General features: G+C 39.9%; 1 protein-coding gene and 1 long non-coding RNA gene across 2 annotated transcripts in view; one reads left to right on the plus strand and one right to left on the minus strand.

The window, feature by feature from the left end:
- Nucleotides 1–14,387: 14,387 nt before the first annotated feature.
- Nucleotides 14,388–17,372, minus strand: LOC121395041. The gene is made up of 2 exons (XR_005962204.1): nucleotides 16,661–17,372; nucleotides 14,388–15,292 (listed from the first exon to the last, which is right to left on the minus strand). It is a non-coding gene; the product is annotated as an uncharacterized LOC121395041 (long non-coding RNA).
- A 30,138-nt stretch (nucleotides 17,373–47,510) lies between these two features.
- Nucleotides 47,511–72,089, plus strand: part of col6a6.S (collagen, type VI, alpha 6 S homeolog) — an 83,457-nt gene continuing 58,878 nt past the window's right edge. The window contains exons 1-4 of the mRNA XM_041567543.1: nucleotides 47,511–47,576; nucleotides 68,408–68,492; nucleotides 68,592–69,182; nucleotides 70,205–70,273. Of these exons, the coding sequence (XP_041423477.1) occupies nucleotides 68,429–68,492; nucleotides 68,592–69,182; nucleotides 70,205–70,273 (724 nt within the window). The 5' untranslated portion in view covers nucleotides 47,511–47,576; nucleotides 68,408–68,428. The remainder of the gene's footprint in view (nucleotides 47,577–68,407; nucleotides 68,493–68,591; nucleotides 69,183–70,204; nucleotides 70,274–72,089) is intronic.

Consider the following 72,089-nt stretch of genomic DNA (forward strand, 5'->3'; position numbering starts at 1 on the left):
ATGGATTGTGGTCAGGTACAAGGCAGAAGGTCAAAAGTTCAGTAATCAGCAAATACAGAATTTTAGAACACCCAGGAAAGACAAGAAGTGCAAACTATTTTTGGGCATAGAACTCAAGTCATGTCATTCCTTTTATTTTGAATCTTCACTCCGTTTTCGGAGTGATAATGTCACTTGCAAGGCTAAGCTCAATGACACTGGTGCGTGGCCCTGGGCGCATGCAATCTTGCAGCTCTGCAACAGAGTGCTCCTGACAGGAGTGTGGGATAAACTCTGTACTTAGCTTTATATTATACATAAAATAGACTATATAGAATCTTTATAGCAAATAACTAACTGACATACAACAGGAGGACAACAAAAATACTTTACAAGGCTGAGGGCATACGGAGCATTGGCTTTGCTGCTCTCAGTCTGCATTATTTTTGCAGGCAAGCGAAAGGGATCTGCTCCCTTCCCCAGCTCTGTTTATCTGCATTGAAAAGTACAGCTTCCAATTGATTACAGGAATACGAAGTGGAGGTTGGGTCACAAAACTCGAAAGCAGGCATTTTTGGGCTGACCTTCACTTCACTTTGTGTACCTCCACTAAACCAGAAGTTGAACTTTTCAGTGCAGATACATGAGCTGGGAAGGGCATTAAATCATTAAGCCACCACAAATCTTTGCTACTGATCTACTATAAAGAGTGGCTTTACCCACTTGATTTATTTACCTCTGGGCAATAATATTTTTCATCAAGACAAAAACAAGAGGTCCTCTCTACTCCACTTGTTATAAATATTTTAAGGACATTAACTCATTTTGTGCATTAAACTACTATAAACAAGAGCAGAGAGATTGTTTGACCATACTGTATATTGCAATATATTTAAGCTGGCCAACTATGTCAAAGTCATCCCTGGTGTTGGCTAGTCCTACACTCACTTTCATCTGATTCATTAAAGGGGTAGTTTACCTTTAAGTTGACTTTTAGTTTGTTATAGAATAGCCATTTTTAAAGTAGAACTAAAATTTAACTAAAGCAGTAGGCTGGAAATGTTCTGCAACCACAGCCGTTTAGCAGTAAAGATCTGTGTCTCCAAAGATGCCCCTGGAGCTGATTCACTGCACATGCTCTGTGCTGCCGTCAGTTACTGAGCTTAGGGACTGACTCATATTATACAGTACACAGAATATAAATGTCACAATATAAGGCTAATTAGTAATTAATGCAGAAACGATACCGATTTTCCCCAGCCTGTCCGAGAATTATGCCCGGTGTTTGGAAAAGAGGTCGGCACCTCTCCAATATGCACATATAGAAGAAATTACCAAACACACCTGGCGAGTGTAGCAGGGCGAACCCCTGTGTGTTTAATTCACGTCAATGATGTAACGTTTCGGGGAGCGGACCCCTTCGTCAGACATTGTTGTCGTCTGACAAAGGGGTCAGCCTCCAGAAACATTACATCATTGACGTGAAATAAACACGCAGGGGTTTGGTATGTTTGGTAATTTCTTCTATATGTGCATAATTAGTAATTAATACATACAGGTATAATTACTACATGGCAGCACATAAACCAGTGCAACTAGCATCAGACTTTAAAAATCAGCCCTGTAGTACAGGCTTGATAATTTGCAACAAACCCTAAGCTTAGCTTCTCAACAGCTGCTCAGAGCCCACTGAGCATTTGAGTGTCGCAGACACATTTCAAGATGGTGACCCCCTGTGACAAGTTAAAAGTCCTGGATCATTGCTGCTATTGAGAAGCTGAAACTTTAGGCTGGTGCAATAAGTTCAGTATATAAAACATGGCATTTTTAGCCATATTAGTTTTTGGGGTTTAGTTCTCCTTTAAGCAACTGTTGAATTGGTCTTCACTATTTATTTATCGTGTTTTAATTATCTGCCTTCTTCTTCTGACTCTTCCAACTTTCCAATGGGGGTCACTATTCCCATCTAAAAATCAAATGCTCTGTAAGGCTATAAATGTGTCATTATTCTAGGAAAAGTCCACGCCCTGAAAATGTCTACCCTCCCACAGTTATATTTAATGCGCACATTTCCTGTAAACCCCCCAATGAATATCTTATCCAAGCTACAGTCAGAATGCCAGAAGTTTGTCTGGGGAGGTAAGCGTGCCAGGTTAAAAGCGAGGGGGCTTGGGAATCCCAAACTTCCGGGCCTAGTTTAAAGCATCCCAATTATTCCAGTTGGTAGAAAGATATATTCTAGATAGCTATCCACTTTGGACCGAACTGTGGGAAACACCTTCCTTAGCAATTTACTATGGACGGGTGCTTCTACACATGCCACTTACTCCCCCACGGTGAACCACTACCTACAGGTCTGGAAGAATATCCGGCACAAATATCTTCTTATCTCCCCTCATCGCCCAGTACTATCCCTGTTAAATAACCCAGAGTTCCCCCAAAGCTGCGACAAGGGAGCTCTTTTGTGGTGGCGACAGAACAACTTCCATACCTTACACTGACTCACACAAGAGAAGATTTATTACTAACCAAACCTTAATTGACAGGTACCATACAACCACCTCTGAAACCTTTAGATATGCCCAGATACACCAATATTTTTTGCCAATAATGGGAAATAAATCACATGATCTACCTACTCCCACGGTTTTCAAACGTTTATGCTTACATTCCCTTCCATACAAAGGAGCTGTTACTAGAATATAGAAATGGTACTCATCAGCACCTTCAACATGTTTCAGCGGTTGTGGTCAGCTAGGTTCCCACTTACATGTGTGGTGGTCCTGTCCTGAAGCAGATCGATTCTGGACTAGAGTCTTCACAATGATTACGAATGTCACATGGCTAGTATTAAAAATATTAATCTCCTTCAGAAGCATTACTCCATGGGAGAGTGGCAGGAGGTAACAAATATGTTAGGAAGTTAATAGGATGCATTTTTTCAGCAGCCAAACAGACCATAGCTAAGGCTTGGAAAACATATTCACTTGACCTCCAGCAAGTTAAAACCAGGCTTGAGATTTATCTGGTGATACATACCATTGTAGCCAAGGGAGAACTATAAAGGGTCCATGGATACCAAATTCATAAGATTCGGGATCCGTGGGTGGTAACATAGGAATGCAATACTAGGTACTGAAAGAGATGAATTGACCGACTTGATTTTATACTAGCCCATATATATGTATACGTATAACTTAATGAAGACTGCAAATACCCCCACGGATACAAATATTATTATGGTATTTTTTTAAGTTGGTTTATATTATTTCTCTTTTTTTTCTTTTTCTTCTCCTTTTCTTTCTTTCTTACAATTTGCTATATTGACAAAGTTACGCTACATTTTTTTTTAACCAACTAATACAGTTGAAAAAGAAGACAGAATTGCTGTAAATCTTTTACTTCTTTTCCTGTATTAAAAAAAGTGTCATTATTGCTAATTTTTATTACTCATCTTTCTATTCAGTCCCTCTCCTATTCATATTTCCCCATGTCAGAATTCTAAATTGAATATAAAAAGATCTGTTTGCTCTTTTGAAAAATGTATTTCAGTGCAGAATTCTACTGGAGCAGCACTATTAACGGATGCATTTTGAAAAAAAACATGTTTTCCCATGACAGTATCCCTTTAACTCAATGGTGAACAACCCCTTTAATAATTCTACTGCTTCATTATACATTTTACATAGGGACTACGATTCACCTTCAACTTGCTTGCTTTCAAGGTTAAAGCTCCCAAATGGTTGCCCTTTTATTGTCCACCACTTAGATCACCTGACTGTAGCTGGGAATGATGGGAGCTACAACATGGCCACTGCTCTTGTATAAACTATAGCAAAAAATTCAAAGTTGTGCTTGACACTACATTTTAAACCATTGGGCGGGGGTGCAATGAGGCTGCGACCACAAAATTCAAAGACAAGCAGTCCTCTGCACTCAACCCATTATCAATATATTGAGGTACTAAAAAATGCCCTCCTCTTTGTCCATATATTGCAATATTTCCAAGCTGTCAATCTATACCTTTAACATAGTAACAATCAGGTTTGGACTGGGCCGGCAGGACACCACGAAAAAACCCGGTGGGCCCTGGCTGCCAAAAGGACCAGTCCAACACTGGTAGCAGTATACTGTTTTACTTGAAACTTGTGCTGCTATACCCTGTTCACTATAAATGGCATTAATAAATTCTTTACCAGAAACACATATGCACAAGGCAAAAATTTCTACCTCAACATTTGTAATTAACATAAAAGAAGTAACAGATTGTAAGCTGACATGGTCATAGAGGCTGGGTTGCGGCTAGGGCATGACCTTGCATGTGAAGGGCATTTTTTTAAAGGTAAATTGTATTGATTTTAACAAACACAAACAGTCAAATACAATACAGTGTCTGGGTAGTATGGGGCCCCGTGATTACTAATGGCAGCACAAAACAAAATGGAAACTGCCTGCCAATGGTAGAGACAAGATGGTTTCCATTCATTTAAATGACAGAAGACACAGAAGAGGTATTGGAATTTCTCCACCAGCAGTGACATTTACCTTAGGACTACCAACATTTCCAAATGAAAAGTGCCCTAAGTGAGGTAAGTGGTACAAATACACTGGCTTAAATCTTTTTTTGCAAAGGTCTGTCTGGCATCAGTCATGGCCCTTTTACAGAATAGCAGCTAGGGGTGACTGGCAGAAAGGAGAATTTTGGCTTTGACCATTGGTTTTCTACTGGTTGGCATTAGCAGTCAAGTTGCACAAGTGCTTTCAGCCTTTGATTTCATTATCCAGCATGGACAGTTTGGTTTATGGACAACAGCAAACCATGGTTTAAATGACAAATAAGAGATATTGGGAGCATTACTTACACTCTTCATGTTCTTGCTGTTCAAATAATCCTTTATTTTAGCCAGTTTTACCATTCCCTTTGTCAGCCTGCATTAATCCTTTGTATCAAAAGTTTGGCAAGTGCTGACCAATTGCAATTATTTAATGTATGTTTTACAAACAAAAAATCAATAAAAAAACTTTTACCTTTACAAAAAAAGTCTTTGGGGGGGGGGACCTCATCAACGAGCCAATGTGGTCATTGCCAAATAGATTTCTGCCTAATTTGTAGCCATATATCAGTTGGGCAGGGTCATCATCAGGCCCCATATACTGTATAGGCCAATAAGCTGGCCAGCGCTGTGAAATATGTTTTGGGCTATATAAATACATGTTAATAATAAAAAATAATAATTACATGGTCCATGTATGGTCACATTAAGACAAAATGCAATTTGTTTATACAATATATTATTGCAATACTCAGTATAGAGTAGAAAAGGCCCAAATGCACATTTTTAAAATTATCTGAAAACTGTACTGTGAATACTGTACTCAACCAAATCAAATAATATACCAAACCCCCCCCCCCCTTGAGATTCCAAATAAACAAAAAAGTTAATCTTCATTTTTCCAGGCACTCAGGCGATTCAGACAAATCCTGCAAAAAAAAAGATTGGTTACCTGGGGCCTGTTAGGACCAAAATGTAACCCCTGTGCTACTTGCCATAACAGGAATGAGTACAGATTGGAGCCAACAGATATGAAGCACAGTAGGGTACCCTGATATTTGGAAGGACACTTTTAGCAAAAACAAAGATTTGCCCAGCATGCTTAAAATGTATTAGTAGTGGGTGTGTCTTACATCTATTCAGTCAAACTTAAAAGGTTTTTTCAGTGCAGTTATTTTCAGATTGTTCACCAGAAATAAAAACTCTTTCAATTGTTGTTCATGTTTTATTTTTGACCAATTAAGTAAAAAAGAAAACAGGAGATAGGTGGTACACTAATCTATTAGTATAATAGAAGAATACCATTTAATGGTGCAATAATCCGTACAGTATATGAGAAGGCCATGATGAAGCAGCCAAGTGAAAACGGACAACCAGTCTGAGTGATATATGGAGGCTGAGTATAGAGTGAGTTTACTGTATATGCCTGGAAAGGACTGTGAGGGACAATGGATTAAATGCCCATAGTCTGAATAAATTGTACAAGCAAGTAACCAAATACTCTCGTGGCTCATGGCTTATAGTAGGCTTGATGGGACACATTGAGACACAAATGCAGTAAGCACTGTAGGTGAAATATTGCTAGTTTACCTGCATTATAAGCATACATGGTTAGAACAGACTTTGGAAGCAACTGGAACCTGTTTTTCATTTACCCACATGGAGCTTTCAAGCTACAGTGGAGATGTTGGGTGCACTCTGACATAATATTAGAGCTTCATATGACGTGAGAGTGCAACCTGTACGTGGTAGTCATTTTGTGGAAGGCACGTTTGAGACACAGTATATTGTACTTGCTGGTTCTAGATTTGGAGAATGTTTGAAATTTAAACCTCCCCACTCACAAGTCATTTATTGTATATACACCAAGTTATAAGCATATATGGAGATATGTTATTACTTGACTTGATAAAAGGTATGATTTGTATCGGTGATATATTCATCTGGATTGTTTTGGAGATTAAGTGCTATATTCATGCAAGTGGAATAACTGACACTTTGGAAATCACACTCATTGGGCCAATATGAGCACCAGCCTGAAGTAATGAATAACTATCTGCATTTGGTCTGAGGAGGGAGGGACATTTGCTATAATCATTGTACTGTATGCTTTAAAAGTTTTTGGTCTCCAATTTTTTCTAGTCTGACTTTTAAAGGGGAAAATACATAGTGCAAAACAACTAGATTTTTTCGGGGTTTATTAAGGTCAGATGAAAAATTTGGGAAATTGTATTAATAAATGGGGGGGGAGTCCCTGCAAATTTGGTTTTGAGAAAAAAGGGGGAGTTTGATAAATAACCCCACAAGTGTGTTTACTATTTTGACCTCATGAGTGGGACACCTCTCAGAAGTCAGTTGTAAGTGTTGGAATTTGTATATTTAATTGGTGGGAGATACTTGTACAGATTATTGCACAATTATATGACATTTTCTCTTTTTTTCCAATAGATTAGCGTGCCTTCTATCTCCTTTTCTCTTTTTTGTTTAATTCTGCATTAAGAGCATCCTCTCTGGACTGAGGAGACTGAAATTGCTACATTCTCTTTATTTTTGATAGTTTTTCAAAAATGGAAGTGTAAATGTTCCAATTTCTGGAGCTACAGTCTGGCAGCTCAGTATTCCATGTGCAGATTCTGAACTGTTCCAATTTGCTCCATTAGTTGATACATTTCGCAGCAGTATTTTTGGAATATTAGCAACTATTGTATCAATTCTAACAGCTGCCTTTAACAAAAGTCAAGGATTCAGCTCTGCAGGGCTAAACATAAGAAATGTATCTAGTTTAGATGTATAAGTTTAGAACAGTTACAGAAGCGGCGACCCCCCTCCCCAAAAAGACACAAGAAGCTGATGAAAGAGGCTTTAACTTTCAATATTAAAAAAAATTAACTGTATGTAATTGAATAAGGTATTTTCTCTGGTAAAATTCTGAAAACAACTGAACTGAAAAAGTATTGAAAAGTAGAACAACCCCTTTAACTACATAAACTGCCAAAGTCACATATAGAAATAGAATAAATGATACAATTAATGATGCTACAGAACTGCAGACTTTATAGAATACTTGATGTCTCACTATGCCACTCATTGGCAGCATTCTTTGTATTTGATAGCTTGATAGAGGGCCAAGGAAGCGCCGAAACTTAACTGCAAAGCCAAGAAAATAATGTAATAAAGGCACTATTAATTTTAAGATATTGAGTAGTGCTGCTCCTTATTTAATGCTACATATACCAGAGAAAGTGGTTACTGGGGAAACCTGCACTACGACTGAATTTGGAAGCTCATTATGCTGACTACTTGCTGCTGAAGCATCCTCTGTACTAACATCAGAATTGACTAGATTAATAATACCGCTAGAGGAAAATTTAATACAACAAATAAATATTACACAAGCATGTTTTAAAATAATTATTTTATTTATGGACAAAAATAAGGCATTCTTAATTACAGATAACATTTGTAGTTTCCTTTCATGTGTTTGTTGCATATGTTGCGTAAAATTGAAACGTTTTGCAGAAACTTTGCTGTGGGTGTCAGCTCCTCCTAGTTATCGAACTGTAAGATTACGTAGGAGGTCCAAAGGCTCGTCCTTTCCAAGAGCAGCCATGAATCAGGAGAAGTCTGGAGATTCACAGAAGTCTGGAGATTCACAGAAGTCTGGAGATTCGCACCCAGGGCCTGTTTGTGAGCAGAGAACAGTTGGAGAACAGATTTAACATTTAAATGCATTACTTGCTATTAATTTTACCCAAGGAATGTTTTACACTAACAAATATACATACGATTTCTATTCCCCTTCCCTCTCTAATGTTCAGTCTGCTTGTGTACTTCACTATGGAACATTTGTATGCGAGGTCCAGTGTACTTACAAATTATACATGCATTCATTCATATATCAACTACACGTATATTTTTTTCAGGTAATATATATATGTAAAGGGAAAGTTGTGCTCACCACTAATTTTTAAAACCATTAGGCGGGGTGCAATGAGGCTGTGGCCACAAAATACAAATAGACAAATACAAGAGTCCTCTGCACTCAACCCATTATCAATATATTTAAGTCAGAGACATTTTGTGCATACTGCTACTGAAAAATGCCTTACCCTTTAAACAAAACAGGGATTGTTTGTCCATATATTGCAATATATTTAAGCTGGCCAATTACGTCAAAGTCATCCCATATCTGGCCAGTCCTATGCTCAATTTTCATCTGATTCATTAAGAATTCTATTGCTTTATTATACAGTTTACAGAGGGACTAAGTTTTACCTGCAACTTACTCGCTGCTTTCAAAGTAAAACTCCCATACTTGGCTGCCCTTTTATTAGACACCAGTGGGATCACCTGACTATAGCTGGGAAGGGTGGGAGCTACAACATGGAGCTGGTCACTGCTCCTGTATAAACTATTACAAACAAGGGAAAGTTGTGCTCACCACTAATTTTTAAAACCATTAGGTGGGGGTGCAATGATGCTATGACCACAAAATACATATAGAAAAATACAAGAGTCCTCTGCACTCAACCCATTATCAATATATTTAAGAGAGAGACATTTTGTGCATACTGCTACTGAAAAATGCCTTACCTTTTAATCAAAAAGTCCTATGCTCGATTATCATCTCATTCATTAAGAATTATATTGCTACATTATACATTTTACAAAGGGACTAAGTTTTACTTAGTGGCTGCCCAGGCTGCCCAGTGGAGGAACTACCGGGGGAGCAGCGGGGAGCGAGCGGGCCAGGGCCCGCACCCCATCTAGTTATGTTACTGCCTAGCGCAACACTATTGCAAACCACAAGTGAACAAAATTGTCAGCGGGTCCTTTCACTTTGCTCCAGAACCATCTTAGAGTATAGGAAAGGGCCGTGGGGCACCCTGTATGCACAGCAAATGCACACCGCATCAATTTCAGATGACCACCGCAACAACATAAAGCACTATAAACCTCAATAAAACACCCAATGCATGTAAATTCATTCTTAGCGACTATAAGTCTATAACGTTCTTAAGCAATATTCTGAAAAACTACATGAAAACATAGCAAGGGAAATCTGAATCTAGTAATTGCAAACACATAAAACAGCAATTTCTAAAACAATAAAGGAAACACAATAATGAAAATCTAGAAATTTTTTGGCTTTCTGAAAAACTATGGGATTGTAGACCTAGTGCAACACTATTGCAAGACACAAGTGAACAAAATTGTCAGCGGGTTCCTTCACCTTGCTCCAAAATGATCCTAGAGCAAAGTAAAAGGGCCGTGGGGCAACCTGTGTGCAAAGCAAATGCCTATGGCACACATGTCGCCCCCGCCAACGCCACCTCTCTCCGCCCCAGTATGTTCACTACCTGCAATACTGTCTACTGCACCCAATTCCACACCGCATCAATTTCAGATGACCACCGCAACAACATAAAAGCACTATATAAACCTCAATAAAACACCCGATGCATGTAAATTCATTCTTAGCGACTATAACTCTATAACGTTCTTAAGCAATATTCTGAAAAACGACATGAAAACATAGCAGGGCAAATAAGAATCTAGTAATTGCAAACACATAAAACAACAATTTCTAAAACAATAAAGGAAACGCAATAATGAAAATCTAGAACATTTGTGGCCTTCTGAAAAACTGTGCGACTGTAGACCTAGTGCAACACTATTGCAAGACACAAGTGAACAAAATTGTCAGCGGGTCCCTTCACCTTGCTCCAAAATGATCCTAGAGCAAAGTAAAAGGGCCGTGGGGCAACCTGTGTGCAAAGCAAATGCCTAAGGCACACACGTCGCCCCCGCCAACGCCACCTCTCTCCGCCCCAGTATGTTCACTACCTGCAATACTGTCTACTGCACCCAATTCCACACCGCATCAATTTCAGATGACCACCGCAACAACATAAAGCACTATAAACCTCAATAAAACACCCAATGCATGTAAATTCATTCTTAGCGACTATAACTCTATAACGTTCTTAAGAAATATTCTGAAAAACGACATGAAAACATAGCAAGGCAAATAAGAATCTAGTAATTGCAAACACATAAAACAACAATTTCTAAAACAATAAAGGAAACACAATAATGAAAAGCTAGAAAATTTTTGGCCTTCTGAAAAACTGTGCGAATGTAGACCTAGTGCAACACTATTGCAAGACACAAGTGAACAAAATTGTCAGCGGGTCCCTTCACCTTGCTCCAAAATGATCCTAGAGTAAAGTAAAAGGGCCTTGGGGCAACCTGTGTGCATAGCAAATGCCTATGGCACACACGTCGCCCCCGCCAACGCCACCTCTCTCCGCCCCAGTATGTTCACTACCTGGGGGTTCATTATGTTGTATATACACATATTGCACCTTTTATCTAGGGATCTTTCTGTTATTTGGATCAACATACCTTAAGTCTTCTAAAAATCATTTAAATAAACCCAATAGGATTGTTTTGCCAAAAATATGGTTTCATGTAGGTTAGTTACCATCAAGTACAAGTGCCTGTTTTATTATTATAGAGAGAAAGGACATCGACTTTTTAAAATAATTCATCATTTAATTAAAATGGGGTCTATTGAAGATGGCCTTCTTGTAATTCTGAGCTTTCTGCATAATGGGTTCCTGGATAATGGATCCTATACCTGTACCGAGATGGTACCTATACCTGGATGTGGGATCGTTAGCAGGCTCTTTCATATTATATATTTTATTTCTTCAGTGGCAAAAAATCTATTTTTTATTAGGCACTAGTAAATATGAGCAAGTACTTATTATGTATGGATTTTAATGCACTTGTGGACGACTTTGTGCCTAATGTTAACAGTAAATGAAACTTATTGGAAGCAAAAACAGCCTATTGGGTTTATTTAATGTTTACTTGATTTTCTAGTTAAGGTATGAAGATCCATTTATGGAAAGATCCCTTATCTGGAGTACCACAGGCCCTGAGCATTTTGGATAACAGGTCCCATACCTGTATTTAGTGATTCATCTGCCAGTAGAAAAAAATACTGCAATTTTTATAGTTCGCACATATATATAGATCTTCCATACCCTTTTCAACTTGTTTTTTTTTATCAACAGTTGCTCTTCTCTGGAAGAAGCACTTTTGAGCACTGGAGACCAAAACTGCTCAAGATGGGGCTTTGCAAGGATTACCTTCTCAGTTGTAATTTTATACCCCTTTTCATTAAGGACAATTTATTACTGGCTCTTCCTGTTGCCACTGGCTCCTCATTTGTATACACCTAGAAAAATAAATCAATATGGACATTTCCTATATATCAAAGTCTCCTGTAAGCATTATATTTAAAAAAAATTATACCAAACTTTCTGTCCCTCTTCTTTCTGCCTACCCATAGTCAAGACTGTCGACCATCGAATATACCTAAATTCGACTTCGACTTGAAGTAAAAAAGTTTTACTTCGAAAATCGAAGCCTGTCTCTTTAAAAAAGTTTCGGTTCGCCACCTTAAACCTGCTGAATTGCTATGTTAGCCTATGGGGACCTCATAGAACCTATAGGCAACATTTGGCTAAGTTTTTAGAAGGCGAAGTAAAATCGTTCGATCGATCAATTAAATCATTCAAATCGTTTGATCCAAAGGATTTCATTGTGAGACCGAGCAATTTTACTTCAACCAAATATGGCCAAATTAGATAAAAAAAACCTTTGACTTCGACTATCGAAGTAATGCCATTTGATGGTCGAATTTCTACGTTTTTTACACTTCGAAATTCAACCCTTGATATATCTGCCCCTAAAAGTACATATTATTATTATTAATAATAATAACCTGGAAACCCTAGACCCAATTATACATTGCATACATGCTTGGGATAAACCAAACGACAAAAACGTCCTAATCCTTCCAATCCTAAAGATTTTTAATCCTCCATGATCCTGTGTGATTGAGCAGCACTTTTTGATTGATGGAATGGCTTTTGCAACAAAGTTGTTATTAAATAATTAGGTCCATAATCAAATTGGTTCAAATATCAGTTTCATCATACGTAAAGTTAATTTAAAGTAAACATCCCCTTTAATAATTTAACCTTGATAAAAATGAATTCAGACTTTGTGACCAACATCCTTAATAAATGTATCACTAGAACTGTTGGTAACACTTTGCTCCCAAAATGTCCTGGGGTTTTCTGTCTTTATTACCACCACTCCCCACTATATTGGCTCACAGTATGTTAGGTTGCTAAGCAATGTGTCCTACCTCCCTACACCTTTGCAGAACTATTATAATATTCCCTCTTTTTAACTGTTAGAAATACTATTATTGATTTTCATCCACCCCAGTCAGGTATTCATGGTAGGAAATGTTCCTACTTGGCTGTGTGTGTGGAAAATATTTTTTGTATGTACTTTTTTAAAGGAACAGTTTAGTGTAAAAATAAAAACTGGGTAAATACTGTAGATAGGCTGTACAAAATAAAAAAAAATTCTATTATAGTTAGTTAGCCAAAAATGTAATCTATAAAAGCTGAGTTAGTCAGTGACTTGAACACTTCACTGAGTTTACAATTGATCCTCAGCATGTGGCTCAGATTCAAAAGCAAACAGTTATGTTCCATGTGGCTTCCTCTTAAAGTCACTGATTGGTTACTGCCTGGTAACCAATCAATGGAAAGCAAGAGAGCTGTAAAGCAGAAAGTTAGACATCTAGTGACTCCAGCCTTTATACATTAGCAGCCTGCTTCAGCTCCAGGGTCGGTTAACCCACAGCAGCACTCAATGCCTAGTCCAGTGCTGACTGTACAATCAAAATCTGCTGCTTGTCCTGTGCCGTAAATAGAGGGGCCTTTGCTGTGTCCTGTGCCCCACCGGGGGGCTCTGCTAGGTTCTCCCTCTAAGGTGCTTTTTTTCTATCATTCAACTCAAATCGTAGGCACCCTTGAGAGTAGCTCTGTCCGTGCTGCCAGTAACCCTGGCACCCATGAGGGTGGTTCTGTCAAGGCTGCCAGTAACCCGGAAACCCACAGGGGCGGCTCTGCTTGCAGCACGGTCTGGACCCTAGGGACCCACGAGGTACAGGCCCTTGAAAGCAGTATGCTCTACTTAAAAGTTATAATGTTTTTAGGCACCTGGAAGTTGCCTTTTGAGGAGGTGGATAATGTCAGTCTCTTTTGGGGTTTGATTCTGGGACCTCATGGGTATGGGCTGCGTGCCAAAATCACCAGGCCTGGAGAGCAGTCGGCAAGTTCTCATTTGCTCTTCTGCTGGGTCTCAGGTTTAGCTACAGTATATCAACCAAGCATCCTTATTGGTGGATTGGGGGACAGCAAATCAGGGCTCTCCTTGCCCTATATAAGGCAAGCCCTTCTCACTGATCTGAAGCTCCCATCCAGTCCTGTTATCTCTATCAATGTGGTCCATGAGCAGCATGCTGTCCCCTCAAAATTTGTCTTCATGGCCTGCCCAAAGATCTTGGACTACACCTGAATCATGGAAAGAATGATTAGGGGAAATATATTTTATATATTTTCAATGTTACTTATTATCAATGTTCCCTCTAAGGTGAGCACTTATGCGAGTGCACGCAAATTTTGAAGCCAGCAAACACAACAAATTGTGGTGCGCACAAAGAATTTTGTGTGAAAACACAAGATTTTGTATTAATTCTGACCTGAGCACACAAAAACTGTGCACACAAGAATTTTTTTCACACATAGACGAGTAGGAATTACAGGGACTATTGCCTTGTTATGAAAACGTGTGATTGTTTTGTAAATACAGCTTTCTTTCTTTTTTTTAATTAAACTTTGCTTTAGGATTTGACAAAAGTCTTTAACTAGTAAGAAACGACATTTAATGAGCTCAGACTTAAATCACAATGCTAAGTAACACATTATAAATGTAGTTTTATTTGAAAATTACAATCAACAAATTTAAGTATACAATGCTTAAAGTCGTAGTTAAAAAGTAAAAAGGAAAAGTATTATATCAGGACACCTTTCTTTTTTTTCTTCTTTAATTGTTTATGATTCTGGCAGCTAGGGTTTAATTACCCCAGGTAGTAATTTGCTAGTCAGAATGAAGGAGTGGAACCCATCAAATAAACAGTATTTTAAGCTAAAATTTCAAAAACTGATTTTTTTTTTTTAAATAGCATTCCGTATAAAAATTAAAACACAACTAAAAGTTAATTTAAAAGTGAACTCCACATTTTGGAGACATGGAACTTTTTCGTATTATTCTAATGTAATTGCAGAAGATGAACAACTTTACTTTGTACAAGTGCCAAAAAAGAGGGTTAAAGCAAATGCAAAATACTATTCATACCATGGAGTAAAACAAGCACTTCAAAATTAATGATAGCTATCTTTTATTTTTTGTGCAGCTCACAAATAACTCTTAAGACCTTGGACTTTTCAACTTAATCACAGCTTTAGGAATTTAAAATCGGACACTAATTAGGTTATCTGTTCAATAAATGTCTTATATAATTATATATTTACTTGCCACCTGTCTGGATTTGATCCGGATAGCCTGGTTTTCGGGGAGGGCTATCTGGGTCAAAATTGCCTGCCCCATTTTTCCTAATTTTGAAAAACGGCCAGGATTCCCTATGATTTGACATGTTGATTGGCCAATTGCCAACCGTCACGTCATAGCTGTGCCCACCGACCCGCCCATGGGCCATCACTGTCCCGCCCACAACATTGTCATTCCGCTTGGTGACGTTATTGGCCATCCCCTGCCTGGAGCTCCAAGTGGGAAAAGGTGGCAACCCTAACTCCTGCATTCCCCTGTGGAGGGAAACATAAAAAAAATCCATTACAAGGAAACACAGAAAGAAAGGAGCCTTACAATTTTCTCTGCCATTGCATCTTTGTACACATATTTTCACTAAAAAAAATTGAAGAGGAATTTAACCAGGTTCAGGCTGATGATTGGCAGGCTACCATTAAAAAGATAGAGCAGCCACTTCTAAATCGGATTATTTATGTAATTTCTTCTATGCCAATATTCCATATATGTAATTTCTTTATGGAGTAAATTCTCTAGCAACGTTTCAAATTGCTTGGGGAATATTCACCAGAGAATTTATGGCAAAACATTTCGCTCCCAACAGTGTACTTAATATTTTTTGTAAATACTGTGTGACATGCAATTGTGAAAATATTCCTGGGAAAATGAAATGAACTTTGGTGGAGGAGAATATACACCTATAAGTTAATAATATGACAAATATACCAGAGAAAAAAGGAAAGACATATATGTCGGGCTATTAATGATAGATAATTACAGTCACATAAACAGTAACCGAAATATAAAAATCAAAATTAAAATTTCCTGAAAAATTGTAATAGGAGGAAATCTATTAATTGCAATAAGTTGTGCAACATCTACATGGCATACATTTACTTTCAGCAAGACTTAGTTATAATACACAGGCTATTTTATAAACAAAGCGGATATAAAAATGATCTAATTTGTCTAGTCTCTTCAATGGATAATCACAAGAATAGCCCACATTATATTTGACTATAACAACAACACCATTGGAAAACAAAGGAAGGAATACGAAAATTGGGCCTGATCTGTTAACGAAAACTTTCCTTATTAAGTTACACGCTTGGACATCGGAACACATATATTAATAATATCTTGGGAAAGGTATGGACCCACAATAAACACATGTGTCAATGGTTTGCAACTCCATTGAAGTTATTGTCTATTAGAGTCTGACTATATGATATACAGGTATATATATATATATATATATATATATATATATATATATATATATATATATATATATAGTATTTGGATGAGTGGCACACCGCTTCTCAACTTCACCCAGTTGCACGGTTAAAGTATCACATATGCACTCTCAAATGAACCAGCAACACAGGGATATTTTTCAAAAGTAGAAAGTGTATTTAGTGAAGCATGTTCCAGCTTTACTAAATACACTTTCTACTTTTGAAAAATATCCCTGTGTTGCTGGTTCATTTGAGAGTGTATATATATATATATATATATATATATATATATATATACATATATATATATATATATATATATATATATATATATATATATATATAGAATCAACAAAAATCCAAGCGTATAGCTCAATGTGCTTTAATATAATTGAAATTTATAATTACCAATTATAGGATTCTGTTGGCGTACGATGTTATCCCAATTGTCCTTTCTATCCTTGCAGTTGTCTGATTTGGCAGAGTGCTTAGCAATAGCTTTAGGTATGAGATTGCGTGTGTGGGATCTGAATCCTGTCTTCTAAAATTTTTGAAAGTTCTTCCCCAATTGTCTTCCAGTTCTTAGTTCCTCTCCTGTTCTTAGTTCCTTTCTCTAGTTCTTTTCCTCCATCTACTTTTTTCCTTTTTCTCTTTTTTCTTATTCCCGTGTTTCCCATTATATCCTGTTCTTATCTATCATCCAGTCCCTAAAGGATTAGCTACTACCCAATCGGAAATGATGGGGCAGTCACTGGGTAAAATATTACTCAGTGAATCTCCATAAATCAATATATACATTGTCCATTTTTTTTCTTAATGATATGTAACATTTTCCAGCAGGGGGCACTATTGTCTTACATATATTTTATTCAAAATCTCCCCAAATAAACTTTGACCTGCCGGCTTTTCAACAGACAATATGTTTACATTTCATTTTGAGTAGACAATGGTCAGTAATCTCTTAATACCTTCCAATATTTGGGAATACACAGCTGGATAAAGTCAGTTATTCTGGCAAACAGTTGGTCATCTGGGTCAATATAGTTGTGTCTCTGTATGTCTGGCTAGCACAGGAGAGCTTAATAATTACCCTTTTAACAAACATATAGCTTTGTCTGTCTTCTGTAAGAACAGACCTTTTAAAGCTCTATAGATATATATCTTTGATCAATATGGGATAATTCCATTTTAATTCTACTATCTATACATATTTGGATATGATATTCTATTCCTAACGTTACCTTACATGTGGCATATCCTACGAATAATGATATATATATATGAATGAAAACTCATATAAATTTCTTAGGTCCCTCCAGTTTTGAGCTTATTCCTAACTTCAGGTCATTTCTACTCTTTGGACTTAGTAAACAGAGATACTTGGAATCATTCAGACAGAAACACTTGGACAAATATTGGTTCTATTCTAAGGTTGTGTCAATACCTGTCTCAGCATTCTGTCACTAGCTAAAAATAAAGAACCTCTCTGAATTTCTTCCTAAATTCATATTTTTCAATATTAAATTGTATAAAAACGGGAATAAAATACTAATTTCTTCCATAACCATGTGACCAATTACACCTATACGAATATCAACACGCTTACCAATATCTATAACAAACTATATAATTTTGAGGTTATATTCTATAAGGATAATAACATTTTATATTATTTTATCCAATCATAAATGTATTAATTAATCTCTTGATTTGGAAACCCGACATGTAAAACACATTTTGGTATTGATTTAAATAGCACTATATCTTGGAAAGTGACTTAGAAAGCTATTTTCAACCATTATGCAAATTAATTAAAAACATTTAATTTTGAGTGAACACATTGCTATGTTTTTTCCCAGCTTTGATAAACTGCAAACAGCTGAACACAAGATGCAAAATAGAGGGCACATATAGGGGAATCTTTGAATAAACTTTGAAGACATAATGGGGCAGATGTAAGAAGGGTCGAATATCGAGGGTTAATTAACCCTCGATATTCGACCAGGAACTAAAATCGTTCGACTTCGAATATTGAAGTCGAACGATTTAGCGCAAATCCTGCGATCGAACGATCGAAGGATTATTCGTTCGATCGAACGATTAAATCCTTCGAATCGAACGATTCGAAGGATTTTAATACAACGATCGAAGGAATATCCTTCGATCAAAAAATCACAGGCAAGCCTATTGGGAACTTCCCCATAGGCTAACATTGACTTCGGTAGCTTTTAGCTGCCGAAGTAGGGGGTCGAAGTTTTTCTTAAAGAGACAGTACTTCGACTATCGAATGGTCGAATAGTCGAACGATTTTTAGTTCGAATCGTTCGATTCGAAGTCGAAGTAGTAGTCGAAGGTCGAAGTAGCCCAATCGATGGTCGAAGTAGCCCAAAAAACACTTCGAAATTCGAAGTTTTTTTAATTCGAATCCTTCACTCGAGCTTTGTAAATCTGCCCCAATATGTCCATCCTTCCTTTTGTGTATTGAGCCTGCACATGCAAGGGACTTGTACCTAATGAATTGCATTCTAATGCAGCTTTTATCTAAATGCATATTACTGTGTCATAAATTAAACTAATTAGTGCTTTCAATGGTAAATCTATGAAGCTAGTGCTCTCACTATCTCACTTTATTGACAGACTCTGCAGTAATGCTGCATTTCTGGGAAAAACACAGCAATTTGGATATCTTTCAGCTTGTTATTTTCCTTAGAGCTTCAGAAAGCTTTCACCATCTTCTTAGTGGAACACTCACAACTTTTTTTCGCACATGGATTTCACACATGTACTTGAACCACAAAGAGTTAAGGAAAAACTCAGCAGATGTTTTCAGATTTCTTTGGAAATCTACAGGGTTTTTGGACCTAATAACTTAAAATGAATTCTGTCTGTATTTTCATCCTTCATCACATCAGTAATTATTAGGCATATTGCTGAGCTAGTCTGGAATAGGGATGCACAGAATCCACTATTTTGGATTTGGCCAACCCCCAAATCCTACGCAAAAGTTTCTGCATAATACCGAACCAAACCCGAACCCTAATTTGCATATGCTACTTAGGGGTGGGAAGGGGAGAACTTTTTATATTTCCTTGTTTTGTGACAAAAAGTCATGTGATTTCCCTCCCGCCCCTAATTTGCTTATGCAAATTAGGAATCCAGATTTGGTTCGGCTGGGCAGGAGGATTCGGCCGAATCCTGGCCGAATCCCGAACCGAATCCTGCATTCGGTGAATCCATAGTTTGGAACATTCTCCATTATATGATTCAGTTCTGATTTTGGGGGGTTACTGTTTGCCAAAAAAAAACAAGACATTCAGATGGATACTAAATTTAAAAAAATATCTTTAAAACTGAAAGGAAAATTGTTTAAATCCCTTATTTTAATATCAAGTGGTGATTATTGAATCAAAGAGGAATTAGAGCTCAGTGCTATAGAACTCTCCACTTTTGAGGTACAGGACTTGATTACACCAAAGAAGCTATAAATGAAGGTTACCAAATCACATGAAAATTCAGGGACACCTCTAATAAATGCATGTTGCAGGGGTGCACAGAATGCATTTAAATTAAAGTGAAATCAGTAAAGCCCCTCTCTCTGCATTTTCTAGACGTGCCACCTTTTGCATATTTTGGCTGAACTCAGCATCAGCTCCACTGTGTGTCATAACGTATTTTCCCAGTCCCAGCAATGTAGCCTTACAGAAAAGGTTGTGCAAGCAGAAGCAAATTCAGCATGAAGTATATGGAAGATCCCCGTCCTGTAGTTCTGAGCTTTTTGTATAACGGGTTTCCGGATAACGAATACCATACCTGTACACAGTTGTGGGCGTATTATACTGAAATGTATATAAATATTTATTATGTAATACACAAGGACCATGTTATTCTTTGCTTCTAGGGTCTTATGCAGGCCAAAGAGACCTCCCAAAACTCTTATATAAGTTCCATACCAGTGGACCACATTCTCTGCTGGAGATTTATTATTATTATTATTATTATTATTATTGTTATTATTATATTACTATTAACTACGGACCAAAGCCCAATCACAAGTAAAGCTAGACATAACTAGATCTTTTATCTGCGTTTAAATCTATAGCTCTGTACAGCCAGATACTAGATCATGCCTCTGGCACAGTAGAGGCCACAAATCATTCACCCAGACAAAAAAATTGCATTTTTCGCTTCAAATATTTACTCTGTAGAGGCGTGTAACACCTAATTGCACAAAGCTGGTTCTAATTTATATACTACATCTTTTATGGGCATGTAGACAATGTGTCATTAGGTTGACATGTTGTATTATCGTAAATGCTGGGGATAGGCAAGATCTCTATGTGGCATGTTCAAAATTTCCTTTGTTTGAGGATAAATTGGCCTGTTCATGTGGTTGTCTATAGTTTTGTGTGCACAAATGCTTATTATTAAAAACATTCTGGGCCCCTTTGCACAAAATTGCGGGTGACTATTGAGGAAATAGACCCTGTCGGGTTCTCTGTAGCCCCCTGATTGTGAGGTCTACTTCTTCATGAAGTTGTGACAGTGCCTATTAAAATACCATTGAGTACTCTCATTTGCTGCTGAAGTTCCTAGCAGTAAATATTGTGCCAGTTAGGATGAACTAGAACCTGAGAGTTTGATATGTTGGCACATGCATTCTAAACAGGAACAGAGCAATGAAAGGGTTGAGGGCCAGGCCATGACAAGCTTAGGAAAGGCCCAGAAGGTTTCTGGTTAGTGGGTATTTTGGGGTATGTAGTATGCCATTTTACCTTAACAGTTTCCACCCTGTCAATGGTCTTAGTCCAGAAAGTGCAAGGCATGGGTCAGGTTGGCCTGGGTGTTAGTCGGAACCATAGTTTTTTTTGTCTTTGAAAGAAGGCACACAGTAAGAAACAAGGCGGGAGGTAGTCCTGATGCTAGGGACTGTGGCCACAAGCTATCGAAAATGGGGATATGGTTGTTGGGAAAAGGGATAGGTAGCCTCAGTTACTTAAAGTGTCGCCATGTCACCTAGACACAAAAATCTGTATAATAAAAGTTCTTTTCAAATTAAACATGAAGTCCAATTTCTATTTTTTACTAAAGCATTCATAGCTGTTGTAAAGCTCATTTAAAAATCTCAGCTGTCAATCAAATATTGTCTGCCACTCCTTTATGCCCTGGGCATAGAATTACTTTCACTTTCCATTCAGCACTTCCTAGATGTCACTGCTCTCCACATATTCTCCCGTTCACTTTACCATTTAATTGTGTAGCCAGGGCATGGGGATGGACATCAGGTCCCCCATTCTGGTGCACAAACATAATTCTGAGATGATGCAAGGCTTGTCTTAATAACAGTGTGCACAAAATGGCTCCTGCCTGCTTGCTATAATTTTGAAATCCCAGACTAAAGGAAGCGAGATTCAAATAATTTATATAGAATAATTAAAGTTTATTTTGCTTACTGTGATAAAATAGGAGCCTGAATAATTTTTTTGGTTGACGGGTCCCCTTTAAAGGTTGGAACGGATCCCACAAATGCAGCCTTCAGCAGTGTCCTAATAAATTGGTGTATATTATGTTATGTAATGAAACCTATGAACCGTTATTTTGTGATCCTACGGGAGAATATAGATCAGTGTTAGAACATATTTTTTATTTTGGGGTGGTATCAAAAATCTTTTCTGTAGAGCAAATTAATGATATAGTAGTTGGTATCCCTAAGACACCAATCTTTCATATACTACCTAAGGTTCATAAGGGATTGGAGAACATAAAAGGCATACCCATCATTTCTGGCATAGACAGTTTAAATGAAAAACTCTCCTGTGTGATTGATACCTTGTTACAGCCAATTGTGACAGCTTTCTATTTAAGAGATACAGGACATAATTTACAAATAGTACAGGCTATTCCATGGAAGGAGAGTTATAGTTGGTTGACATTGGATGTCACCTCATTATATGCAAGTTTTGAACATTTAATAGGTTTATGAGAAATACGGTTTTGGTTACAATATTCCCAAATGTATGATATGATCACACAGGAATTTATTTTATTAAGTATTGAATACTTGTTAACACATAACTTTTTTTATGTTTGACTGGGTTTTCTACCTGCAGAGATGTGGTACCGCATGGGGGCAAAATTTGTCCCCACCTATGCCAACTTTTTCATGGGTTGGTGGGAGCAGTCCCAGGTCTATGGACATGAAAACCCCTTCAGACAGAATATTATTTAATATTTTTGTTATATAGATGATTTGATTTTTATATAGGAAGGTACGAAATTGGAAGTTGTGAGTTTTGTGGAGTACCGTATTGTAATGCATACACTGGTCCAGGGGGCCAGTTCTTACGTCTTAAGGTGGCCATACACGGGCAGATAAAGCTGCCGATATCGGTCATTTAGACCAATTTGACAGCTGATCTGCCCATGTATGGGGGCTTTCGACAGGTCTTCCCGATCGATATCTGGCCACAATATCGATCGGGAAGGTTTGATTTTTACCCGACCGACTCATCGGAGCTCCTTGGTGTATCATAATTCGATCGTTCGACCATATGGCCGAACGTTCGAATTACCCCTGATACAGCCATGCCGTTAGTGGCATATTGGGGAAAGATCCGCTCGTTTGGCGATGTGGCCAAACGAGCGGATCTTTGAGTCTATGGCCAGCTTTAGACGGATCTGAACCACTTGGGATGCCTTCCAGAATCAAGCAATGACACGGGATAAACTGTTGGAAAGGAAATTTGATGGATTAGGAAAGCCTATGAGAGAGCAGTAGGAACTTCCAGACCAGATTTGATAAACACAAGAAATGAAAGGAGTAAAATGAAAATTTGGAGAAAAAAATCTCAAGATACAGAATCAAAATTTTTTATTACAAAATAAAATACAGTCCATAAATATTTGGACAGAGACAACTTTTTCAACTCAAATAATTGGTATGAATATTAGTTGAGTGAAAAGTGTGAAGAGTATTGGGGGGGTAAAAAGTGAGTTAAAATGGGGGGAGTTCAATATATTGACGCTGATTTCGTCATGGTAAATAGGAAAATGAGCAGCAAAGTTAAATTCAGTGCTCTATAGATCTGTATTCAGTGTGATCTGTTTCACACTGGCTGTACCCAAATCCACCATGTTTATTACAGATGGACTTATTGAACCAAATTAAATTCAAGTAAAGTATTTTATTGAAAATGAGATTCACTTTTTCAAAAGCATTTTATTTGTACAAATTACTGGCCAATTCATCATTTATTAATGGTCAGGTTTTCTAAGGGAGAGACATTTCTGGTCATGATTGACTGACAAAAACATATATTTTCTGGGGATTACGCCCTTGACATAAGAGAGTCCTTAATTATTAACTGCAAGGGGCCTTAAAGAGTGTGGTTCACCTTTAAATTAACGTTTGTTAGTATGTTATAGAATGGTTTATTCTAAGCAACTTTTCAATTGGTCTTCATTATTTATTTTTTATAGTTTTTGAATGATTTGCCTTTGTAAGGAAACCTTACCGTGGTGGTCTAGTGGGCGGCGGGGTCCCCCGCCATGTCTCCGACGGGGACGCCCGCCGCATGTGTCTTTCCTCTCCAGTGCCGGCTTCCTCTATTGCGCGCACTTCCGCTTCTTAAAGGAGCAGTGACACTGGCATATGACGTCAGCGTGCAAGTCTGTTTGGTATCATTGCCCGTTGTTAGGTTCTATTATTGAAGTTCCAGGGTGTTTTGTCTTGCGATTTCTTATTGATCTCCTGTGTTTTGACCTTGCCTGCCTTTTTGACTATTCTGACCCTCTTCAATCCTGATCTTTGCCTGCTTGTGACTACTCTGACCTCTCCAATCCGACCGTTGCCTGTCCACTGATTATTCTACGATCTCCTATACTGGTTTTGTCCTGTCTGACGATTCTCTGCTTGTGCTGGCCCGGCCTGCCTGTTCCTGGTGGTAGTCTTCCTTCCAGTATCCTGGTGAGCGATTGTGCCCTTTTGCTCGTCCAGAACCGTTAGCTTTGCTCCTCTCTCAAATAAGACCTAGCGGCATCTGATTAGCCGAGGGCTCCTCCCGAGGTGAAAGGCCACCTATAGGCAGAAGTGAGAGCAGAAGTGAGAGCCGAGACCAGGGAGCTTAGCTTGGGTTCTGGATATAGGGTGCCGAACATGACAGCCTTCTTCTTCTGACTCTTTCCAGCTTTCAAATGGGAGTCACTTATCCCTTCTAAAAACAAATGATCTGTAAGGCTACAAATGTTTTATTATTGTTACTTTTTATTATTTATCTTAATATTCAGGCCCTCTTCTGGATTAGGAAAGCCTATGAGAGAGCAGTAGGAACTTCCAGACCAGATTTGATAAACACAAGAAATGAAAGGAGTAAAATGAAAATTTGGAGAAAAAAATCTCAAGATACAGAATCAAAATTTTTTATTACAAAATAAAATACAGTCCATAAATATTTGGACAGAGACAACTTTTTCAACTCAAATAATTGGTATGAATATTAGTTGAGTGAAAAGTGTGAAGAGTATTGGGGGGGTAAAAAGTGAGTTAAAATGGGGGGAGTTCAATATATTGACGCTGATTTCGTCATGGTAAATAGGAAAATGAGCAGCAAAGTTAAATTCAGTGCTCTATAGATCTGTATTCAGTGTGATCTGTTTCACACTGGCTGTACCCAAATCCACCATGTTTATTACAGATGGACTTATTGAACCAAATTAAATTCAAGTAAAGTATTTTATTGAAAATGAGATTCACTTTTCAAAAGCATTTTATTTGTACAAATTACTGGCCAATTCATCATTTATTAATGGTCAGGTTTTCTAAGGGAGAGACATTTCTGGTCATGATTGACTGACAAAAACATATATTTTCTGGGGATTACGCCCTTGACATAAGAGAGTCCTTAATTATTAACTGCAAGGGGCCTTAAAGAGTGTGGTTCACCTTTAAATTAACGTTTGTTAGTATGTTATAGAATGGTTTATTCTAAGCAACTTTTCAATTGGTCTTCATTATTTATTTTTATAGTTTTTGAATGATTTGCCTTTGTAAGGAAACCTTACCGTGGTGGTCTAGTGGGCGGCGGGGTCCCCCGCCATGTCTCCGACGGGGACGCCCGCCGCATGTGTCTTTCCTCTCCAGTGCCGGCTTCCTCTATTGCGCGCACTTCCGCTTCTTAAAGGAGCAGTGACACTGGCATATGACGTCAGCGTGCAAGTCTGTTTGGTATCATTGCCCGTTGTTAGGTTCTATTATTGAAGTTCCAGGGTGTTTTGTCTTGCGATTTCTTATTGATCTCCTGTGTTTTGACCTTGCCTGCCTTTTTGACTATTCTGACCCTCTTCAATCCTGATCTTTGCCTGCTTGTGACTACTCTGACCTCTCCAATCCGACCGTTGCCTGTCCACTGATTATTCTACGATCTCCTATACTGGTTTTGTCCTGTCTGACGATTCTCTGCTTGTGCTGGCCCGGCCTGCCTGTTCCTGGTGGTAGTCTTCCTTCCAGTATCCTGGTGAGCGATTGTGCCCTTTTGCTCGTCCAGAACCGTTAGCTTTGCTCCTCTCTCAAATAAGACCTAGCGGCATCTGATTAGCCGAGGGCTCCTCCCGAGGTGAAAGGCCACCTATAGGCAGAAGTGAGAGCAGAAGTGAGAGCCGAGACCAGGGAGCTTAGCTTGGGTTCTGGATATAGGGTGCCGAACATGACAGCCTTCTTCTTCTGACTCTTTCCAGCTTTCAAATGGGAGTCACTTATCCCTTCTAAAAACAAATGATCTGTAAGGCTACAAATGTTTTATTATTGTTACTTTTTATTATTTATCTTAATATTCAGGCCCTCTTCTATTCATATTCCAGTGTCTTATTCAAATCAGTGCCTGGGTGCTAGGGTAAGTTGGACCTTAGCAACCAGATGGCTGAAATTGCAAATTGGAGAGATGCTAAAGAACTCAAAAATCACAAATAATAAAAAATGAAAACCAATTGCAAATTGTCTCTGAATATCACTCCCTACATCACACTAAAAGATCATTCAAAGGTGAACAATCCCTTAAAGTAATTATATTTTAATTGCCACAATTAAATTACCCCATTTCATAGGACTTGGATATGTGCTTCCCTCTTAAATAGAGAGCGCTCTGCATTTTGCAGTACCCTATTCATAAAAGGCAGTGAGGAGGCATTGTTAACCCCCCCCCACCTGTCCTCTAACTTGCATGTCATTCAGACATGCAAGTTACGGACCAGAGAAAAGCCTATGGCAGGTACTAAGATTTTTTTTTGCTCAAGGTTGAGTACTAAGGGGCAAACCCTTGCACTTCTGCCCAGGGGAATCATACACAAGTCAACCTGTATAGATATGATCTGCAAAGGACATGGTTCTATTTCGCTTTAGGACTATAGAAAATGGAGGGAACCTATTTGCAAATCCATGCTACGTAGCCTGAACTAAGTAGGCATATGTAAGTTATTTCCAACAGCTAAATACTGTTAGAATGTTTAATGATCCCACTGGTAATTCCTAAAATATTCAGAAAGTAATTCATCTTCTTTGAGCCCCCTGGATGAAGTAAATCTTTTCGCTGGAACTGTTAACATCTGGTTGTAAATAAAATTCTGTATCCATTTATTGCTAATTGACAATCTGCGCTGGGACATAATTCAGCAAAAAGCACGTTGTATTGCTCATAGAACAACTGCCATGTCACTTTTTTATCTCAGTATTTTTAAAGATGCATCATATCAAGCAGTATAGTTTACAATATAAAAAAAAAAAACTCTTAAGGTACACTGGAAAAAATGAAACAACACTGGTGCCCATTTTTAAAGTACATGATCAGAATTTAAAAATTGAGCTAAAATTGTTATGGAAAAGGGTATTACAGAAAATAAAATGAATTCAAAATTATTTTTAAGTATGTTAACTGTAAAAAGTATCAAGCAAGAAGGGGTGATACCCTATATATCGAAGGGGGGTCAGTTGGTTGATGAAAACTGGGAAAAAGCAGAGGTTCTAATAGTTATTTTTCATCTGTCTGGAAGGTTTCCTTCTTAATAATCCCCATTCTAGTAATACAACTACGCAATGGTTCACATGGTTCACGCAAGAGGAAATTCAAAGACTAGAACATGAAAAGACAAATAAAGGCTTGTGGCTTCATTATATGACACTGGAATCAGACATAGGGATAAAGGACAGACTAGTTCAGTGCTGGTAAACTGTACTTAATGCTTCCCACTCCAATTGAAGGAACAAAATTAGGAACCTGATTTATACAGATCAGTCACCCAAAAACAATATTCTTAATTACACAATATAAATTATTTGAATCTTGTTTCCTTCAGTCTGGGAACTCATCATTATAGCAAGCAGGCAGGAGCCATTTTGTGGACAATGTTATTAAGACAAGCCTTGCATTATCTCAGAATCTTGTTTGTGCACCCCATGTCCATCCCCGTGCACTGGCTACACAATTAAATGGTGAAGAGAATGGGGGAATGTGTGGAGAACAGTGATATCTAGGAAGTGCTGAATGGAAAGTGAAAGTAAATGTCTGCCCTGCCTCTATGTCTAAGGCATAGAGGAGGGCAGCACCGATTCTGGGTCTTCACGCTTAAAGAATCAAGAAAGAAAGGTCTTCTATTATACAGATTTTTGTGTCTGGGTGACAGGTCCACTTTAATGTCACTGCTGGCTCTGGACAGTTGGGGAGAACATTTTTAATTAAATAGCATGACATGATTACACTTTACAAGCAGGGGTGCTTCGCCAATGAGGTGAGTTGAGGCTGTCACTAGGTTCTATGGGCGGCAAAAATGCTGCTCCAGCCTGGCGGCGGAGGGGCAAGGAACGCCCCTGTTTACAAGTACATTAGAAAGCATTATAGACAAATAGCGAGAGATCTTTTTTCTTTCTTTTTAACTTTTTGTTTTTCTTCTCTCCACAGTGAGAAGGAAACTACCATATAGCAGCTAAGGCCAATTGCTCAAGAAACTAACTCTTGATTGATTGTTAAGTTCAATAGTTACTGCAAACAAATACTATTTTATGTTATAAACAAGATGCAGGCCAACACAGGTAGCCACAAGTTGCTGGGAGCAAGTAAGGGAAAAAGTTTGTTTTGTGAATAGCACTAATGCATGCTCAGATTTGCATCCCATCTAGCACTTTGAACTTGTGCTACATTCATAACTGAGTGTGATTGTATTAGAATGCAGTGTCGGACTGGCCCACTGGGATACCTGGAAAACTTCTGGTGGGCCCAGGTGTCAGTAGGCCTCTTGCTTCTAACCATTTGGCCTATTTCATGGTCATTCCTTATTTCTTCATGGGGAAAAAATGTGTAATAATGGAAGAATATAGTAAGTAGATATAAAAGACTAGGAGAATAAAAAGGTGAGTAGACCCACGGTCTAAAGTTTTCTGGTGGGCCCCTGGCATCCCAGTCCGACACTGTTAGAATGTGTTTATGTGTGTCTGTATGTTAAGTTGCAATGAAATCCCTGCATGATATGGGGTTAGTGCTCATATAGATAGGGCTGCCCCTGACAAATCATGAAAACAATTTGATATGTTATCATATGAGACAAAGAAACCCTGCTTCTTATAGATTGCAAGTGAAAAATGCAGTAGATATGCCATACATGTGGTCTTCATAATTCTGGTAAAAATTTCAATGTTTTTTCCAAAATCTGCAAAGGCTGGGATACACGATTTAAAGGAACAGTATATCCCCCTTATGAGTTAAGCTAATTGAGCTTAAACATTTTTTTGCTATTTCTTGAACTAGATTGGACAGAGAAACTGAAATTAGTAAACTAGTCTCTAACATTCTGGTTCTTACAAGCTAGATAATCAGATTACCAGCACACGATAAACCCAGTTCATAACTTCTTCTTACCTGTAAATCAACAACAGGATTCACGGAAGGAGTCTCTTCTTTAAAAGAGAACTAAAGCTTAAGTAAAGAAGTAGGGCATAAATGTGGTAGATTATGTTTTGGGCTTCTGTACCAGCCAAATGCAACTGCAGCACTTTAGCAGTAAAGATCTGTGCCTCTGAAGTTGCCCCTGTAGCCCCCCATCTTATTTTCTGCTTATTCACTGCACATGTTCTGTGCTACTTTTACTTACTGAGCTAAGGAACCGACTCACAGTATAAAGTACCTATAGGGGCAGATTTATCAAAATCAACCTTATATTGTGACATTTATATTCTATATTGATTGATTCATAATTTATATAGATAATTACTACATGTGAGTTAAGAAACCAGTGCAATTAGCATCAGAATTTAATAACCAGCCTTGAAGCATGCGCTTCTATTACAGGCCAACCTAATTTCTGCTAGAAACTGAGCGACAACCCCTAAGCTTAGCTTCTCAACAGCTACTCAGAGCCCACTGATGGTCACCAAGAGCCAATTACAAGGAAGTTATTAAATGTGAAAATAAAACTCACTCACTGATTTATTTAAAAAAAAGACAATCTAGATATTCTATTTATTTTGTACATGTTAAAAGGGTCTTACTGCACCTTTAATCCAGCTTTCCAGTTATGGATATTCTGTCTATGTGATATTGAGGTTTTTTCTCTCTCTATATACTATAAATTGCATCTTTAAGGTTTCATTTACAGTAATGGGAAACAGAGCATATTGAATACAAATGGCTGGACAAGTGTTGGGTCAGTTCTTGTCAGGTGATAGTAGTCTGGGAAAGCATAGTGATGCAAGCCTGAGAGTACTGATAAGTACTTAATGGACAGCTTACATTAAAGTCTATGGGGAGTCTTTGTTTTGGGTGTTTTAGCACTACCTTGGGCTGCTAAAAACTAAGCACTTAAAGGAACAGTAACACCAAAAAATGAAAGTGCTTTAAAGGAATGACAATATAATGTACTGTTGCCAAAAATTATGTGATTGCTTCAGAAACACAATTATAGATTATATAAACAAGCTGTGTAGCTATGGGGGCAGTACACAGTAGATAACAAATACGTTCGGAAGAATCCTCTGCTGTGTTCTCTGTTCTCTGCTGTATATCCTGTGTCTTTTCTCCTTTTTTCAGCTTTGAATGGCTGCCCCAGAAAATATATTTTAGGCCAATAACTATGTGTCCTACTGGCAGTTTTGGAAATCATTTGCCTAAAGAGCAACAAAAGATTTAGTTTTTTTGCTTGTTTGTAACATTGTTTTATATATATATGGCACACTCTGCAGCTGCTTCCAGCCTGGCAAACAGCATTTCAAGTGAGACTAGTTAATACTTTCACTGCCAAGCATGGATGGGTATATGCTGGCAAGCAAGTGCTCTATAAGAACTTATTAGATACATTTTATGCTTTTAGAGAACTACCCTCTGCATCTGCAGCTTTTGCTGCTTCCGCAGAGGGATAGGTAGGGACACAAACCACTAGGAAACAAGCTAAGGGGGCTTCCACGTCGAACCTGCAGAACCCCACTTCTTACCGGATTGTTGCAGCATTGTGGACGCAGGACTCACAAACCCCCAGAGCCTGACCACTCAATTCCTGATGCATAGGCTCTGCAGATCTTGGAACCCTCAACACTGCCAAGGACCCCCCCCCCTCAAATGCAGAAATGGTAGTTGGCCTTTATTTATACAGTTACACACACATTCATGCATATACACACACTACACATTTTACCAAAGTTAGCTTTTTTGCTTTTATGGCTTTTTCTCTTGCACATATTTACACACTCACTACATACACACACATACACTTTTTAGAGCTGGACACACATGCATACACAAGCACACACTTTGTTTTAGTTCTTCATTTTATTATTTTGCCTCTTAGTTTTTCCCCTAAAAACCATTTATTTCGCAGTGATATTGGGTCAAGTGACTGCTAACCATGCTGTCTGATTATTTATTTTGTTATTTCATTGATTTTTGTGATATTATTACAGTTTTATGTTTGCTTTGTTGTTCGTTGTGTTTATTTTAACATTGTTTTGCAGTTTCATAGTTTGGAGTAGAAAGGCATTTCTAGCAATTTTTTATTTGTCCGAATGTGTACTTTCCAAAAATATAGGGTTTTTGGATTGATCTTTGTACTGTTAGAGAGTCTTGCAGCACATAATATGCAGTCAGGTGCCTTTATTCACAGAAGGTGAATTGGCAGTCTAGAAAATTCATATCCACTATTTTTATTTAGGGTCCGTATATGCCACCTGCTTTGGTATATCTATGCCCATAGGGCATAACACTGTTCAGTAGACCCTTGGCATTCATATTTAGGCTGGTTTACTGTTGTATGTAAAAAATTGGGTCAGATAATTGCTGCAAATTGCAATATTTTTAGGCGATTTTCAGAAATGTCATAAAAAAATTAGCATTTTGTTAGTTTGATGTGTAGAAACACATAATTACAAATTTGGATTGTCTGAATGTGTACTTTACAGAAATATATGGTTTTAGTGGGGGTCTTTGTACTTTTAGCACATGATATGCATTCAGGTGTCTTTGTTCACAGATGGCAAATTGACAGCCAAGAAAATTCATAGGCACTATTTTCATTTGGGGTCTGTATATGCCACCTACTTTGGCATATCTATTCATATTGGGCTTTCATATTTAGGTTGGTTTACCATTGTATGTAAGAAATTATGTGAGATAAATGTGACAAATTGCAATATTTTTAGGTGATTTCCAGTAATGTCATAAAAACCACTGCTTTAGTGTAGCTTTGCAGTCTAGCAGTTTGGAGCTGAAAGACAGAATTACCCATTTTGGATTTATCTGAATGTGTACTTTCTAAAAATAGATGATTTTAGTGGGGCATTTGTACTGTTGCAGCACACAATACACAGTCAGGTATTTTTGTTCACAGAAGGTAAATTGGCAGCCAAAGAAATTCAAAGGCACTGTTTTCATTCACCTGCTTTCACCTGCTTTGGTATATTTATGCACCTTGGGCTTCAAACTGTTCAGTAGACCCTTGGCTTCATATTTAGGGAGGTTTGCCATTGTATGTTAGAAATTTGGGTGTGAAAAATGCGCATATTGCAATATTTTTAGGCAATTTTTAGAAATGCTGCCTTTTTTTTTTTGAATTCAGGTGTGGTTTATTGAACTCAATTTACAAGACATACAATGCAATACATCACATCATCACATTTGGTTATACATAAAAATAAAAGTCGTTTCCAAAGGCACAATCTGTAGTATAAGCAATTCTTCACTTTAAAAAATATCACGACAGTAACCATAGGAATTGCATGACAGTGTACCACATACTACAGAATAACAGAGATCCACTAGTCCTGTACCCAATCCAGCCATTTATCCCAAATTTTGTCAAACTTCTTAGTGCTACCTCTCTTTTTATAAATCAAGGCCTCTAGGTTGCATAGAGATTTAACCTCCTGCCTCCAATGTGCTGAGGAAGGAGGTAGGGCATCCTTCCACTTCCTAGTGATGAGCTTCCTTGCTAAAAATAAACATTCTTTTACAAAAAGAGCTTGTAAGAACGTAAAGATATCATTGAGGCCTATGCCAAAGAAGCAGGTTTTCACTGTTCTTGGGAGTGTGGTTTCCATAATCGCATCAAGCGTGTCAAGGATCTCAGACCAGTATAAAGCAAGGACCGGACAGTCCCATATCATATGGGTGAGAGAGGCATCAGGAGCATGGCACCTGGGGCATTCTGAGGAGGATTCAGGAAAAATACGGTGCAACTTAGACGGATAGTAGTATGCCCTGTGAATTAGGTACAACTGTATCATTCTATCTCTATAGTTGACGGAGACTGTGAGAGGAGAGGCCACCAGTTCCTCCCACTCCTCATCCTCAAGCACCCCAACTTCACTCTCCCACTTAACTTTCAGGGACAATAGAGGTTTATTGAAATGTGCAGTGTGCAATCCCGCATATAGCTTTGATATAATACCCTTCGTGGAACCCTGTGAAAGGCAGTCAACCAAGCTGTAATGAGCTAACTGAATTGGTTGCTGTTTGTTCTGATAGGACAGGCTCTGCTGTATTTGAGTGTACCGTAACCACTGGTGCGGAGGTAGGTGAAAATCTTCCTGTAGCTTATCAAACGGGACCAATTTCCCTTCATGCCAAACCTCCCCTATGGTATGGATCCCGCATCGCGCCCATATAGGATTCTTGCCCAGCCTAGCAATGCCCGGAAACCAAAAGTTTTCCCAGAGTGGCGTCTGGGGAAGAAATTTGGCAATCATGGCAATTTGAGAGGCTTTCCCCCAGATTGTGCGCATGAAGGTCAACACTTGATTAGGGTATTTCATCGGCCGTGGTTTTTTAATGAGAAGCCACTGGAATGGGGGGAATGAGCCACCCAGTATTAGCCTATGCAGTTGATAAAGAGTCTGGTGAAAAGATTCTCCCACCCACACCACTAGGTGACTCAGCTGAGCAGCCAAGTAGTACATGAAAATATTTGGAAAGGATACCCCACCTTGGAATTTGTCCCTGGTAAGTGTACTTAGACTCAATCGAGGGCAGGTGCCCACCCAAATCAGTCGACGAAAGCTAGAGTCAATTTCGGCAAAGGATATATGTCAGTTTAGGGAGAAGAATCATCTTTATCTGTATCCTACCCATTGGGCTTAACATCAAGGATTCCCACGCTTTAATTTTCTTTTCTACAGTTGACAGCAGGGGTAGAACATTAGAACTATAGTAATCAGAGATGGGCAGCTTGACCACTACTCCCAAGTAAGTAAATTGATCTACTATTGGAAAGGGAGACTGCGGCTCTTCTCCTTGCGTAATCGTGCCATCTACTAGCAGTATGCTGGATTTTGCTGCACTAGTGACCAACCCGGAAAGGTGTGCAAATTTCGTTGTTACCTCTGTTAGACATTGTAGGGATGGCCCCATATCCCCAAGATATATTAAGGTATCGTCAGCATAGAGCTGGATCCTCTCCTCCCTATCTCCAAGGCGCCACCCTTGAAATTTATCATGTATTTTGATTGCTTGCGCAAAGGGCTCCATGGCTAGGGCGAAAAGGAGGGGAGACATCGGGCAACCCTGTCTCGTACCCCTTTCCAGGGGGAACTGTGTTGATGGTATGCCATTTACTATTAGGGCCGCTCTAGGCGAGTAATACATGAGTCTTATCCAATTAGTAAATGAGGGCCCAAAATTAAACTGCTGCAAGACGGACCACATATAGGGCCATTCGACCGTGTCAAATGCCTTTGTGATGTCTAAGACAGCCACTGCCCTCTGTCCGGAGTTATCATGTGTAGTGGCAAGGTTCAAATAAAGCCGTCTAATATTGAGAGCAGTTGACTTCCCCTGCATAAACCCAGTCTGGTCTTCTGCAATAACAGTGTGGATGACCTTATTAATCCTATTCGCTAGTACTTTTGCCAAAATTTTTATATCAGTTGGGAGAAGAGAGATTGGTCTGTAGGCATCCAAATGGGTAGGGTTTTTACCAGGCTTCTGTAACAAAACAACAGAGGCCTCATACAGGGAAGGAGGAAGGTGACCCTCTTGAAAAGCATACTGTAGCATTGATAGTAAATAGGGCCCAATATTCTCCTTAAACCTTTTGTAAAATTCGATGGGGAGGCCATCAGGGCCAGGTGCCTTCCGGCAAGGAAAGGAGTCTATAGCATCATACAATTCTCTCAAGGTTATTGCCTCCTCTAACAAGGTCTTATCCGCCTGGGACAGCAGTGGCAACCCAAGGCTAGTTAAAAAGTTTTCTCTCTCCTCCACTGACGTAACATTGGTAGATTTGTAGACTTCAGTAAAGTAAGAAGTCAGTAGGTCCTGAATTTCACCGGGTTTATTACACAGTAGCCCTTGCTGGTTTTCTAGTTCTGTTATTACAGGCGTGGGATTATCAGCTCTAGAGACATATGCGAGAAGCTTACCTACCCTCTCCCCATGCTCAAAAAAGGAAGCCTTAGTAAACAGTAATTTACGTTTAGCCTTAGCAGAAAGATAAGTAGAGTAAACTGATTGGGCAGATTGGAGGTCCTTGTAGTGCTGTGGGATAGGATTGTTGACTACTGCTTTTTCACAATCAGCAACTTTACTAGCTAATGCAATCTCCTCTAATTTAGAAGTGCGTTTAACTGCCGTGATTTCACTATGAAAGACCCCTCTCATATAGGCTTTAAAAGTGTCCCAGACTACAGATGGATCAGCTGTGTCCACATTTACCTCAAAAAATTCTCTCATAGTACCAGCAAGCCTCTCATCATCGTCAATAATCTCCAACCAAATTGGATTCAAGGCCCACCTCTTCCTTTCACTTGCCTGAGGGGTGTGCCATGTAGCCATAAGGGGGGCATGATCTGAAATGCCCCGGGGCAGGTATACTATATCTTTAAGTCCAACCAGGTTCCCTCCCGTCAGAAAAATAAGGTCAATGCGTGATAAGGTTAGGTGTGAGGTAGAAAAGCACGAATACTGAAGCTCTGTAGGATGGAGAAGTCTCCAGCCCTCTACTAGACCTAATGCCTCAATTATACTGGCCAAATTAGTAGGAGGTGGAGTTGTCTGCGGAGGCTGCCTATGTAACCTGTCGAGCTGAGGAGAGAGGACCGAATTGAAATCCCCAGCGCAAATAATTTGAGCTTTAATTGTTTTTAAATTTTTTAATTAAAATAGACGTGCCTGCCGTGTAAGAGGAATAAGCAGAGTGATAACTCCACCCAATCCAAGGTTTCTTAATGGATTTGACTTTACTGCCCATAAGGTGAGTCTCCTGTAAGAATACCAAATCTGGATTACGTTTTCTGATATAATCCATGGTCAGCCTACGCTTGATTGGGTCGTTAAGCCCCCTCACATTCCAAGTTAGTAATGAAAGACTCATTGTACACCTTTGTGAAAGCAGTAAACAGAATATGGGTCAGGAGCCTGCTGCTGGGTACATGGACGAGCCCCATTTAACAATTGTAGAATAGCAAATCCTTCATAGCCTATCACTCCAAATGTGAAGTCGACTTCCATCTTGTTTCATATCACCTGAATTAACCGCATAGTTTAAAACATCCCCATAAAACTTCCCCCTCCCCTTCCACCCACCCCCAACTTTGGGTAGAATTTGTCCCTCCAACAAAAAGAAAACATTAGCAGTACCGAGGGTGGCAGACCTGCTAGTCCCTTGTATAGGGGTTGTGGTTTAACTAACAACACTTCCCATTTGCCCCTATCTCCAGACATTTCACAAGCACCCGCTCACAGTGCTACATCTCTTACCACATATCAGCACCCAAAAACAGAAATAAACGTTGAGTCAATTGAAAGTCCATGTAAATCCGACATCCAGAAGGTATCCTTCAGAAAAGGAACAGTGGATCAAGTATCCGGCAGGCAGTTCCACAGTGAAAACGTTTGAAAAACCAATACTACGGGCATTCCCAGCTGTTGCACAGATGCAAGGAAAAAAAAAAAAACCCAAAAGGAAAAATAAAGCAGCCAAAATCCAGGGGGAATAAAAGGGGAGGAAAAGAAAAAAAAGGGGGGGGGTTGCAAGGGGGAAGAAAAAAAAAAAAAAAAATTCCAAATGGCTTCAGCGAGGATACAAAAAGGACCAAAAGAAAAACCAAGAGGTGTCAACGAAGACAAACAGAAGGAGAATGTCCACAGCACCGATTCCAAGAGCTGTAGAAGAGGGAATACCAGGTGTCCGGCCGTTGGGATACGACCGCAAAGTGACCTAACGCCTGGAGTCCAGCCAGTTATTCAATTCCAACGGAGAGGTGAAAAAGAGTGATTTGCCATCCACTATGACTCTCAGCCTGGCGGGATAAAGCATGGCATAATCCAGTTAAGCTTCTCTGAGCCTCCGTTTCGCCTCATAGAACTTAGCACGCTGTTTCTGCACCTCGGTTGAGAAATCAGCATATACAGAAATGTTATGCGCTTGAAATTGTAGTTGGCCTTTAGTGCGAGTTATTCGCAAAATGCTGTCCCTATCACGGGCATTCAGAAGCTTGGCAATCAGCAGCCTGGCGGGGCCCCCGGGAGGTGCTGGGCGAGAGGGGATTCTATGAGCCCTTTCTATAACGAAGGTGGAAGAGAGGTTAGACTCACCCAGTGATGCCTTTAGCCAGTGTTCTAGAAATTGCTCCGGCGCATCACCTTCCGCACGTTCAGGGAATCCCACAAATCTGAGATTGTTCCTTCGCAGCCGGTTCTCTAAATCATCCGCCTTTTGCTGGCAGTCAGTTAGAACTTTTTGCACCTCTTGTACAGCTCCAGCGACAGGCCTCAATGTGTCCTCCATAGTACTCACTCTGTGTTCCAATTCACCAGTGCGTTCACGTAGGTTTTGCATGTCCTGTCTGATGATGGACAGATCCACTTTTATTTCCTCCGTTCTGGCAGTGATAATGCTGGTACAGGCCTCCTTAGAATCCCGTATTTCTTGGAGAATATCTTGGAGGGTCAGCTCCGGTGGAGTTGGAGAAGAAGGTGGGGAGGGAGACTCCAGCGGAATCTGCGATGGTGAACCTCCGCCATTTTGTAGATCCTTACTTTCCCTCGCATACTTTCCCAACTTGGATGCTGCTTCAGAGGCACGTTTTTGTGCCTTGTTCTGCCCCATAATTGTTCTCTGTGGCAAGGGGTCACACTTGTAGTGTTGTGGTTCCGTGGTGAGGTCGGTATGTCAGCAATCTATACAGGATTTTAAGTCTGGAGAACGGAGAGATCTAAAAGTGCGTCAGCTCACATCGGCAGTCGGCCACGCCCCCCAGAAATGCTGCCTTTAGCATAGATTTGCAGTTTGTTGGTTTGGAGTAGAAACACATAGTTACCCATTTTAGATTCAACAGAATGTGGTTTTCAGGGGTCACCATAATTATTTGTAGCTTTTACTACACATAAAACTGGCAGTGTTTCAATTAGGGTAAATGTAAGCCATAAAACAAGTATGCATAAGGTATATTTTGGCGTCTTTACATGCCATGCACTTCGATAAACCTATGTACATTGGGTATCAAACTGTTCAGTAGATCCCAGGCTTTTATCTAGTTACCTAATGATATGCAGGAGATGCTGCAAAGTGGAAGTTCTGAGAGGATTTCAAATTTAGGAAAGCTACGAGGCTTGGTACTTTGGAGTAAACCAACATCTGTAACCATTTTGAATGGGAATGTGCACTTTCCAAAAATATTTAGTTTTCTGGGGTGAGCGTACTTTTTTGTAGCTTTACCCCTCATACAATGCTGTAAATGTGTTGATTTTGAAGTTTTCTAGGGTAAACCTATAGTTAATGCAATGTTTGGTCTTGAAATCAGAAGTACTGTATGAAGTTTTGTAGTGGGGTGCTTTGGAAATTTGTAGAGTACTGCTAGAAGATTTTGACCTATACAAGTGAGAAATCTGCATAAAACTATATATAATTGGTAGTGGTGAATTCAGGAGACATGGAAATTTCCAAATCTGCTTTCATGCATAATATAAATTATGTTTCTGATATGTGTTTATATTATGGGAAACATTTTTATTTTTTAGACACTTAAAATCCTATATTTTGTTACATAAGTAGAATTACAACAAAAATCTAGCATATTTTAAAAGCTTAGGCTATATTATTTTCCTGGCTAAACTTAAAGACCGCCTCAGGAAAAGTCCTGAAAGTAAAAGCGCAAAATGTTCAAAAATAAAAGTACCAAATCGTCCACATCTGCTGGCAGTGAAAGGGTTGAAGTGGTTGTTCACCTTCCAAAGATTTTTTTCAGTTCAGTTGTTTTCAGATTGTTCACCATAAACAAATACTTTTTTCATTTGCTTTCCATGTTTTATTTTTTACCATTTCGCCAAAATATAAGTTTAAAGTTTAATGTTCCTGTCTCTAGTGTTTCAGTCTGGCAGCTCAATGATCCAGGATTCAGGAAAATTCTGAACTGTTACAATTTGCTACATTAATTGATACAATTAGTTGATACATTTTCAGCAGTATCTTTGGAATATTAGCAACTTTTGTATCAATTTTAAAAGCTGCCTTTAATGAAACTCGAATTCTGCTCAACAGGGCTAAAAATAACATATAATAAATACAAATGTATTTATTATATTTAGTGAGTGGGAACTCAATTGTAAGGAATAGGGAAGATTGTAACATACTTACCGTGATCTTCCTTTCCTGTACGAACTCCATGTCAGTACTTACTGGGTTAGCCCCTCCCCCATGCTCCCATCAGAAGGACCCTCCCCAAGTCTTTAAAGACCGGCCACACCCACCTACCGGCGTCTTTGTAACAAGCTTCTAAAATCACTTGAAAAAGGGCGGGCCGTACTGACATGGAGTTCATACAGGAAAGGAAGATCACGGTAAGTATGTTACAATCTTCCCTATTCCCTTTACGAACTCCATGTCAGTACTTACTGGGACGTAGCAAGCTAGTATTTTCCCAGTGGGAGGGTAATAGGCTCTTAACAAGAATCTGTAGCCATAGATGGCAAGACTTTGAAGAGACCAATCATGCAACTTCTATAAGTGAATGTTAAGATTCCCGGTGAAAGCTCCAGAATAAGTGACAGGGATAAGAATAGTCTTATATCATAGGCTCTATACCCCAGAAAAAGAGACGTTAGCCCAGTGTCAGTGTGAGGAAAAGATGAATTCCATAACAGCTTGACTCTTCTAGAAGAAAAAGAGAGAGAGGGATGAAGACCTCCCTTCACCTGGCAAACTCAACAGTTTAAAATACTTACTCTCCTACTCACCAGAAAGCATCCATCACATGTATGCTTAGTTTCAGTGCAGATTTGTAAAGCACCTGTAAAAAACACTTGGTAGGAGATAGAATCCCAAACAGACCCCTTTGTATGTGTGGCCTGTTTAGAATATAAACAAAAGTGCTGGGCATAAAATGCACAATGAGGCATACTTGAGGCATGTACTTGATGTACTTGAGGCATGTACTTACTCTCCTACTCACCAGAAAGCATCCAGCACATGTATGCTTAGTTTCAGTGCAGATTTGTAAAGCACCTGTAAAAAACACTTGGTAGGAGTTAGAATCTCAAACAGACCCCTTTGTATGTGTGGCCTGTTTAGAATATAAACAAAAGTGCCGGGCATAAAATGCACAATGAGGCATACTTGAGGCATGTACTATAATGCCTAACTATCTGATTGGCTAGCAATTAGATCTGCTCTAACTGGAAAGCAAACCCAGAGAACAGGGACATGGGAACCTGAAACTTATCTGGGGTGAGAATTACTTACTCCGTGTATGATCCTTACGATGGAAACACTGGTACCAACCTCTAGAAGATAATGCCAGATGGAGACAGGGCAATTACCTGAAGAATAAAACCCCGGTTGGATGGCAGAGCATAGCCTTGTGAGACATAGAACTGGTAACCCCTAGAGGATTTCGGAGTCAGAATAAAATAACCCAAGCAATACTATGATAGCCACAAGACTCACATAGGCAGGTTGTAGAGTAACCTGGAGAGATGCTCAGAGTCTCATGAGACCAACCAGATTTCCTCCTTCCAGCAAAGGAACATGTGTACATGTAGGAAATTCAACCATCCTATATCATGCGAACTTCCTCAATGTTTTGCATTATTAAAATGGCAGGGGTTAGCCCTGCAGCCATATGTCTTTTGTGTCAGTGTGTTCCTCACATTGACTATATTTGAGGTAGCTGAATCCTCTTACATTGAGTACCAGGCTGCCCACCATTGGGCATGCAGAGGATGTGCGTAGGCATCAATTGCTCAAGTACTTAGGACTGGACTGATCATAAGGATGTTTGAGTAACATCAAAAGGCTTCCAATCCACCAGACTAGACCTACTGTGTTAGATGAATGAACCTCCTGGTCAGATGACCGAGACTTGCCGGGTCAGATACTAGGTCCAGTAAACTAGACCTAATGGGATAGGTGAACCAGACCTACAAGGAAAGGTGAACCATCCTACCGAGAAAGGTGAACCATCCTACCGAGAAAGGTGAACCATCCTACCGGGAAAGGTGAACCATCCTACCGGGAAAGGTGAACCATCCTACCGGGAAAGGTGAACCATCCTACCGGGAAAGGTGAACCATCTTACCGGGAAAGGAAAAAAAGACGCCGGTAGGTGGGTGTGGCTGGTCTTTAAAGACTTGGGGAGGGTCCTTCTGATGGGAGCATGGGGGAGGGGCTAACCCAGTAAGTACTGACATGGAGTTCGTAAAGGGAATATACCTATTCCTGGTGGTCTAATTGGCGGCGGGGTCTCCCACCATATCTCCGGCAGGGGCACCCGCTGCATGCATGCTTTCCCTTCCAGCTCCGGTTTCCTTATGGTGTGCACGGCCGGGTTTATGCACTGGCGTGATGACGTCATTCGCAACGCCATGGTGTGCAACGGTGCGAAATTCTAACTTTTTAAAGGGGCCTTTTAGTTTACACATTGGCAGTTGTTAGGTTAAGTTCCTAGGTGCCTGTTTCTAATTGTTATTACTGGTTTTGACCCTTGCCTGCCTTTTTGACTATTCTGATCCTCTCCAATCCTGATCCCGCCTGCTTGTGACCTCTCCAATCCGACCTTTGCCTGTCCACTGATTATTCTACATTCTCCTATCCTGATTCTAGCCTGTCTGACGATTTTCTGCATGTGCTGGCCCAGCCTGCCTATTCCTGGTGGTGTTCTTCCTTCCAGTATTCTGGTGAGATGATTGTGCCCCTCCAGAACCGTTATCTTTGCTCCTCTCTCAAATAACACCTGGCGGCATCCAATTAGCCGAGGGCTCCTCCTGAGGTTAAAGGCGGCGGTTACAGGCTGAAGTGAGAGCCGTGACAAGGGAGTTTAGCTTGGGTTCTGGATATAGGTTTTATCTTATTAATTTTAAGCGCAGATTAGAGTTCTGCTCGGGTCAATTTTTTGGGACCCATACCCGACCCGTACCCGCAACCCGGACCCGCGACCCGCTGACCATCAAGAATCAGGAAGTGCTGTCATTGTAAACCGGAAGTGGCATCATCGGAAGTTAATGTGATCAGAAAAAAAGGAGTAAAACAGGAAGTGCTGTCATTGTAAACCAGAAGTGACATCATCAGAAGTAGACTTGACCAGAAAAAAGCAGTAAATATCACTATTGAGAAGACCCGCAACCCGACCCGCAAACTCGCAGAACTGCCGACCCGCATCTATACCCCACCCGGAACTTTTACCCGCAAGGTACCACAGGTTTTTGCGGGTAACCACCGGGTACCCAACCCGCTGCAGGACTCTAGCGCAGCTTACTTTTGAAATCTAAAAATAACAAATGTATCAATTAAATGTATCAATTTAGAACAGTTAAAGAGTCTGTGACCCCCCCCCTTCCCAGAGCTGCTTTAGAAGGTGAAAAATGTAACTTTACAATTCAGTATTAGAAAAACTATTACAAATGGAAAGTACTTGAAATCTGGCCCCAGGTGATCAGTGTAAGCCATAAACAAAAAGAACACCAAGAGCCCCAATTGTGAGGAATTGGGTCCGCGTTCTGTTCGGCGCAGGCGCGGTCGCGTTAATGCGCGCCGGCGCATGACGCTGGATGCCGGCGACGGGCGCGGGCGCGAAGGCGCGGGCGGCGGTCGCTGCCGCAAGGACGCGGGCGAAAACGCCTAAGACGGACATGCTGACGTCAGTACTGCGACGCCGGCGAAAAGACGTCAGTTTGGCGCCAAACTAACAATATTTAAACCTGGTTCAGACTGAGATGCATTGCTTGGTTATTAGGTTGTTTAACTGAAACCCTAGCATCTCTATACTCTTTGAATTCCTGTTATCGACCCTTGCCTGTACCCGGACTACGATTTCTGCTGCCTGTCTCGACTCTTCGGCCTGTCTCATCGTTTACGAATCTCGCTGCCTGCCTTCTGACCTCGGACCTCCTGACCACGACTTTGCCTAATCCCTTGTACTTCGTTATCGTCTCATTGGCTACTCTCCACAACCCTGCTCCCTGTTCCACTCCAGGTGGGTAGCGGTTGTGTGAGGCGCTTGTGGGTTCGCTATCTACAGCTCCAGCTCCTTCTACGACTGGATTATACTGGTAAGCTTGACACCAATAGTGTAATATGTATTGGTAAGGGATAATGAAATAAGAGTAGATAACATATTAATAACATATTAATATTCCTTTTATGTTGACCTATCCGGCTCCGGGTCAACATAAATGGAATATTTTGAACAAATTCCCCATGCACAGTGTTTCACGTCACTTTCACTCAGCACACCAGAGCAATCCCGACACTTTCTCCATCACCCTTATGGATAATATCAATGAGACAGAACTGGCGGCATTTGAAAAACTTAAAAAACTTGAGATGTATTGGATCCAAACCCTAAAGACACTCGTTCCTGAAGGACTCAACGAGGTCTTAGAGAAAATGTATTAAATATCAACCCCCATAATCATATCCGCTGTGTTCCGTTAACACTTTTAGTTAGTCCTCTCTTTTATGTTTCTTTTAATTTTTTTTTTACGATTTTTTTATGTATTTACGACCTACAGTCTCATGTTTTTACTGTGAATAAATAATATATATTTTATTTTTGGTTCAAACTTCCAATGTTTTTAGAACATTGGAATAATAAATAAGGTGGCATATCGTATATTTTATATATAAATGTAGTATATTGATTATAGCTACTGTTGGACTTCACCATTTGATCACAGTATTTGATACTTTATGGATGTATGTTTTTGATTACAATTTTTAATATATGTTTTAGATGTTTTTATTATTTTGTATAGGCAACCTGTTTTTGCTCCATATGGTTATTATTCAGGCATCATGCACTATGGCACTCCATTTTAATAATCTGCCCTGATATAAATTTAAAAAAAAAAATTATTTTTTTATTTTATTCTCCCCCGATTTTATAGCCGCTTGCCCACATCAATATGATCAACACTCCCCTATTTCTTATATGTGTACGCTCACGCACTTTTATGTACCTATTTCACTACTCCCATCCAACATTGGCGGCTAAGTAACCCCCACACTGCCCCTCCCAACATGGCGACTATTTACTTCCTATACTATAGTATTGAACCTTTTGCCTATGATGCACTTCCTGTTTGTAAGATGCTGGTTCCCCTCCAAACTCTCACTATAAAAGACACTCAGGCGTCCTCCGCCGGCACAGAGGCGCTAAGTGTGTATACTACTGCCAGATGGTGAGTCTTTTTATTTATTACCACACACCACTCTATGCCTTATATGTTTATATCAACTTTGCAGCCCCACTATGTTTTTGCTCACTGCACTTCCTTCTTACCCTATTTACTTCACCTGTATAATTGTTGTATCCTCTAATACTTATCAACCTTTACTTTGGTATATCCAAAAAATCCCCCTATTTTTATTAATAGCTAACTAGTCCCTGCACCATACCTTTATCCCAGAATAATGACCACCATACATATTTTGTAATACTAAAAAAGCTTTTGTTTTGACGAATAAGCATACAGCATACAATTTGTCACTTTGGTCTCTGAAATTCACAGCTGTAACTCCTATGTTTATTGCCTGAAGAAGCGGGTCTGAGCCCGTGAAACGCGCTGTACTGATTGGAGTTCGTTAATAAATTTTGACTGCTTAATTACAGTCGTTTTGTGTCTGCTTGGAGGAGGTAAGTCCACTACTGCCTCCTCTGATTACCAAGTATTTGTTTTTTAACTCGTTTATATCCTTTTATTCTTTTGGCGCCTCTGTTCTTTTTATACAGTGTAAGCCATAAGGCTGCCTATGAAGACCCCTGCTCTGCACTGAATCATTGCCCAATATAGGTCTATGTTCCATAGTTCCTGGGTGCACTTCTAAGTTCCAATATTCCATTTTTATCCTTGCCTGTTCTTGACTTTGCATTCCTGCTGCCCGAACTGACCCCTGCCTGTGTTTGACTACTCTTTGGATCCTGATTTTGTGCTGCGCTTCTGATCTGTGCTTGACCTTGACCTGTGACCTCGACTATGCTTCATCTTCCTGAATTGGTACCACATTGTCTGCTTGGTATTGACCTGGCCAGTCCCTTGACCATGCTCCTTGTTCCCCATACTTTCTGTATACGTTACGGTTCCCTTGCCAGCCCAGAACTTCCCCCTTGGTTCTCTCACATTAGGTCCTGGCGGGATCTGAGTAGCAGAGGGCTCCTCCCAAAGCCAAAGGTGGCACAAGTACGAGCTAAGATCAGGACCTTGGGGTTTACTTTGGGTTTCGGGATACCAGACGTTACATGAACTAGCATTTCAGAGACAAACAAAATACTACTGTTAAAATTTTGATCATGTAGTAAGCACTTTTATTGGTAAATGTATATAGTTAACCTGCAAGTCATTTGTCACCTCTACAACATACATACAACACATAATTTTTGTGTTGTTGTGTTATAGCTGATGGTATGGGTGGGTCACAGTTCTAGTGAGCCTAACCATATTATGGTTGTGCAACAAAAGTTTAACCAAATTGTTTGGGATTTTCCAAATCAACAATATGTTTCTACATTCAACTGAATCCAGAAACATATGCCAGCTCCTCCTGCACGCTGTGCTACTAAATGCAGAAAATGCTGGTCCTTGTGCTTTATTTTGGACCTGCATCTGTGCACACTGACCCACAGGGCACAGTGCAAAGTGTGGCAAACATTGTGACATTTTTTTCAAGCACAATTGCATACAGTATTTAAAGAAAGCTTATGTATCGTATAACTCATTTTTAAAGAGGGTTCACTTAGATAAGTGAAATACTTGGCTACTGTGGTCATTTACTGTATGTTTGTTGTTATTAGAAAATGCTCCTTGTTAGAGAAGAGTGGTTGTGTCCTTTATTGTAATATCATTTTAATTTTATATGCATTATAACTGTGGGGTGCTGTTTCCTATCACATTTAGGTCAATAGCACACAAGGTGGTTAAAGCTATTGCAGACTTATTATCCATCACTTGCCAGGTTTGTTGTAATGATGTTGTAACGGCTACAGTGGGTTTAATCTCACTCGCCAAAGATTTTAGGTGGCTAGCTTTTTTTTTTAACACTGATATAAGCCCAGATGATTGAGCAGTATGGTTGCAATCAGTTGCCCTAACAAATCTGGTCATGTATGGCCAGCTCTAGATTTCACATCATCGTTCAAAGTAGGATCTATGTGAAACAAGATCCCCTGTTTGTTTCTATAAAGTCCTATAATGTACTTGAAAACAACAGTTATGTACCTTGCCTTTTCTCAGAAGAAAACAAACCCAAATGTATCTTACAAGTTTAGTTGCATGTCTCTGCACTCTCTCCAGCTCAATAATATACTTTGTAAGGACTGGAGCCCAAAACTGCACTACATACTCAAGTTGAGGCCTTACCAAGGATCTATAAGGCAACATGAAGTTAATACTCTTTAAGATAGGACTTGCTTTAGAAGCCACTGAGTGACACTGCCTAAATTTAAACAACTTGTTATACAATTATGGATCAGTTATCCAGAAACTCATTATCTAGAAAGCTCTGAATTATGGGAAGGCTGACTACCATAGACTCCATTTTATTAAAATAATCCCAATTTTTAAAAATGATTTTGTTTGTCTCTGTAATAATAAATAATAATAATAATAATAATAATAATAAAATAGTACATCCAAACTAAGATATAATTAGGCCTTATTATAAACCAAACCAGCCTATTCATTTTATTTAATGTTGAAATGATTTTCTAGACAGAAATTGTTCAGTGTAAAAATAAAAACTGGGTAAATAGATAGGTTGTGCAAAATAATTAAGTTATTGCTTAACACTCCCTAGTAAAAGATGTTCTTCAGCTGTCACTTTCATTTTTTCGAGGGAAAAGTCCCTATACAGAAACAGGAGATACTAAGATCTGCAAATGTAGAACATTTAATTTCCCAATATGGGGCGTGACAATTAACAAAAGTACACAGCCAGGAGTGAAGAAGATTCCATGTTTTAAATGGCACCATCCTGTCATCAAAACCAGAGCTGTGGAGTCAAAGTCGTGGAGTCAGAGTTTGAAGCAATTTTGGGTATCTGGAGTCAAAGTCGCCAAAAATGTTCTGATTCTGTTCTAGCACCTGTTTTATGATAATTGAAAGCAACATGTAGTTCTGGATTAGTGACTGAGATTATATATTTTGAATGAGTTCCATTATCCCTTTTTCTTGAAACAAATGGAAATGATTAAATTAATCTTTCCAAAGAAATTCCAAGGAATCACATATGCTGAAGTTTATAATAATAAGAAGGCGTGTATCTGCAAATCTGTTTGTCAGTGGGAGGGAGCTAAATCTTGGTTTAAATGTGATACTAGGGTTTCGTTTTTGTAAGCACTTGTTTGGTATACTCTCTCATTTTCTTCTTGCTTCCTGTAAGTACCATTGCAATGCTTTTTTTAATTAGAAATAACGATGCTTAATTTGCTAAGAATATTTTGCACAAGTATAGGGCAATGCACAGATGATGATATATACAGCATGAACTGAAATGAATCCATTGCTTCCTTAGGATGTCTGAACTCGAAGAATTTATCTGTATATCTGAAAGTCAGGGGTAACATTAAATATATAATATTTTTCTGTTATATGGTAAATTAGAACAAAAGGAAGAATTTAAAGTGCTTTTATAATGTGAACAAAACCATGCCTAGAAGTGTGGTTTTCTTTTTTTTCTTTTTTGTTTATGTGTTATAATATGACAAATAGAATGTATTGACATTATTATAATTGTAGATACAACTACTTACTACTACTTTGTATGATTTTGTCTTATTACATTAACACGATTCATTCGTTTTGGACAATGATAGCTTTATTACACAAAATAAATGCATATGTACATCTTACAAATGTCTTACTAATGTCATTCTTAGTATGTTGTTTTACATTTTATGGCTTGTTTTAGATGGTTTTAATAGTATATGTCAGATTCTGATACTGAAGAGTTAACAGAATAAATTAGTACTGGCTGGAAGATGCTAAGTTAAGCCACATGCATTCTTCTGTTTCTGGCTGATAGAAGTCAGGGGTATTCTGTACAGATGTAATACTCCCCAAGGAAAAAAAACAGTACAATTTTGTGCAATAACTATATAATTTTTTGTAGAAAATAAATGAGATATAATACTTTTATAAGGCCTATTGCACACCTTGTAATGTTAGCCCAAGCAAGCTTTTCCAGGTGGTTCCTGCTTGTCACTACCACCATCTGCCATTCAGAGCATTTCCTGTTATTTTGAACATGGAGTAAAAAACAAAAAACTTTTTGAGTTTGCTACATATAGCGTTATGGAAGCCAAATGCCAGATTTGCTGTCTAAAATTCTGTTAACCAGTTGGGAAGTGCAAGTGGTAGATATAATTGATGTGGGGGTCGACACAGGACTAACCCGTCCGTATGTTACCCATTCCTGACCCTAAAATTCCAAGCCTTCATACTTCTAGGCCCGAACCCAACCTGTCCTGCCCCAAGGTCACCCAAATGTACAATAGGAAGATTAGTTTAAACATGTTAAATTCACCATTGCAATTATCCATAACAAGCAATCAGTTCTTTCTTTAAGTTCCATAATATTCCATTGCACCCCTTAGTGCTCTAAAGAAGATGACCAAAAACTCAATTACAGCTAAAGGAGAATTTACAAATCAAAATGTTGCCTAGTAACACTGATTATTATTATTGCGACTTGATTTTACAGTCCAATCAAACAACAAGAGGGATATAGTTAAGTTTAAAGGAATTCTCATTGGAGTATTCTAATGGTATCACTCTCCCTGAAATGCTGAGGAAAAGTTTAATCTAGAAATGTTACTTTGAGTATACAACTCTGATGTTGCTGCATTACAGCTCTCTGGGTGCAGGGATTGAATGCCGATCAAACTGTGATACAGGCAGGGGCATATTTGCTCGAGTGAAGGAATAGAAGAAAAAATACTTCGAATTTCGAATGTTTTTTTTTGGCTACTTTGACCTACGACTTCGAATCGAACGATTCGAACTAAAAATCGTTCGAGTATTCAACCATTCGATAGTCTAAGTACTGTCTCTTTAAAAAAAATCTTCGACCCCCTACTTAGCCACCTAAAACCTACCGAGCATCAATGTTAGCCTATGGGGAAACTCCATGGATTAGGATCTTTGTATATAGGGATTCTGACAAATCAAATGTTTGCGGGTGTATTTATACCTGAATTTACATTTTTAAAAATAAAAAACACCATGTGTGTCGTTGCCCTAACTTGAGTGGATCAAATACAGGAAAACAGTATTATAGTGCAATTTTGCACATAAAGAATCTATGTTAGCTTCTGTCATGCTTAAATTGTTGCAAATATACTTTAGAATGCATACCTCCCAACTGTCCTGTTTTTCAGACGGGACAGTCCCAATTTTGACAAGTCAGCCCGCAGTCCTGGATTGTTACTGAAATGTCCAGACTTTCTCTTTGATCTCCTGCAATGCACAGCCAGAAAAAAAGAAACTTAAAAGAGCCCAGAACATGCGACAGTTGCTAAATTTTGTAAAATAAACATGTTAATTAGGGGGTGTGGCCAAAATGGGCATGGTTAAAAAAATCCACACGGAGCGCGGCAAATCTTTTTTGTCCCTCTTTCTATTACCAAAATGTTGGGAGGTATGAGAATGTAGAAGATCTCAATTTACTGGTATTGGTGTATTTCAAATACCTTTCAGAATTGACTCTACTATGTTGAAGTTTATAGTTTATTTCTCTGCATCTCTGAGGGAGGCTGTCACTAACTTTGGTCGGACATAACTTTCGTACGATTGCTGTCAGGGGCAGAACATCGGCTGATCTGTTCTTTTCTACTTTATTTGTTCTGAATGGTTAGTGGCAGGTCGGGAGATGGGGAAGTCCGATAGTACGATGATTCGTACGATCGGATCGTTGCGTCTATGGCCAGTTTAAGGTTGAGGGCACCCAAGGCAAACCCCCACTCCACCCTAACTCTCAATAGTATCCTCAACCCCACCGCACAACTTCGAAACTGAAGCTCTCTGTCCATCAGTACATCAGATGGTACCCCTCTAGGTTTTGCTATTAAACATATTTTGCTTAATCTAAGGAAGTTGTTGCTAGCAGCAGGAGGGCCCACTGTAGAAGATGTGCAAATAAAAGTACAGTTCGAAGGAACTTGCAGCTCCACTAACCACAGGCCTGGACTAATTCTGTTGATTCTGACAAGTGCTAGAGGGGCTGCTATAAGATGCCATAGACAATCACTATTTGGGGGGCTGTTTGGGCCTCCGTGTACCCGATATGTCAGAGCCTGTTTTGAATCCCAGTTGGGACCTGGAGAGACAGCGGTAGGACATGGGCTGCTATTACCACTGCAGAGATAATGCTGTACTTGTCACAGTTATGACTATATACAGTACTGTGGTAGAATGAAAGAACACCCCCAGTTCTTATTTCAGTCCAGACGCTGAGCTGAAAGGATCTCTTTGCTGGTGTGATATAAGTTACACACAATTTTAACTAATTGTATTGGGCAATATAGATTTAAAGAAAGAGAGAGTAGGAGTTGCACATGACACTATACAGTATGTCTCCTTTAAGCACCTGTATATTGCTTGGTGCTTTCTGTTTTTGCTACTCATTTTTCTGCCTGCCCTGCCTTCTGCCTATTTCCTGTTTTGGTTTTTTTTTCTTTAGTAGTCCATTGTCAGCACCATACTTGTGTATCCTTTCCCGCTGCAGTGCTGTGGGTTATTTGCTGGTATTGACATTGAAAGTTCTGGTGCCCTGAAAGAGCATTGGTGAAGACCAGTACTAGTAGAGGTTCTAAGACTATGGGGTGTCTAAGATAAGACAGTGGCCACTCTTTGGTTCCTGTAAGCATTGGCATTACAACTCGCATCCCCAAAGAAAACGGCATTAGCAAATAGACATTATTAGTATGTACAATAATTGCTTGGACAATGAAGATATGCTGAAACTAAAGGTGGCCATACAGGGGCAGATTAAAGCTGCAGATATCGGTCCTTTAGACCGATTCAGCAGCTTATCTGCCCATGTGTGGGGGCTCCAGACGGGTCCTCCCGATCGATATCAGGCCAAAAATCGGGCAGATATAGATCGGTCAAGTTTGATTTTTCGTACAATCCAGGACCGCATCTGCTAGTTGATGCCGCCCATTTGTAGTATTGTATTCCGATCGTTCGGATTCATCCGATGACGCCCAGCCGTTATTGGGCATATCGGGTTAAGATCTGCTCGTTTGGCGACCTTGCCAAACGAGCAGATCTTATAGTGTATGACCACCTTAAGGCTACTTCTCCAAGCAAGCACTATCCTAAGTTGCACCAGAGTGGTAAGCTATCATTGCTTGGAACATTTAACATGTAGTTGGGGCATCCAGGAAGCTTCCAGAACCACCCAGATGCAAGTATTAGTCCTCAATATAACATATCCACTATTTATTCTTTCTATAGTTTGGTATTTTCAGCATTCAGCAACAATCATTTAAACCAAGAACAGAATCAAGTGTGAACAGGGCAGGCAGGATTCTCACTGCAACTTCTCTAGCACTAGCCTTAGAGGATAGAAAAAACATTTTACCATCCTTTGTGGTAAAGTTTCATGGGGCGTTTCATCACTTGTGTGAAACTTTTACCCATAGGTGACAAAATGATTAGAAATTCCTTAACATTGAATAGCATTATAATCGCTCTATCCTTGCCATGCTCTCACTTCTATCGCCTAAAATGCTCATTCCCACATTTTCAAACAGCAGAGTGAGTGCGCTGCAGCATTGTCCAAGAATTCATCGCTGATGTTCCTTTCATACATTAACCCTTGAAAATTTATGAGAAAATGTTTGGAGTTGTTGTCCAATTTATGATCTCTGACAGCCCTACATTGTAGTGATGTAATGAACCTCATAATACTTCGACTATTTAAAACAGCACTGTTACCATCAAAATATTCTGACTGGTGTGATTTATGATACACAATTCAAAGGGAAAAATAAAACTTTTATTATATTATGTTTTTGTTGAGACAACATTGGAAACAACATAAGATTTTTTTTAACAAAGGACCATTTTGGGAGCTTTTAGCGTCATGTTTTAAATGAGCAACAACAAGGCATCTGAAACCAAGCCCACTGACTTGTATATAAATCTCCTTACAGTCGCTTGCAGGTGAATAACATGCAAGTCGATGGTTGCGTCAGATGCCAAGTCTTTGAGCCCCATGACCTCTGTATCTTGGCCTAAAGAAGAATGGCATATCATAGGCATCTGTGCAGGACAAACTTTTGTGACCAGCACATACTGTAAGAAATAGGGATGCACCGAATCCACTATTTTGGATTCGGCCGAACCCCCAAATCCTTCACAAAAGATTCGGCCGAATACCGAACCGAATCCGAACCCTAATTTGCATATGTAAATTAGGGGTGGGAAGGGGAAAACATTTTTTACTTCCTTGTTTTGTGACAAAACGTCACGCAATTTCCCTCCCCGCCCCTAATTTGCATATGCAAATTAGGATTCGGTTCGGCCAGGCAGAAGTATTCGGCCGAATCCGAATCCTGCTGAAAAAGGCCGAATCCTGGCCGAATCCCGAACCGAATCCTGGATTCGGTGCATCCCTAGTAAGAAAGGAGCTTGCTGCCAGAGCACCCAGGAATGGAAGAATGAAGGCATGCAGTAACATTCTAGTACTTGCTGGGTGAAAGACTGGTCCAGAAAATAAAAGAAAGGTCAGCTATGGACAGAAGTTAAAAGAATTTATGGTTACTGGTGGAAACAACTTTTGACCTAAACTAACAGCAGTCTGTAGTTTCTTTTGGAGTTGTGTCAAAACAGAATGCTCCTAATTTCCAAAAAGTATATTCAACTCACAGGCTTCAGCTGTCCTCAATAAGATAAAGGCACTGTAATTTTCAATGATGTCTGGATACCACAAGTGCCAAACTTCTGCCAAACTTTATTAAAGCATTAACCACAGCTTAGGGAATGTGTTAAAGGGAAACAAAACCTTCTATATAAGTGCTGCTCCATTGCTGAACTATTGTTAACTAAGCAATTATGCAAGATCTTGACTAAAGAAATAAAGCTTGTGTTAGAACCTACCTTATTAGTTAATATGAACAAAAGCAAAATTCTCATTACATTTTTTGAAAAGGATGAAGGCAATTTAAATAAATGAAATATGTTTTTCTTTGCTTGCAAAATAATTGAAGACAAATAATTGTACAAAGTAATACATGATCTTGACAAATGTTTGGTTTGTATCCATCGATCACTGAACATGGGATTCAGTAGAGTAAGAAAAGAGGGAGCTGTACTGGGAGAAAGATGACAAAATAACAGCTAGGTGTGTCCTAGTCATTTCCCATTTCTATCCCCTTGTCCACTAAGTCACAAGAATGGGAATGTTAAAGGAGAACTAAACCCTAAAAATGAATATGGCTAAAAATGCCCTATTTTATATCGTGAAATGATTGCACCAGCCTAAAGTTTCAGCTTCTCAATAGTCCTGATCCAGGACTTCAAAATTGTCACAGGGGGTCACCATCTTGGACACTCACATGCTCAGTGGGCTCTGAGCAGCTGTTTGCCTGTAATATAAGATGCTACAGGGCAGATTATTTAATTCTGATGCTAGTTGCACTGGTTTCTGAGCTACCATGTAGTAATTATCTTTATTAATTACTAATCAGCCTTATATTGTGCCATTTATATTCTATATGTACTGTATATTGCAAGTGGGTCCCTAAGCTTAGTAAGTGAAGCTGTATGTTTTGATTTGCTGTGTTTTTAAACTCCCAGTGCTGTGAAAGTACTGTAAATATACAACGCTGAGCTTAAGGTAAATAAGTGAGTGGTTAGATTTGCAAGCACTTGGAAGGCAGCAGAGAGAGCCACTCACAAGAAAGCTGCTGCAGACTTTAGCTTGATCCTTGATATGATAGCTTACTAGACCCAGTGCAAACTCTGCAACATGTATGATTTTAATACTACTAATACATACTTCCCAACTGTCCCATTTTGAGTGAGACAGTCCCTCTTTTAACAGCTAAACCCACAGTCCCGTGTTTGTACTGGAAAGTCCTGATTTCTGTGCACTGAACAGCCAAAAAAGATACAATGTTTCTAACTTAATTAGCTCTTGGCAGAGAGCCCAGAATAGATACTTAAGATACATTTATAACAGTTTTGTCTCTTGGGAGAAGTTAGACTCACAGCTTAAAGGGCAATGCAACTTCATTAGTAAAACTGTAATAAAACATAAAACTACAGAAATGTGTTCAAACTTTCATAACCTGGCAAATTTTGTAAAATGGGCATGGTAATTAGGGGTGTGGTCACAAAAAGGGGCATGGTTAAAAATGTTGTCCCTCTTTCCGTTTCCAGAATGTTGGGAGATATGCTACCAAAAGGACATGCCATTTATGAACACCCAATAGTGCAAGTCCATAGATGCAATTTTTTTTGAGCCCTTTCGTGCTTTAGCACTGGCAGAAGAAGCAGCCGAATTCCGAAAAAAATTTGGTTGAATAGCATATCGAATCATAATTCGCATATGCAAACTAGAGAAACAAAGGGTGAAAGAGCAGTGCATGGTTAAAAAATGTTTCACTTCCTTTTTAAGATATAGTTTGGGCAGACACTTGTATTTGGCCAAATCCTGCTGAAAAAAGGTAGAATACTGGCTGAATAATGAACCAAATCCTGGATTTGCGGCATCCTTCGCCCCTAAGCATGGCAATGAATTGCATTAAATTTCATTATTTGCAGGGTCCCTGCAAATCTTCTAACATTTATAAACCAGACATTGGGGCATTGAAAAGCCCTTTTTTGGTCAAGACCAGTTTATGCCTATATACTCCACCATCTGTCCTTTTTGAGACTGTGACGTGGGACTATTTTAATCAGGATCATAGAAGAAATGTGTTATAAGAAAACACCCACAATGCTAGTTGCATTGACAAAATTGTATAACCAGCTTGTAACAATTTAAAGGGGACCTTTCACTCAGATACAAAAATCTGTATATTAAAAGTCCTTTTCAAATTAAACATGATACACAATTTTGTTTTAATTGAAGGGAATGTAAAGGCAAAAAAAAAATCAATCTACTCCTTCTTCACCTAAAAAGAAGCATATCTTCAGTTTAGTCCGGTTAGCAAACCAGTATCATTTCTGTAAAATAATAGATCTTCCGTAGCTTATTTGACATTCCTCTCCACTCCTTCTGGAAGCAGGGCTCTAAGAACCTTTGACAGTCGGCAGGCAGTTGCTCTGCTTTCCAAAGTCTGGTATTTATGTGTTTATTTATGAGGCTTATCTTGATGAGAAACAGTCCCCACACTGCTTTCTCGCCCTTCAGAATGCAGAGCATCTTTGATCCTTTCTCACTATGGCCAGCTGGTGGCCATGAAAGTATCTCAGTGCAGCTTCCAGTGGGAGAGGAGAGGAATGGTAAATGAGCTGTAGAAGATCGATTATTTTACAGAAAGGGTACTAATTTGCTAACTGAAAAGATGTTCTTCTTAGATAAAAAGATAAAAACGCAGTAGATGGATTATTTTTTTTGCCTTTTTTATCATGCCTGTGATAAAGGTATAAATCTGAGCTTTCAATCTTATGTTGACGTCCTATGTCTCAGATACAGCAATCACTTTCACGTTAATTTCTGCACTTCCTATATATTGCTGGCCTCCTCCCATGCTCCCTTCATTCTCAATTTGTATAACTGTGGACCTCCCTTCTGTTGCATAAACAACATTATTGGTAGATGCAAGGCTTGCCTGCGATAGCTATGAGTCCCACTGGGACCCAGGAAATGGGGAATTACTCCCCTTTGGGCACAATCTTTGTGGAAATGCATTTACCAGTTCCTTACAAGTGTAAATAAAGTTTAGTATCTTGACTAAGCTAATAGAAAGCATTTGGAATTATATATCAGGATGGAAATCTCCCTTTAATCTATTCTAAATTACAACAGGGTTTGCAGTACTGTAACTTCCAAAGACAAGTAAAGCTTGCCCCATTTATTGTGACCACCTATTATCCCCCACCAACATGTTGATGCGGATAGGATGTTCAACTCTGTTAAAGTTACAATGTAGCAAGGTATAATGTGTGTATACCAAATGTAATCAGAAAGAGAATGTTATTCAACTACATTGTGAGTTTCAAGTAACTCTGCATTGTAGACAAGCACAAACAACAAGCACATCCAGATATCCCCTTTATTGGGATGGGGGTTGCTTCTGTGAAGCCTTTAGTTAAACATCCATATTGGTGTACCACATGCGCATTTATTACTTGAACATCACTGAATTCTCACTGTGCATGTGCACATCCTACGGGGAGAGGGAATGTGTAAGAATTGGGGGAATTGTATATAATGACAGTTCTGGGGTGAGGTGCAAATCTGGGTAATTCCTTGCAATCTGGGGGAGTTGACAGATATATCCATACAGAGGACAACATTACAGTAGATCAGATTAGTACAATTGTTGTAATTTTAAATACAGCAGCTACAAAGATAATCAACATAGACAAAAAGCTTTTAAGAAATGGTGCTCCCTGTTGTTGTCCATGAGATGTAGTCATTCTAGCTCTGAATATCTGAACAGCACCAGGGCATCCATTAACCAAGGGTGGATAGATAGTGATAATGACACACCAGAAAAAAACGGAAGAGCAGATTTTGGATTTGGACAGCTACTGTATGCACCTTTAAACATTGTTAGTTTAAATAAATATCAGAGAAATCTACTTGGAATTAAGAATAAGGTTAGAACCACACATGGCATTTTCACAGCATAACCAATTGTATGTAAAAAAATAATGCCATGGAGTCATTTGTTTCTTTACAGCAAGCATTTGCCACCTCTTTATAACAAAAGAAGGCTCCAGATTCAACTGCGGATGGTAAACTAGTAAAATGTATGGCTGAGCGCATACTGATTATGAGAAGAATTTGACACAGTTGTTCATCTATCTGGTTAGTGTAGGCAAAATGTTCTCCCAAAAAATACAACTTTAGTGGATCAGCCCAGAGGATTAATTTATAAATGCAAGTGCAATATTGGAATCATTTCACCAAGTTCTTTTTACCATTAATGATGGGTGAATAAATTCACCAGGCATTGATTTGTGATGAATTTCCGTCAAAATTATTTTGACGCCCATTGACTTCAATGCATTTTGTGAATTCACCAAGGGGTCTCTGCTCCCTGACTTATCTCTCTAGAGCAGGGGTCCCCAGCCAACTACCGGGCTGCAGGCTTACTTGAAATGGTCCGCCGAGCCGCAGCGTGCCCAAATTTGACGCAGGCACACAAAATTTGCAGCTGGTGCGACCGAATTTGATCGCATCGCACAAAGTTTATGCCCCCTGGTCCTTGCAAAAAATTAGGGCTTTACACTAGTCCTGGGGCAAAAACTTTTGGGGAGCGCTGCTCTAGAGGTACTGGTCCCTATAAGGCAGAAATACTTTACTGGGCCTTGGTGTACCCAGGCCTGAAAACATCCGGATGGGTCAGCAACCATAAGCCAAAGAGGAAGATCCACCCTTTCTCTTTAACTATACCAAAGTGTGACAGTAAGTGGTTACAACACCTCTTGGCCAATAACTGGGATATGTAAATTATAACTAGCTACATGCGCATCTGCCCAGCAACTAGGGAGATTTGGAAGTGTGGTTTCTGACCACTGATACTTATGGGCTTGTTTGATAAATAAGAGTACCCAGGAATCAGCTGAACCGCCTCTGCCTTACACAAGCAGCACAAATATAGTTGTTGTCTGTAAGAAATAAGGACATCTCTCTTTGTGTATTTATTTCTGTATAATAAAAATCCCATTTTTCTCAAGAATCCACCGCTTTTGAGCCAAAAGGCAAAAAAGGAAATTGCACCCTCTGATCTGCCAAATTCAGCTTTACTTACTACTAATCTAAAACAGACATTGGCTCATAACATTAGTTAGAAGAGTTAAAAATACTATTGGTGAAAATACCAGCGACAGTTCAGTGCTGTGTTCTGTGAATTACATTCACTGGCTCTCTAAATAAAAATAAAGCATCTGTGATATACGATAAGTTGCACTTCCCAATAAATGAAAGAGAGATCTGATACCTGTTATCTACTCACACAATAAATAAAAGCAATTATTAATATTATTAACATGTATTTATATAGCGCCAACATATTGCGTAGCACTGTAAAGTAAATGTGATTATACATCTAAATCACATGAATTATATACATAGAACATATGGAGTTACATACATCACAATCAAAACTGGTACAAAAGGTGAGGAAGGCCCTATGCAAAAGAGCTTACACTCTAAAGGGAAGGGAGTAATACACAAGGTGTGGGAGTGGGCAAGATCGAATTAAGTGGGTGAGAAATGTGGTACTGTATGTGGTGTTCCATTTGGTAGTTAAGCAGAGTGAGGGTAGGCTTCTCGAAAGAAGTGCGTTTTAAGAGATTTCTTGAAAGCAGAAAGGTTGGAAGAAAGTCGGACAGACCGTGGGAGAGAGTTCCAGAGGAGGGGTGAAGCCCTTGCAAAGTCTTGAATGTGAGGAGGTAATGAGAGAAGAGTTGAGTAGCAGGTCAGTAGAGGAGCGTAGTAAGCGGTTGGGTGAGTGTATAGAGATGAGTTCAGAGATGTAGGGTGGGGCAGAGTTATGAAGTGCTTTGAAAGTCAGTGTCATTAATTTGAATTTGATTCTGAAAGGTAATGGAAGCCAGTGCAGGGATTGACAGAATGGTGAGGCAGTGGAGGAGCGGTTGCTGAGGTGTATGAGCCACGCAGCAGTGTTCATTATGTACTGGAGAGGTGACAGTCTCTGGAGGGGAAGGCCAATTAAAAGAGTTACAGTAGTCTAGACGTGATATGATCATGATGACAATCACTGTAAATACAGAATATAGACAGGCCCTTTTTCTTACTTCTCTGTAGGTCGATGATGTATTTGTGATACATCTACAGGTGAATGAAATTTGCTAGGAATGCACACCAGTTTTAAATGCAAAGTATGACCGCCTTGTCGTGATTGTTTTAAAAACTACAATATAATGTAAAGAATTTGTATCCTTACTACAGGGCACCGATGTGTAGCCACCTGGGCTGCATAGATGATATACATATGGTCCAAGGAGTACAAATGTGATGCAACATCTTAGTATTAGCAGTAATAATTATTACTGTGTAGGGTTGCGACCTGTCCAGATTTCACCTGGACAGCCCGGTATTTGGAAGGGTTTCCCTGGTGAAACTTTCCTGGACATTAGAAATAATGACATAATGATCACCATGTCATCAGCCCTGCCCAAGACATCACCAGCCCCACACCCGACTTCACATGCCTCACCTCCAATGTCAGAGGCTCTGCCCCACCCCGCCTTTGAAACCATACACCCCCCTGCCTATTACCCAGAAAAGGTGGCAAATGCAATTTTTGCAACTACAATTATGAGTGGTAATGTCTGTATAAACTCAAAAGATGGCTTTTATATTTAGAATCACCTTACGTCCTGTCCATATTATTTTCCTTTACTTTTCCTATTCTGATGTAAAATAAAGAAAATACAAAAACTACAATAGACCGTTTCCAGTAGACCGGTTGTGAATCAGCCCACTTTGTGCTTTAATGTATGTGCCCACCTTAGATTATAACAAATATAAAATTTGCCATGATTGGTTTTTTAACCCAATTATTTTTAATGTGCCTGCTTGAGTTTGAGTTTATTTCTTCCCAGTATACTCTTTAATCCTTTGAGAATGCTTTCATAAAGATGTAGCTCTATAAACTACATAAAAGTAGAAGTGACCCTCAAAGTATGCTGTGCAAGATTGCATATTTTATCTGTCTTCTTCTGAGTCAAACGTGCCTGCCATTTTCCTGTTTACCCAACACACTACACAGACACATTGCATTTATAGATTCTGTATCTCTGAAGTATGGAGTCACTGACCCTGGCATTCAGAAAGAAGATTGACTGTGAGACTTAAATTTTGTTGTGATTCTTATTTTTGATTGCTTATCTTTTACTTGAGACTCTCTGCTAGCAATCTGATTGTAGTCTACAGTGTACACCCAAGAGTCGGTATAGTTGTTTTAAGGTTGAAAAATGTTTTTATTATAATTGCTTGAAATCAAAAAGTGTGTGTTAAGAGTAAAATGAGCAGACTGGATTACATAGTAAGTTAGGTTGAAAAAAGACACACGTTCATCAAGTTCAACCTTTTAACTTTTTTTTAACCTGCCTAACTGCCAGTTGATCCAAAGGAAGGCAAAAAACCCCATCTAAAGCCTCTCCGATTTGCCTCAAGAAAAAAAGATGCCTTCCTGACTCCAAAATGGCAATCGGACTAGTCCCTGGATCAACTTGTACTATGAGCTATCTTCCATAACCCCATATTCTCTCACTTGCTAAAAAGCCATCCTAAAAAGCTATCTAATGTATCAGCCTGTACTACTAATTCATGAAGAGAATTCCACATCTTTACAGCTCTCACTGTAAAAAAAAACCCTTCCGAATATTTAGGCGGGATCTTTTTTCTTCTAATCGGAATGGGTGACCTTTTGTCAGCTGAAAAGACCTGCTAGTAAATATTTTCTGTCAGGTTGTTTCAGTAGTTTCTGATAGTCTTGTCTATGCAAATAGTTTACCATAAAGCCACATGGGTAGACTTGGGCAAATTGGACCCGCTTAGTAAAAATTCACCGCTGGCAAAATGTTGCCAACGCCATTAAAGTCTATGGATGTCAAAAAAATGTTGACGCACCAAATTTTTTTTTATGTGCGTCATTTTTTTTTGATACAATACAATTCTATGGGCGTAATTTCCACGGTGCTATTCCAAGTGCCACTGTATAACCGGTAAGCTTGAATATTTTCAGGAAGCTGTTGGTATTAGCCTGGAATACTGGCTGATACTGATGCCTGTGCAGTATAGCTAAGCCAGCTTGAGATAAAAGGGTTATCAAGCAATACTTAGCTAATTACAGTACCATTTTAACGGCTGAATAGGTGGAAATAAGATATGTGGGATGATTTTATGCAAATGGGGTGATTTTATGCAATTTCAAAAATGTCAGCTCAGAAGAGGACTAGTCCTTCAGCTAAGAAAAATTCCTCTTTTTACCTGAAGACACTGTTGTATTATCCACTGGTATACAAACATTTTCCGGAATGCTTGAGACCTGGAGTTTTCAGATTTCTGTAATTTGGATCACATAACTTTAAAGAATACTGAGACCCTTTTTCTGTCGTAATTTTCTAAACAGCCCCATTGGTCACTGAACTCAACTAGGCTGACTGATTTCTATCTGAGCAGAGGTACAGAGCATGCCCAGAAGGTACCTCTTTGAGGTCTTCACAGTTATAGAGAGTAACTAAAAGAGCTGCAGAAGACCTGACTGTAATAGTGACACAAAATAAATCTGAATACAAGGAGAAAAGTTTGTTATTCTGGTGGCCGTTCAGAGTAATTTTTTTTTTTGCTCAAAAAAAATTGTTTTATTTTGTTTACCAGATGTACAACAGATATATGCATGGTTGATAGTATTTTACAATTCAAAGTCATATGTATATAGAGTAATGCTTAGCAGTACAGGATCAGGTTCACATGCATGGAAGGTAGCATAATACAGTACAGATTTATAGGTAGGTGCATAAACAACAGTTCTGGGTACTGATAATGTTTGGTTGACAACAAGGGACCTGTAGTTCCAGAGGGCTCTATGTTGCCCCACCCAACCCTCTGTGGCCTAGACCTTACTAACACCGAGAAGAGCATTCTCCATTTAGTTTGGATTTTCAGTCCACCATTGCCAGATATTAATGAACTTGCCGAGGTGACCTTGCTTGGACCCTATTGCATACTCCACTGTGGCAAGGTCCGACATTGCTCTGTGCCACTCCTGTATAGTAGGGGGGGAAATGTCTTTCCAGTGTAGGTTGAGGATTCTCCGAGCTTGGAATAGGGCTTTGGTTATGAAAACTTTCTTGGGGAATTCCAGGTTAGTGTTTAGGTCCAGAGTCAGTAGGCATGACCTGGCCAAACAATCACTCCACCCAGGGGCAGCCCTTGTTAGCCAGTCACAGACATCTCCCCAATACTGTCTAATGCTCGCACATTCCCAGAGTGTATGAAACAGGGTGGCTATTTCTGTCCCGCACCTTGGACATATTGGGGATGGAAGTACCTTCATTTTGTATAGTCTCTGTACAGTAAAGTATGACCTGTGTATTAGGTAGAGCTGTTGTAGGTGGTGGCGAGGAGACATGGAGACCAGACGTGGCGTGGTCAAAAGCCATTTCCATTGTTCATCAGTGATGTCCCCTAGGTCTGTTTCCCAAGTCTCTCTAGTTGGGAAGGTCCTATCATTGTGTGTTTTTTCCTGCATTCGTTTATAGAGTTTAGAAACCTTACCCCTTTGGTTGTGATCTGCTAGTATGTCCATTATTGGTGAGTTTGCTAACTGAATATGTTGCTTGGAGGATTGGGATGTTAAGATAGAGCTCAGTCTGTGATGCATTAGCCATTGTGCTTGGGGGAGGTTTCTCTCGCTCTGGAGTTCTTGGAAGGTCCTGACGTTACCTTCGGACCACACATCTTCAAGAGTGGTGAGGCCTAGATCTAACCATACCTGGGGTGGGTTAAAGGGGACTAAGCTTGGAAATACCCCGTTGCCCCATAGGGGAGTCTGTGGCAAGAGGTTCGTATATTGGATTGTTGCATGGGCTAGGTGCAGGATTTTCCCCTGCAGTTTAGATAATGAGGAGACTGGGCCTCTGGGTTTTTTCACCAGGAGGGCTAGCCAGGGGTGTTCTGGACATTGTGTGGCCTGGGTCCACATGTTGTAGAGAGGTGGGGAGATTTTCTGATGCAACATGGGTGAGATATGGGTAAGTTGAGCGGCTAGATAGTATAGGTGGAGGTCGGGAAAGGCCATACCTCCCTGGTCTCTCGCTCTCATCAGGTTTGTGAGGCGAAGCCTAGCTCTCGACTTGCCCCATATGAATTTGTTCAACAACGTATTGATTTTCAAAAAAGTTGCCTTAGGGATGTATACTGGGGAGTGCCATAGGGTGTACAGGAGCTTAGGTAGTATGAACATTTTTGTCAGGTGGATTTTACCTGCAGGGCCCAGTGGAAGCGAGCTCCAAGATTTACATTTGTCTTGCACACATCCTATCAATGGGTTCACGTTGAGTGCCTTGAACTGATCTAGGGGGAGTGCAATTTTAACTCCTAGGTACGTGAACTCAGAGGCAATATGGAGGGGGCAGGTGGTTGGAGGCCCTGCTCTGCCTTGTTTGTCTACCAGGAAAAGCGTTGACTTGGTGCTGCTGGTAATTAACCCTGATTTTTCCCCAAAGTCGTGCGTAAGTGTCATCAGGGCCTCGACAGAGGGGCCCGTGTCCCCCAGGTATACCAGGGTGTCGTCAGCGTATAGCTGGATTTTGTTGTCTGGCCCTCTGCCACCTAGGCCCCTGATTTGAGGGTGGAGCCTGACTGCCTGGGCAAAAGGTTCGATGGCTATGGCAAACAGCAGGGGGGACAAGGGACAGCCCTGCCGCGTGCCCCTGGTCAGGGAGAAACTGGGGGTTGAAATAGAGTTAATACGGAGCGTGGCTTGAGGGGACTTATATAGGAGTTTAACTCTTGCAATAAATTTAGGGCCCAGACCAAAGCTCTCCAGCACACGCCACAGGTATGGCCATTCGACTGTGTCAAATGCCTTGGCGATATCTAACGAATCTATAGCTCTGTGGCCTGTGCTGTTGAGTGCCTCCTCAAGAGTGAGATATAGCCTTCTGGTGTTTAGGGCCGGGGTTTTTCCTGGGATGAATCCTATTTGGTCCGGGTGGATTATTTCGGTGATCACTTTGCCTAATCTCTTAGCCAGGACTTTAGCGTATATTTTTACGTCGGCTGTTAGCAGTGATATGGGCCTGAATGATTCGCATTTTTGCGGGTCTTTGCCCGGCTTGGGTAGGAGAATTATAGCTGCCTCATACAGGGATTCGGGGAAATGCCCCTGTTGGAGTGCGTCACGATAAAGTTGCAGAAGTAGGGGGGTTAGGGTTCTGCCATGCCTCTTATATAGCTCGATTGGTATACCATCTGAGCCAGCGGCCTTGCCCAGGGGAAAGGAGTCAATTGCCTCTTGTATTTCACTGCTTGAGATTTCTTCCTCTAGGAAGTCACTGAGCTCCCGTGGCAGTTTTGGGAGCCCCAAGGGGGTTAGGAATGTTCTTATCTCATCGTCTGAGGCTTGCAGTTTGGAGGCATATAGGTCTTTATAGAAGCATACCAATATTTCTTTTATTTTGTCTGGGTCTGACTGAAGGTTACCTTCGTGATCCCTCAGAGCTGGTATGGGTGGGGGGATGTGTGTGCTTTTGCTAGGTGGGCCTGCCCGGTTTTTCCCCATGTTCGTAAACATCGATCTTTGAGAAGAAGTGTTTACGCTGGGCTTTTTGGGCTAGGTACTGCGAGTATTGCTCTTGGGCTTCTCTTAGCTGCTTAAGGGCCTCAGGGGATGGGTTTTCAGCGGCCTGGGTATCTAGCTGGGAGACTTGTTTTTCTAGGGCCCTTTCTGCTTGTCGGGATTGGGCTTTGTATGCTGAAATTTCAGCTGATATAGAGTTTCTAAGATAGGATTTTAGGGAATCCCAAAATGGGAGAATTAGGTCTACACTTTGGTTTAGCTCCAGATACTCCTGTAAGTATCCCTCTACTGCTTCCACGTTATCTAATATATTTAACCAGACTGGGTTAATCGTAGGTCTAGGTCGTTCAATTCTATAGGGGAATTGCAGACGTATTTGTAGGGGGGCATGGTCTGAAATGCCTCTGGGCAGATAACAGGTTTGCCTCACCATTGGGATCGCTAGGGCATTGACAAACACCATGTCAATTCTGGAGAGAGCATAGTGTGACGTAGTGAAGCAAGAGTATTGCCGAGAGTCTGGGTTGGCTTGTCTCCATGGGTCGAACAACGCCATTGATGACATGAACCTGTTCAGAACTGTAGTGGAAGGCGAGGGGGTAGCCTGGTTTCTGTGCATCCTATCTATATTAGGGGACAGAACCTCATTAAAGTCACCAGCTATTATAGTGAGTGCATGCGGATGTTGCACTAGTAAGCCGGCTATGGTCCGCAGCACTGTTGGTTCGAACGGGGGAGGAATGTATACATTCACCAGCAATACCTCGTTTGTATATATATAGCAATGGAGGAATATGTATCTTCCCTTTTGGATCAGATTTAAGGTTGATGAACCTGAAGGGGACTGCTTTGCCTATCAAAATCGAAACCCCTGAGGAGTGTGTGGAAAAGGTGGCATGGAAGGCCCATCCAATCCAAGGCCTTTTGAGGGACAGGGTCTTAGACCCCACCAGGTGGGTCTCCTGCAAGAAGGCAATTGCTGTGGAATGGGATTTTAAGAAGTCATGGACTAGCCTTCTTTTAATTGGGTCGTTTAGGCCCCTTACATTCCAGCTTGTTAAGGCCACTGCCATTTTCCTTTAGAGTTGTGGGCATACCATACAAATATCAATACATTGTTGCACATATCAAACAAACATTTTTGAGCTAACTGCGTAAACTTGTATAAACCTGTCACCCCCTTAAAACCCCCCTCCCCCTTCCGCCCAATCCCCAACTGAGGGCAGAATTTGTACCAAAACCAAAAAGTGGTGAAAAGACATCTCATGTGGGGTAAAGCATACCACCGTAGTGAGCTGTGCTAAACAACGTCTGTTGGGGATATCTTCTGGAGAGCAAAGGGACCGCCTTTTACCCCTATGCCTCAACTGGGTTGCAGCTTGCGGTGACTGTATGTCGTCCCTTCAGTTGTTTTAGCAGTTAATTTTGGTGTTTTAGCCTTGTGGTAGGAGTAGGCTTTCAGGGGTGGGTGGCCTCAGCCACTGATTGTTCTGCTGTATGTTGTCACCGAGCCCCCTCCCCCCCCTCGGCCAGGCAGACAATTGAAAAAAATAGTGGCCAGTATAGTTCAGGGGTGCTAGTGCCGCGTCTCCAGCAGGGGAGAACGGGGGCCCCAGCGGCCCGGGTATTACCCTATTGCCTGGGTTGTAACTGCTGGGCTGGTTGTGAGCTTGCGCTCATACTCACAGTTAAGTGGGACTATGGGTCTCTGAGTCTCAAGCAGGGATTCCTCTCGCATCCATCCAGGCGTTGAGCTCTTGGGGCGAGGTGAAGAAGTGCGTATTACCGCCTGCGAGGACACGGAGACGCGCCGGATACAGCATGGCGTAGTTGATTCCTGCTGCCCGTAACCTGTTTTTCCCGCTCTGGAAGACTGCTCGCTGGCGCTGTACCTCCATTGAGTAGTCTGCAAATATAGAAATGGTGGCCGCTTCGTAGCGGAGAGGGCCCTGGGTTCATGCCAATGATAGAATTTTGTCCCTGTCTCTCGCGTTCAGGAGACGGGCTATCAGGGGTCTGGGGGGGGCCCCTGGGGGGGACCTCCGTGTGGGGATTCTGTGGGCTCTCTCTATGGCAAAGGTGGCTGACAGGTGTGTTGCTCCGAAGGTCTCCGTTAGCCATCCTTCGATAAAGGCCTCTGGTGCATTGCCTTCTGCCTGTTCGGGGAACCCCACAAATCTGAGGTTGTTGCGCCTCAAGCGGTTTTCTAGGTCGTCTGCCTTGCGCTGACCGTCAGACAGTAGTTTTCTGACCTCACGATATTGTTCTGGGAGGTCACGGCAGTTATCTTCTAGCGTACTCACTCGGGCTTCCACTTCGGTTGTGCGCTCCCTCAGCCCCTGCAAGTCGCCTTTGATGATTGACAGGTCGATCCGGATTTCCTCCGTCTTGGTCTGTATTAGTGCGGTGCAGGAGGTGTTTGCAGATTTGATTTCAGCCATAATGTCGCCTAGCGTAGGTTCTGGTGTTACCGGCGGGTCGCAGGTGTCGGTTGGTGTGCTGCCCTCCTGTTCTGCACGCTGGCTCTCGGCAGTGGTTCCAGGCTGACTTGCGGCCTGCTCATCTTCACCGCCATTTTGTGGCTCTTCGCGGGCAAACTTTTCCAGGCGAGATGCTGCCTCCGACGCTCTTTTCTGCGCTTTGGTGTACCCCATAATTTGCCTCTGGGGTAAAGGGTGCCACGGGTGCTCGAGTGGCTCCGTTCTGTGCGAGTTAGTGCTGCTTAATCAGGGTATGTAGCAGGGTCTATGGCGGAGCTCTCCTAGATGCGTGCTCTCACATCGGCAGTTAGGCCACGCCCCCCGTTCAGAGTAATTTTTACAGGATTTTAAAATAAGAGGCTTACTTATACTTTCAGTCTGTTAAAATAATTTAAATATTAAATGTGTGCTTTGCCACCAATATGGATTCATGTAGCTTAATAAGGATCAAGTACTGTGGTGAAAGTGAAAGTTCATTCTTTGATAAATACGCCTTTCAAAATTCCATAGAAATTAATGGAGAGTGGTGGAATTTTGCCCTAGAGGACTGTGGCAATCTCTAACTTCACTTTTTGATAAATATACCCCTATAAGAGACGGCATTCCCATTATCTAGAACTTTCTGGATAACAGTTATCCAGAAAAGGAATCCCTTACCTGTATTGATACACATTTATTTGAATTTGAAAAGGACCTTGTGGCACAGTGGCTGGGAAAACACTAAAGGAAAGGTACACATCTACCAGAATGCTTTGTTGAGTTGGAAGCAATTTTGGGTACAGAAATATGACCGATGCAGTGGCTCCAAGTGCAAGCACATGAGAGAGCTGGTGTGAGAGAATGGGCTATTTCTAGTGCTGCATTTATCTGCAGACTGAGAATCAGCCCTGTGTGGCATTTGCCATAGACAATCAAATTGTGTAATATGAACCACTGGTTCAACTACCAGTATAATTACAAGCATACACTTTGTTCATATAAAGTTACAAAGTACTTCACTGTCCCATGGATCATTGGTTAAAGAGGAGAGTCCCTTCCCTTTGGCGTAAAAACCTTTGCCAAATGCAACTAACAATACACTTATAATAAAGACAACATTTTGAGCATGATTAAGCAGCATGAGTTACACATTATCTTATATAGCAGGCTGGCTTTAAAATATTATTTTATTAGTTGCTTTTGATTACTAAACAGAACACATTTTTTATTAGGGTACAACAGATTTTCATTAAAGAAATGCCATTAATAATATTTTCCTATTAAAAGAGTGACTAGTCAACTATCAAAATGAAGATCCTACTATTCAAGTTACTTATGTTCAGCTGGCTTCAGATATCTTTTACTCAGAAAGGTAAGACAACATTGTCATTAAGGACATTGCTATATTGTCAGTTACAGGACATGGTTTAATAATTTATGCTGTATATCTTTCTTTCCTTTTTCATTAAAGCTTTACCCAAGTATGCAGATCTTGTTTTTCTGGTTGACAGTTCCAGTAACCTGGGAGATAAGGGCTTCAGCCAAGTGAAAACCTTAATCACCAGAATAATCACTTCATTGCCTATAGGACCAGACAAATATCGAGTTGGGCTGGCTCAATTCAATGATGATTTAGACATTGGTTTTCTGCTAAACACCTATAAGGGAAAAGGTCCAGTTATAAGTCATATTAAAAATAAATTTGCTTATAAAGGTGGATCTCTAAAGCTTGGCAATGCACTTACAAAGGCACATGAAAGGTTCTTCAAAAGAGTGACTGATAGAGACAAATCAGTGTATCCACCAGTTCTTGTTGTTGTGACTTCTGGATCCTCTCTGGATGATGTTACACAGCCAGCCCTTGAGCTTCAACAAGATGGAGTCAGAATAGTTTCAGTAGGGTTAAAGACAACTCCCTTGACTCAACTTCAAGCCATAGCTTCATCAACTAGACATATCTTACAGGTATCCAACATTCAAGATATTCCTACAATCTCTACAACTCTGATAGACAGCATTAAGGATGTCATACAAAGTAAGACTGTTGTACCAACACTTTCAGGTAAGGAAACATTTTCTTGTATTTGCACCTTTTTTAATGATTTGTTCATACAGTATATATGTGTACGTTTTGATGTTTTTCTTGAGTGAGTTCTTATTATAACCAGATAATGCATTTGCATGTTTTTTTTTAAACGTTTAAAAAAAGAATGTTAAAAAGACTTAATTAGAAGCAATCTTGAGTGCTGTAATTTGCAACTTTTTATATCTATTATTTATCAACACCCAGGCAGTTGATTTTTAGCGAGGTGTTCAGGTCTCTCTCTGCTTTGCCCAGGGAGTCTAAAACAGGTATAGGATCTGTTATCCAGAAACTCATAGACTACATCTTAATTAAACATTTTAAAACATATTTCTTTTTTTCTGTAATAAAAAAGCTGTACCTAGTACTTAATTCTAAATAAGATATAATTAATCCCTATTGGTCGGAAAACAATCCTATTGGGGTTATTTAATATTTAAATGATTTTTTTTAGCAGACTTAAGGTATGAAGTTCCAAATTACTGAAAGACCCATATCTTGAAAATCCCAGGTCCCAAGTATTCTGGATAACAGGTCCCATACCTGTATTAGCTGTACAAAGACTGGTGAGTGTATGACAATATAGTAAAGATATTTACATGTACTTGAATTTCAGGTCAAAGATTTTTAGGTTCAAGTCTTGTGTAGGATGGTCTCCCCTGAATACACATAATAAAGTTCTAAGTTTTCTTCTGAATTTTATTTATTCCTGGGTCCTTCAAAAGCTGCTGGAACCGCTGACCCTACAATAATACCCTGTGTACAAAGCCCATACTTAACATCCATTGATTCCCTGAACACAGGGCTGCTTATGTTGCTTCCCACTGCTGTATTGTTAAGCAATGTTCAAAGATTACAGTATTTTGATCAATGCTAGTTGCATTATTTGAATGCTTAATGTGTTACAGACCTAGCTCATAGATAACATTTTATGTTTTAAATGTACCAGTTTAATACAATTACAAAGATGATTGCATGATTAGATTTTTCTTTTTATTTAGCCACAGATATATCAGTTATCCCTACAATCACTGAAGATTTAAATATCACTGTTGATTCAACAATATACAGTAAGTCGCATACAACAATAATTCATTGTATTTAAAGGTGTAGCCCATTTCTAGTTGCTTGCTTCAAAACAAAATGCAAAAAGGAGAGGTTGTGGGAGCACTCCATGGCTTAATAAAAATGTACTAAAATACAATGGAAATGCTGCTGATCTGGCCAAATTAACTACAGACATAGAAAAAAGGAAGAAAAATTGATCAATGCACATTCCCTGGTCCCCTGTCATATAAGTAATCTATGCAGATGATTGTATTTACAAAGACAGGGTTTTTTTAGTTACAAAATTATGATCATAAAATTGATAAGCCACCATACCACGCCAAGGTAAAACCCATATGGTGGTCCCTAACTATTTACCTCTGGTCATAATTTCAAATTCTAAAGCATCCTGGCATAAGAGCATTACCTAAAATAAAGGTCTCCCGACCTGGGCATTGGTTTTTATCATAGGGCTTAGTCCTCCCCCGCCATTAGCTTTCAAAGGGGAGAGATAACCTAGACCCCAGCAATTAATGAAATTATGACCAGAGGTAAATAGTTAGGGACCGCCATATGGGTTTTACCTTGACGTGTTATGGTGGCTTATCTCTGAATGTACAACCAGTCAGAATCAATTCAAGCCTGCTTCTCAAATGCACTTCAAATGCACTTCAAATGCATAAAAAAATGCCTGTGTGTATAAATCCTTTAAGATTCAATCCGCAGACATGTATTGGCCAGTTTGGTTACCTAACTGTTAATGGCCCAGAATCTACTGCAGACAGCTTTAAGGAGAAGGAGTTGCCACAACAGTGCAAGCTAGAATGCTATATTTATTATGTACAATGCTTTACAATACCTTAGTAAAATCCTATAGAAACTCTCTGTTTGCTTAAAGGAATTGTTCAGTGTAAAAATAAAAACTGGGTAAATAGATAGGCTGTGCAAAATAAAAAATGTTTCTAATATATTTGGTTAGTCAAAAATGTAATGTATAAAGGCTGGAGTCACTGGATGTCTAACTTAACAGCCAGAACACTACTTCCTGCTTTCCTCTTGGTTTCCACTTTCTGGTTACCGGGCAACAACCAATCACTGACTTGAGGGGGGCCACATGGGCCATAACTGTTTTCTTTTGAATCTGAGCTGAAAACTGAGGATCAATTACAAACTCACTGAACAGTTATGTCCCATGTGGCCCCCCTTAAAGGAGAATTAACCCCTAAAAATGAGTATGCTTAAGATTCCATATTTTATATACTGCACTTATTGTACCAGCCTAAAGTTTCAGCTTCTCAATAACAGCAATGATCCAGGACTTCAAACTTTTCACAGAGGGTCACCATCTTAGAAAGTGTCTCCGACACTCACTTGCTCATTGGGCTCTGAGCAGCTGTTGTGAAGCTAAGCTTAGGGGTTGTCGCAAATGAATAAAGAGGAAAATGAGGTTGCCAAGTAATATAAGCTGATGCTACAAGACTGATTATTAAATTCAGATGCTAGTTGCACTGGTTTCTGTGCTGCCATGTAGTATTAATTGACAATCAGCCTTATATTGTGACATTTAAATTCTATGTGTACTGTATATTTTGCGTCGGTCCCTAAGTTCAGTAACTGACAGCAGCACAGAGCATGTGCAGTGAATCAGCAGAAAATAAGATGGGGAGCTACTGGGGCATCATCAGAAGCACAGATTTTCCCTGCTAAAGGGCTCAGGATGCTTTGGGCTGGTACAGAAGTCCAAAATATAATGTACAACATTTCTAGCTACTTCTTTAGTCAAGCTTTAGTTCTCCTGTAAAGTCACTGACTAACTCATAGTTAGAGAGCTGAAAAGCA

Source organism: Xenopus laevis, chromosome 6S (genome assembly GCF_017654675.1).
Source record: "Xenopus laevis strain J_2021 chromosome 6S, Xenopus_laevis_v10.1, whole genome shotgun sequence".
Lineage (NCBI taxonomy): Eukaryota > Metazoa > Chordata > Amphibia > Anura > Pipidae > Xenopus > Xenopus laevis.